The sequence below is a fragment of the Nicotiana tabacum genome, chromosome 4 (genome assembly GCF_000715075.1).
Source record: "Nicotiana tabacum cultivar K326 chromosome 4, ASM71507v2, whole genome shotgun sequence".
In the NCBI taxonomy this organism is placed as follows: Eukaryota; Viridiplantae; Streptophyta; class Magnoliopsida; order Solanales; family Solanaceae; genus Nicotiana; species Nicotiana tabacum.
This window is the reverse complement of record NC_134083.1, coordinates 29,683,583-29,755,671: the sequence shown is the minus strand read 5'-3', so window position 1 is coordinate 29,755,671 and position 72,089 is coordinate 29,683,583. Positions and strand designations below refer to the sequence as shown.

General features: G+C 40.6%; 1 protein-coding gene across 1 annotated transcript; it reads right to left on the bottom strand.

Moving 5' to 3' along the window:
* Window positions 1-29,404: 29,404 nt before the first annotated feature.
* LOC107780839 (transcription factor bHLH162-like) lies at window positions 29,405-32,070 on the bottom strand. The gene is made up of 3 exons (XM_016601438.2): window positions 31,781-32,070; window positions 29,847-30,191; window positions 29,405-29,742 (listed from the first exon to the last, which is right to left on the bottom strand). The coding sequence occupies exons 1-3, from the start codon at window positions 31,919-31,921 to the stop codon at window positions 29,674-29,676; spliced, it is 555 nt and encodes a 184-aa protein (XP_016456924.1). The 5' UTR covers window positions 31,922-32,070; the 3' UTR covers window positions 29,405-29,673.
* Between the last annotated feature and the right edge of the window lie 40,019 nt (window positions 32,071-72,089).

The following is a 72,089-nucleotide window of genomic DNA, read 5'->3' as shown; positions in this document are numbered from 1 at the left end:
GTTTGATTTAGTATTTAAAAATTTTGAACCAACCCGACATATATACACGGTACTCCCCTTATACAGCTAAGACTATATTAATTCTAAAATTTGAAAAAATAATTCTTCCGTGCTGAATCTTTTTCCTTTTCCCCCTTCAAGTCAAAACATTCTTCACTGTGCATGACTCCTTGTTAGATTGTGGGTGAGGAAGAAGATTGAGAAATGAGGAAGAGGAGAAATAGAAATTGTATTCTTCTAAGAACAATGTTATCGTTCAATACAAGGTTATATAGTGCTCACTAACTAAATGACAGCTCATACACAACTGTCCACTAACCACTTTAACTAACCCTCTTAACAAACTCTAAACACCCTATACTTTTATGATGTACACTTTGGTACCCCTATATCCCAAGATGTTACGCCCCATGTTTTCATATGTAAAAGTACATCATAAGTCAACTGATATAGGATGAGATCCTCTTTGAAAGTATATGAAGTTATTTAATATTGTTACACCCCGTACTTCAGACGTCACTGTCATTATAGGATTATCTAATGCAAGCTCAAAAAGGACGAAATCCTTCTACAAGGATAAGAAAGGTTTACCGAAGTCTTAAGTAAGTTAAGATGAATAAGATACTTGTTAATCATGATTTAAATGAGTTTAAAGTCATTATATGACTATATATAATGTTTGGATATAAAATATAAAATTTGAAAAAAATCGGATTTAAGTTGCGGAAAAATCGAGCTAAGATTTGCCCTCTAACGAGCCGTTTTGAGAAATTAAATTCGTAAGCTTTATGATGTCATTTTTGGACATATATTGTAGAAAAATGAAGATATTTGAACCTAGTTTCCAACGGTCCAAACCATTTATTCATACGATATCGGGGTAGAGAAATATGGATTTTTAAAATAGGGTCACCAAGTCACGTTGCTGCACTTCGGAGAAACTAGCAGGTTTATAAGCCAGGTTGCGAGGCAATTTTCTCCCAATATACTGAGAGTTACAGGGATATATTTATATTTAATTAAATCTCCATGTATCTAGTTTCTATCTCTACAAATCGTTCGTCAATATGACATCGGTGTAGAGAGATATTTATGTTTTCGCAAGACTGCGTAGGAAGCCTCTATGGGACCCACTTGGTCGGGGCCCGACCTTCACTTATTATTATCTCATTTTTGGGATGATATTTGCTCATTTTTCTTCCTTCTTCCAGCCTCACACTCTCCGAACCCTCCCAAACAGTTCCCCAAAGGCTTCAAACAAATTCCAAAGAAATACACCATAATCATCAAAGTTAGCCTAAGTGAAGAATAGAGTCTCTATGGTATTGTGATGTGATTAAGGGTACTTGTAAGCTAAGGGATGCTTTGGTTCGAGGTTTTCCAAATTATTTAAGGTATTTATAATACCCTATTTTTTTGGATTAATCTTATCTATGTGTTGTTTAAGTTATTTGTATGAGGATTACAAGATAACACTTGAAAGGGGAAGAGATGTTGTTATCTTTTGTTGGGTTGTATTAAGGCTATATATATGTTGTTATGGCTTGAAAAATGGTGAAAATAACTTTATTATGATATTGTTTCTTTTTTTATGCATGTATATTTGTTGATCAAGTGAATTGATGAAATAAACATATAAAACTTGAGATTGCAAGTGAAGATTAGCTTAAGTCACTTCTATGGTATTGTATTGACATTGAGGGATGCTATAAGCTAAATGTAACTTGGATTTACACTTGAAGATACTGTAGGAGGTATGTATATAGTGTTCTTGTATGTGCTTAAGGTTATCTTGACATTGATTAAGTTAAATGGATGGACTAGACATGAACTAGTGAATAAAGTTGCTAATTGAGGATAATTGGAGTTGTGGATTGTTTTCTTTATTATAAATATATGGTATAAGGATGGAATCGTTGATAAATGACTTCATTATCATGTTAATGATGATATTAAGTTAAATTAAGAAGTCTATAAGGGGTGATATGGGGTATACGGATTCCAATTGGAGCTTGTCGCTCGTCGTGAAGTAGCTGTGACTTCTTCTTCTTCTTCTTCTTGTTGTTGTTGTTATATGATCTCTTGTTATTGATAATTATGTATTTCTAGATTGATCTGGTCATTGTTGTTAGTATATGATATTGGAGGAGGCTCTTGTTACATGGTAGATGTTGCCCAAATTTACGTAACCAAGTTACTAGTTTAAGTTGTGGACTTAGCCTTTACTCAATACTGATTTTGAATCTCCTTATACTATGGTAGATTGAGTTGAGTTGTTTGAAGAATTGATTTAAAGGTATTAAGGACTCATTGGAGTTAAGGTATGTTAAGTCTATCCATTCTTTTCTTTTGGCATGATTCATACGATGCAAACAAAACGAGTAAACACGCAACTTTCATAAATGCCTCTATTCATAGAATCACTAGGAGTGCTTATGTTATTGATTCCCCATGTGTCTTATTATTATATCTTCTGTTCATGGGTCTCAAAAAAATACGTAAGTTGATAAAGTTAATCCGAGAGATCTTATTGGCTTGCTTCATTATGCATTGCATTCATTTATACATGTACATTGACCCATGCCAAGATGGCATTATATACGCGTATATTATATGTGTATGGGATATGGGGAAAGGTTATGGCGTTATATACGCACCAACACCTGATGAGCTAGTATACGTTGATGATTTCGCCCACAGTGGCTGAGGATATGATGGGATGCCCTCAGAGTCTTGATGATGTTATGTACGCATACACCTATGCATGATATGACATTTATACGCACATGCATGACATTATAAATTTTTCATGATTCACAGAGCTATTCAGAATTACAGTTTGAGTTTTTTACTCCATGTTTCTTTCATGTCTTTTATATATGTCATGACCCAAAACCTAACCCGTTGTGATGGCGCCTATCGTGATACTAGAAAAGCCGACCTTTTCAAAACACTTTCAAAATTTAATAGAAATTAATTAAGACATTTAAAAATCGGAGTTTTTCATAAAAACGGGGGTAAAACCCAAATAAAACATAAGTGCAGAAAAATAGCCCGACATCGGGGTGTCACTTAGTCATGAGCATCTGACAACCAATCTAGAAACAGAGTCTTCTACAGTTTGTGCCAAATTCCAATACAAGAGGGAAAAGATAATACGAAATGAGAAAAGAAGGACTACGGATGCGGGTAGCTACCTCGTAAGTCTCCGATAATCAGCTCGCGCACGAACTCAGCGACCTACAGAACTGTACACACTTGGATCTGCACATGAAGTGCAGGGTATAGCATGAGTACAACCAACTCAGCAAGTAACGGAATTAAATAAGGAACTGAGAAGCAGTGACGAGCTATAAAAATACAGTTCATTTCAAAAGTTTTCAGTAAAGAGTGAACATACTTTCAAATCCGGTGGTGTAAGTCAAATCAGTTCGAGCTCAAGTAAAACAGATATGAATCTTCCAGAAATTTTACAACAACAACAGATAACAACTAAGTGCAACAAGCACTATATGTGTGGATCCGGAGGGGCTCCTTCAGCCCAAGCGCTATATTGTTGCGACGCGCAACCCGATCCAATATTGTTGCGGCGTGCAACCCGATCCTTATATATATAGTCCGAAGGCTTGTTGCGGCGGGCAACCCGATCCATATACCTCACAGCTCGCAGCTCGACACTTAGGCCCTATCTCAGTCACTAACCTCTCTAGCCCCTCGGACTCACAAAATATCATAATAACCAGCCCAAGCAGAGAATACAACAAGTATCAACAAGAAATGAGAGGAAATAGAGATATGTGTCACAAGTAAGACCGTGACTGAGTAAAAGACAACAATTAGCAGTCAATTCAACAAGTATACGACCGCTGCGGGTCCCAACAGTGATCTCATATGGCTTAAGCACAGTTTCTACATGAAAGGCAGTCAATTGCTCAAAGATAAGGAAAACAAGTAATAATAATGGCTATTCGACTTTACAGTTTAACGTGAAGAACCAAGTCACTATCCTTCACGGTGCACGCTCGCACGCCCGTCACCTAGAATGTGCTTCACCTCCAAATATTCACACCATACCAATTCTCGGGGTTTCATACCTCAAATCCAGATTTAAGATTGTTACTTACCTCAACCGCACAGAAATTCTACTCTGAAATGCCTTTACCTATCGAATCATCCTCCAAATGCCCTGAATCTAGCCACAAACAGTACAAGATAATCAATATTGGTTAAAAGGACTAATTCCACAAGAAAACTACTAAAATATAGCCCAAAATCCGAAATTTGCTCAACCTCCCCTCCTCCAGGACCACGTCTTAAAAACCAAAGAAATTCAAAAAAACCTGAAAGCCCATTTACTCACGAGTGTAACCATACCAAATTTATCAAAATCTGACCTCAATTACCCCTCCAAAACCCCAAAATTCACTCTCCAATTCCCAACCCTTAATCTCCCAAATCTTACCTTAAACACTCAACAACTAGGTGAAAAAATCAGCGGGGAAACACCATTATTGAAGATAAATAGGCACAAGGAACTTACCTCAGTGATTACTCCGAAATCTCTCTCAAACTCCCCAAAATCCGAGCTCAAAAATGATGCAAATGGTGAAAAATCTCGAAGTGTTCTATTTATAAGTTCTGCCCAGATTTCTCGCACCTGCGACTCCATTTTCGCATCTGCGAAAAAATATCGAAACTCTGCCTCCGCTCATGCGATCAAGTGACCGCATCTTCGCCTTTCGCGGGTGCGGGAACTACATCGCACCTGAGGTCCAAACTCGCACTTGCGCCCCTAAATCCTCTTCTGCGACCATCGCACCTACGTCCTCTGCCCAAGTCCTCCTTAGCCGCATCTGCAGCTCCTCCTTCGCTTCTGCGGGCTCGCACCTGTGGTTCCCACTCTGCCGGTGCGGTTACACTAGTAGCAGCAGCTTCAGCTGCAAATTCATCAACTCCCATCAAGCCGTTAATCACCCGAAATCACCCCGAGGTCTCCGGGACCTCAACCGATCATACCAACAAGTCATGTAACCCCATGCGAACTTAGTCGAACCTTCGAGTTACTCAAGACAACATCAAAACACCAATTACACACGGATTCAAGCCTAAAGAGCTTCTAAACTTTCAAATTCCACAAATGACGCCGAAACCTACCAAACCACATCAGATTGACCTCAAATTTTACACACAAGTCAAAAATGACACCACGAACCTATTCGAACTTTCGGTAATTCAATCCGACCCCAATATCAAAATTTCCATTGCCGGTCAAAATTGCCAAAATTTTAACTTTCGCCAATTCAAGCCTAATTCTACTACGGACCTCCAAATCACATTCCAGACGTGCTCCTAAGTCCAAAATCACCTAACGGAGCTAACAGAACCATGAAAATTCAAATCCGAGATCGTTTTCCCGCAAGTTGCCATCTGGTCAACTTTTTAACTTAAGCTTCCAATTAAGAGACTAAGTGTCTCAATTCACTCCAAAATCACTCCAGACCCGAACCAACAATCCCGATAAGACATAATACAGCTGTAAAGCACAAAAGAAGTAGAATTAGGGGAAACGGGGTTATAACTCTCGAAACGACCGGCTGGGTCGTTACATCCTCCCCCTCTTAAACAAACATTCGTCCTCGAACTGGTCTAGAAATATACCCGGAGTCTCAAATGGGTGTGGATATCTGCTCCACCTCTCCCGCTCGGTCTCCCAAGTGTCCTCCTCCATAGGTTGACCTCTCCACTGCATCTTCACTGAAGCTATATTCTTTGACCTCAACTTCTAAACCTGCCGCTCCAAAATGGCCATCGGCTCTACATCATAAGTCATATCACCATCCAACTGAACCGTGTTGCAATCCAAAACCTGGGATGGATCACCGATATACTTCCGGAGCATAGAAATATGAAATAATGGATGCACACTCGACAAGCTAGGTGGCAAGGAAAGCTTGTAAGCCACCTCCCTGATCCTCTTAAATACCTCAAAAGGCCCAATGAACCTAGGGCTCAACTTTCCTATCTTCCCAAACCTCATAACACCCTTCATGGGTGATACCTTCAGCAGAACCTTCTCCCCGACCATGAAAGAAACATCACGGACCTTCCTGTTAGCATAGCTCTTCTGCCTAGACTGCGTTGTGCGAAGCCACTCCCAAATAAATTTCACCTTGTCTAATGCATCCTGGACCAAGTCTGTACCCAAGAGCCTAGCCTAACCCGACTCAAACCAACCCACCGTAGATCTACATCGCCTCTCATATAAAGCCTTTACAGATCTATCTGAATGCTCGACTGGTAACTGTTGTTATATGAAAACTCCGCGAGCGGCAGAAACTGGTCCCATAAACCCCCAAAATCAATGACACAAGCGCGTAACATGTCCTCCAATATCTGGATAGTGCGCTCAAACTGTCTCTCCGTCTGAGGGTAAAAGGTTGTGCTCAACTCAACCTGAGTACCCAACTCTCACTGCACGACCCTCCAAAATTGCGATATAAACTATGTGCCTCTATCTGAAATGATGGAAACTTGGACACCATGAAGGTGAACAATCTCTCGGATGTAAATCTCAGCCAACCGCTCTGAAGAATAAGTAGTACCAACTGGAATGAAGTACACGAACTTGGTCAGATGATCTACAATCGCCCAAATAACATCAAACTTCCTCGAAGTCCGTGGGAGCCTAACTACGAAATCCATGGTGATCCGCTCCCACTTCCACTCTTGGACCTCTAACCTCTGAAGCAAGCCACACGGTATCTGATGCTCATACTTAACCTGCTGACAGTTGAGACACCGAGCCACAAACCCAACTATATCCTTCTTCATCCTCCTGCACCAATAGTGCTGTCTCAAATCCTGGTACATCTTCACGACACACGGATGCATGGAATACCACGAGCTGTGGGCCTTCTCAAGAATTAACTCTTAAAGCCCATCCATATTGGGCACACATAGTCAGTCTTGCATCCTTAACATGCCATCATCACCAATAGTCACATCTCTAGCATCACCTCGCCAAAACCTGTCTTGGAAGACGAGCAGATGGGGGTCATCTTATTGACGCTCCCTGATACGATCATAAAGAGAAGACATAGAGACCACACAAGACAATACCCAACTCAGCTCCAAAATATCCAATCTAACAAGCTGGCTAGCTAAGGCCTGAACATCCAATGCCAAGGGTCTCTCTGCTGGAAGATATGCTAAACTCCCCAAACTCTACGCCCGCCGACTCAAGGCATCGGCCACTACATTGGCCTTCCCGGGATGGTACAGAATGGTGATATCATAGTCCTTGAGAAGATCCAACCACCTCCGTTGATGCAAGTTAAGATCCTTCTGCTTGAACAGATACTGCAAACTCTGGTGATCAGTGTAGATCTCACAATGAACCCCGTACAGATAGTGCTGCCAAATCTTCAAGGCGTGAACAATATCTGCTAACTCAAGATCATGGATATGATAGTTCTTCTCATGGGTCTTCAACTGGCGCGAAGCATAAGCAATCACTCTACCCTCCTGCATCAGAACACACCCAATACCTATCCGTGAGGCATCATAATACACTGTGTAAGAACCAGAATCTTATGGTAGAACTAGAACTGAAGCCATGGTCAAAGCAGTCTTGAGTTTCTGAAAGCTCTCCTCGCACTCATCTGACCACCTGAATGGAGCACCCTTCTGGGTCAATTATCAAGGGCAATGCAATAGATGAAAAACCCTCCACAAAACAATGGTAATAGCCCGCCAAACTAAGAAAGCTCCTAATCTCCGTGGCTGAGGATGATTTGGGCCAACTTAGCACCGCCTCTATCTTTTTCGGATCCACCTGAATACCCTCGCTGGACACCACGTGACCCAAGAACGCCACTGAACCGAGCCAAAACTCACACTTGGAGAACTTTGTATAAAGCTTCTCCTCCCTCAATCTCTGTAACACAATCCTCAGATGCTGGGTATGCTCCTCCTGGCTACGAAAGTACACCAGGATATCATCAATGAATACAATAATGAATGAGTCCAAATAAATCTTAAACACACTGTTCATCAAATGCATGAACGTTGCTGGGGCATTAGTCAGCCCAAAAGACATCACAAGGAACTCATAATGGCTATATCGGGTCCTGAAAGTTGTTTTAAGAATATCCGAATCACGAATCTTCAACTAGTGATACCCTAACCTCAAATCAATCTTGAAGAATACCCTCGCCCCTGAAGTTGGTCAAATAGATCACCAATACGTGGCAAAGGATACTTGTTCTTGATTGTGAGATTGTTCAACTGCCTGTAATCAATACACATCCTCATAGAACCATATTTCTTCTTTACAAATAGAACCGGTGCACCCCAAAGTGACACGCTGGGCTGAATAAACCCCTTATCAAGGAGTTCCTGAAGTTGTACCTTCAACTCCTTCAACTCTGTCGGTGCCATACATATGGTGGAATAGAAATGGGCTAAGTGCCCGGCACCAAATCAATACCTAAGTCAATATCCCTGTCAGGCAGCATGCCCGACAGGTCTGCAGGAAACACATCCGGAAAATCACGCACCACCATAACAGAATCAATGGAAGGAGTCTCTGCACTAACATCCCTCACAAAAGCCAAATAGGATAGACAACCCTTCTCAACCATCCACTGAGCCTTCAAGTATGAAATCACTCTACTGGGAACATAGTCTATAGAACCGCTCCACTCAACTCTCGGCAACCCCGGCATTGCTAACGTCATAGTCTTAGCGTGACAATCTAGAACAACATGACATAGAGACAACCAATCTATACCCAATATCACATCAAAAGCGACCATACTGAGTAGTAAAAGATCCACTCTGGTCTCCAGAGCCCCAATAGTCACTACAGATGACTGATATACGTGGTCCACAATAATAGTATCACCCATAAGAGTAGATACATAAATAAATGAAACTAAAGACTCACGGGGCATATCTAGAAAATGAGCGAAATACGAGGAAACATATGAATAAGTGGAACCAGGGTCAAATAATACAGAGGCATCTCTGTGGAAAACTGAGACAATACCTGTAATCACAGCATCTGAAGCGATGGGATCTGGTCTGGAAGGGAGGGCATAGAAACAGGCCTGGCCAACCCCTGATCTGCCTCCCCCTCTCGGGCGACCCCTAGCTGACTAGGCTCCACCCTAGGCTGGCTGAGCGGGTGGTGGAGTGGCTGGTGCTGATGACATAGACTGGCTCCTCTGCGGAGTTGGACCTACCACTATACATGGGCACTTTCTCCTCATGTGACCAAACTCCCCACACTCATAACAACTCCCCGGTGCTGGTGCAGGGGACTGAAGGGAGCCCCGAGCACCGGGATAACTGGCAAAAGGACCTGGCATAGACGAACCCTAACCCGATGGAGCACGGGATGAACTCTACGCTGGGAGGGCACCGATAGATGAACGGACCTTGTTAATAACTGTGAGAACCATGGCCAGATGATGCACCACGGTAAACTGGACAAGCCATCTGAGCATGTATGAAAGGACGTCCTCTACCGTGCTGGAACTGACCCCTAGAAGGAGCACCGCTAAATCCTTCCTATCTATGAGGCCTCTTGGCCTCCCTCTCAACCCTCTCCTGACTGCGAACCATCTCAATCTGACAAGCAATGTCGACAACCTCATCAAAAAGTAGCACCAGATACTCTCTCTCTGGTCATAAGCAATCGCAGCTGATAAGTGAGGCAATCTATAAACCTCCTGATCCTCTCCCTGTCTATGGGAACCAACCAGATAGCATGACGGGCCAACTCCGAGAATCACATCTCATACTGTGTCACGGACATATCACCGTGACGAAGCTACTCAAACTGTCTACGCAGCTCCTCTCTGTGGGACTGAGGCATGAACTTCTACAGAAAGATAATGGAGAACTGCTACCAGGGAAGGGGCGCTGCACCGACCAGCCTACGCCTCTCACAAATCTCCCACCAACTAAATGCAGCCTTAGAGAACTGAAAGGTAGTGAACGAGACCTCACTGGTCTCCAGAATACCTGTTGTACGTAGTAACCTCTTACACCTATCCAAGAAACCCTGTGCATCCTCTCCCTCTGCACCACTGGAAGATGGAGGCTAGAGTCTCCCAAACCTCTCCAATCTACGCTGCTCATCCTTAGGCATAACAGGAACCACAGAGTCCTGAGCAACTGTAACTGGCCGGGCTGGTGGTGCCCTTGATGTCTAGAATCCCTGTACTACCTGCTCTGGTGTGCGGGCAGCGGGAGTCTGAGCACCTTCCCCGACCTGAGAAGTGGCTGCTGCGGCCAGAACAGAGACTGCCTGAGCAAGACTGGTACACGCGGTCAGAATCTGAGCAAAGGCCTCCTGAAGGCCTTTGATCACAATAGGCACAGGTGGTGCCTGAGCTGGTGCATCAACAACTGGAATCTGGTCCTGATCTGGGGCAACTGGTAGATCTACAGGTACTTTCCCAGCTATTTTGCGGTTTGCACCTCTGCCCCTACCGCGGCCTCTATCGCGACCTCGACCTCTCGCGGCCCTGGCAGATGGTACTGGTGGTTGTCCATCTTGCCTGGTAGTATGAGTCCTCAACATCTGTGAGAGAATGAAACAACAAATGTTTATTTACTAGAATCAACAGATTCGCACGACAAGAATTCAAGAATGTGGAGTTTCCTAAGGGTTCTGCAGCCTCTCGAAGATAAGTACAGACGTCTCCATACCTATACGCAAGACTCTACTAAACCTGCTCATGACTCGTGAGGCCTATGTAACCTAGGCTCTCATACCAACTTGTCACGACCCAAAATCTAACCCGTCGTGATGGCGCCTATCATGATACTAGGTAAGCCGACCTTTCCAAAAGACTTTCAAAATTTAATAGAAATTAATTAAGACATTTAAAATAATCAGAGTTTTTCATAAAAACGAGGGTAAAACCCAAATAAAACATAAGTGCAGAAAAATAGCCCGACACCGGGGTGTCACTAAGTCATGAGCATCTGACAACCAATCTATAAACAAAGTCTACTACAGTCTGTGCCAAATGCCAATACAAGAGGGAAAAGATAATACGAAAGGAGAAAATAAGGACTGCGAACGCCGACAACTACCTCGTAAGTCTCCGATAATCAGCTCGAGCACGAACTCAATGACCGCCAAAACCATACACACCTGGATCTGCACATGATGCGCAGGGTGTAGCATGAGTACAACCAACTCAGCAAGTAACAGAATTAAATAAGGAACTGAGAAGCAGTGACAAGCTATAAAAATACAGTTCATTTCAAAAGCTTTCAGTAAAGAGTGAACATGCTTTCAAATCCGGTGGTGTAAGTCAAATCCGTTCGAGCTCAAGTAAAACAGATATGAATCTTTCAGAAATTTCACAACAACAACAGATAACAACTAAGTGCAACAATACATAAAAGCAAGTACACCCTCTCAAGGAAACAATTACTCAACTCATCTCAACAGCTCATACTCCCGGCTCTCAGACCTCAATACACATTCACAATAGGTATCTGCGCTCACTGGGGGTGTACAGACTCCGGAGGAGATCTTTCAGCCCAAGCGCTATATTGTTGCGGCGCGCAGCCCAATCCAATATATATATATATATATATATATATATATATATATATATATATATATATATATATATATATATATATATATATATATATATATATATATATATATATATATATATATATATATATATATATATATATATATATATATATATATATATATATATATATATATATATATATATATATATATATATATATATATATATATATATATATATATATAACCCGAACCATATACCTCACAGCTCACAGCTCAGCACTCAGGCCCTATCTAAGTCACTAACCTCTCTAGCCCCTCGGGCTCATAGAATATCATAATAACCAGCCCAAGCAGAGAATACAACAAGTATCAACAAGAAATGAGAGGAAACAGAGATATAACACACAAGTAAGACTGTGACTGAGTACAAGACAACAATTAGCAGTCAATTCAATAAGTATACGACCGTTGCCGGTCCCAACAGTACAAATGGACTAAGCATGGTTTCTACATGAAAGGCAGTCAATTGCTCAAAGACAAGGAAAACAAGTAATAACACTGGCTATTCGACTTTACAGTCTCACGAGACAGACCAAGTCACAATCCCTCACGGTGCACGCTCGTATGCCCGTCACCTAGCATGTGCGTCACATCCAAATATTCACATCATACCAATTCTCGAGGTTTCATACCCTCAAAACTAGATTTAAGACTGTTACTTACCTCAATAGCGCAGAAATCCTACTCCGAAATACCTTTGCCTCTCGATTCGGTCTCCAAATGCCCTGAATCTAGCCACAAACAGTACGAGATAATCAATATTGGTTAAAAGGATCAATTCCACAAGAAAACTACTAAAATATAGCCCAAAATCCGAAATCAGCTCAACCCAGACCGTAGGCCCACGTCTCGAAACCCAACGAAAGTCACAAAACCCGAAAGCCCATTCACTCACGATTCTAACCATACCAAATTTATCAAAATCCGACCTCAATTGCCCCCTTAAAACCCCAAAAATCACTCTCTAATTCCCAAGCCCTAATCTCCCAAATTTCACCTCAAACACTCACCAACTAGGTACAAAATCAGTGGGGAAACACCATTATTGAAGATAAATAGACACAAGGAACTTACCTCAGTGATTACTCCGAAATATCTCTCAAAATCCCCAAATTCCGAGCTCAAAAATGATGAATATGGTGAAAACTCTCGAACTGTTCTATTTATAGGTTCTGCCCAGACTTCTCGCACCTGCGGCTCCATTTCCGCATTTGCAGGCAAAGCTCCGCTTCTGCGGAAAAATCCTTAAACACTGCCTCCACTCCTACAATCAAGTGACCGCATCTGTGCTCTTCGCGGGTGCGGGAACTATATCGCACCTGCGGTCCAAACTCGCACATGCACCCCTAAAGCTGCTTTTGCGACCATCGCAGGTGCGGGAATGCCATCGCACCTGCGTCCTCTGCCCAAGTCCTCCTTAGCCGCATTTGTGGCTCTTCCTTCACTTCTGCGGGCTCAAACATGCAGTTGCCACTCCGCAGGTGCAGTTACACCAGTAGCAGCAGCTTCGACTGCAAATTCCTCAACTCCCATCAAGCCGTTAACCAACTGAAATCACCGCGAGGCCTCCGTGACCTCAACCGATCATACCAACAAGTCATGTAACCCCATGCAAACTTAGTAGAACCTTTGAGTCACTCAAGACAAAATCAAAACATCAATTACACCTGGATTAAAGCCTAAAGAACGTCTAAACTTTCAAATTCCACAAATGACACCGAAACCTACCAAACCACGTCCGATTGACCTCAAATTTACACACAATTCAAAAATGACACCACGAGCCTATTCCAACATCCGAAAATCCAATCCGACCCTGATATCAAAATTTTCACTACCGGTCAAAATCGCCAAAATTTCAACTTTCGCCAATTCAGGCCTAATTCTACTACGGACCACCAAATCACATTTCGGACGAGCTCCTAAGTCTAAAATCACCTAACGGAGTTAACAGAACCATAAAAATTCAAATCCGAGCACGTTTTCACACAAGTTGACATCCGATCGACTTTTCTAACTTAAACTTCTAATTAAGAGACTAAGTATCTCAATTCACTCCAAAACAACTCCGGACCCAAACCAACCAACTCGGTAAGATATAATACAGCTGTAAATCACAAAAGAAGTAGAAATGGGAGAAACGGGGCTATAACTCTTGAAACAACCGGCCGAGTCATTACAATATCCTACTTTCATGCCTTACATACTTGGTACTTTATTTGTGCTGACGTCCTATTGGCCTGGGGACGCTGTGTTTCATGCTCGCATGTCCCGATAGATAGGTTGAGAGTTCTCCTAGTAGGTTATAAACTCAACGGAAGGTGTTTGTGCACTCCATTTGCTCCGTAGTTGACTATTTGTTCAGTAAGATTTGGATATATATTGATTGGTATGGGAGGGCCTTGTCCCGACCTTTATGACATTTATGTACTCTTAGAGGCTTGTAGGCAGATGGCATGTATATGGTTGTATGGCCTTATCGGCCTATGTTTTGAGTATACAAATGATCATGTCGTCCTAATAGGATCGTATGTCACATGTATAAGTTTCTATATCATGTCGGATCATCTTATATTTTGTATTCCCTTATGTTTTATTCTAGTTATATCATGACAACCCTTCTGTCTCGTTTACCCATGATGGTATAATAAGAAAGATATGTTACGTTGGTACTCGGTTGAGTAAGGCACCGATTGCCCGTCGCGACCCTGCGATTTGGGTCGTGATAAGAAACTCCCCCTCAAGATGGAGGGTAGAAAGCATTGAACACTCCTAGCATGGAAAGAAGAAAGGAGTATTGAGAAACACCGGGTCCTTTTGTCAAAAGATAAGCCAACCGGGTATGATGTTGAATCCGGGCTCAAATTAAAGATCAACAATAGTTCTGACCTTGACTGGAGCCTCGATTTGAAGCCAAATATATGTGAAGAACTATAATTAAAAAGAGAACCTTTCAATAGTTAGAAAGCATAGAAATAAATATGTATTAAATCCGAGCACGTTTTCACACAAGTCGACATCTGGTCGACTTTTCCAACTTAAGCTTCTAATTAAGAGACTAAGTGTCTCAATTCACACCAAAATAACTCTGGACCGGAACCAACAGACTCGGTAAGACATAATACAACTGTAAAGCACAAAAGAAGTAGAAATGGGAGAAACGGGGCTATAACTCTTGAAAAAACCAGCCGGGTCGGTACAATATCCTACTTTCATGCCTTACATACTTGGTACTTTATTTGTACTGACGTCCCTTTGGCCTGGGGATGCTGCGTTGCATGCTCGCATGTCTCTATAGATAGGTTGAGAGTTCTCCTAGTAGGTTATAAACTCAAAGGAAGGTGTTTGTGCACTCTATTTGCTCCGGAGATGCCTATTTGGTCAGTATAATTTGGACATATATTGATTGGTATGCGGGGCCTTGACCCGACCTTTATGACATTTATGTACTCTTAGAGGCTTGTAGACAGATGGCATGTATATGGATACTTGTATGGACTTATCGGCCTATGTTTTGAGTATACAAATGATCATATCGGCCTTATAGGATCGTATGTCACACATATAAGTTTCTATATCATGTCGGATCGTCTTATATTTTATGTTCCCTTATGTTTAATATTAGTTATCTCATGACGGCCCTTCTGTCTCGTTTACCCTTGATGGTATGATAAGAAAGATATGTTACGTTGGTACTCGGTTGAGTAAGGCACCGATTGCCCGTCGCGACCCTGCGATTTGGGTCGTGATAAGAAACTCCCCCTCAAGATGGAGGATAGAAAGCGTTGAAAACTCCTAGCATGGAAAGAAGAAAAGAGTATGGAGAAACACCGGGTCATTTTGTCAAAAGATAAGCCAACCGGGTATGATGTTGATTCCGGGCTCAAATTAAAGCTCAACAATAGTTTTGACCTCGACTAGACCCTCGATTCGAAGCCAAATGTAAATGAAGAACTATAATTAAAATGAGAACCTTTCAATAGTTAGAAAGTAGAGAAATAAATATGTATCAAATCCGAGCAAGTTTTCACACATGTCGACATCCGGTCGACTTTTTCAACTTAAGCTTCTAATTAAGAGGCTAAGTGTCTGAATTCACTCCAAAACAACTCTGAACCCGAACCAACAGACTCGGTAAAACATAATACAACTGTAAAGCACAAAAGAAGTAGAAATGGGAGAAACGGGGCTATAACTCTCGAAAAAACCAGCCGGGTCGTTACAATATCCTACTTTCATGCCTTACATACTTGGTACTTTATTTGTACTGATGTCCCTTTGGCCCGGGGACGCTGCGTTTCATGCTCGCATGTCCCGATAGATAGGTTGAGAGTTCTCCTAGTAGGTTATAAACTCAATGGAATGTGTTTGTGCACTCTATTTTCTCCGGAGTTGCCTATTTGGTCAGTATGATTTGGACATATATTGATTGGTATGCGAGGGCCTTGTACCAACCTTTATGACATTTATATACTCTTAGAGGCTTGTAGACAAATGGCGTGTATATGGATACTTGTATGGCCTTATCGGCCTATGTTTTGAGTATACAAATGATCATGTCGGCCTTATAGGATCGTATGTCACATGTATAAGTTTCTATATCATGTCGGATCAACTTATATTTTGTATTCCCATATGTTTTATTCTAGTTATCTCATGACGGCCCTTCTGTATCATTTACCCATGATAGTATGATAAGTAAGATATGTTAAGTTGGTACTCGGTTGAGTAAGGGACCGATTGCCCGTCGCGGCCCTGCGATTTGGGTCGTGATAAGAAACTCCCCCTCAAGATGGAGGGTAGAAAGCATTGAACACTCCTAGCATGTAAAGAAGAAAATAGTATTGAGAAACACCGGGTCCTTTTGTCAAAAGTTAAGCCAACCGGGTATGATGTTGAATCCGGGCTCAAATTAAAGCTTAACAATAGTTTTGACCTCGATTGGACCCTCGATTTGAAGCCAAATGTATATGAAGAACTATAATTAAAATGAGAACCTTTCAATAGTTAGAAAGCAGAGAAATAAATATGTATCAAATTCGAGCACGTTTTCACACAAGTCGACATCCGGTTAACTTTTCCAACTTAAGCTTCTAATTAAGAGACTAAGTGTCTCAATTCACTCCAAAATAACTCCGGACCTGAACCAACAGACTCGGTAAGACATAATACAATTGTAAAGCACAAAAGAAGTAGAAATGGGAGAAACGAGGCTATAACTATTGAAAAACCTAGTCGGGTCGTTACAAAATCCTACTTTCATGCCTTACATATTTGGTACTTTATTTGTACTGACGTCCCTTTTGCCTGGGGATGGTGCGTTTCATGCTTGCATGTCCCGATAGATAGGTTGAGAGTTCTCCTAGTAGGTTATAAACTCAACGTAAGGTGTTTGAACACTCCATTTGCTTCGGAGTTGCCTATTTGATCAGTATGATTTGGACATATATTGATTGGTATGCGGGGCCTTGACCCGACCTTTATGACATTTATGTACTCTTAGAGGCTTGTAGACAGATGGCATGTATATGGATACTTGTATGGCCTTATCGGCCTATGTTTTGAGTATACAAATGATCATATCGGCCTTATAGGATCGTATGTCACACATATAAGTTTCTATATCATGTCGGATCGTCTTATATTTTGTGTTCCCTTATGTTTAATATTAGTTATCTCATGACGGCCCTTCTGTCTCGTTTACCCATGATGGTATCATAAGAAAGATATGTTACGTTGGTACTCGGTTGAGTAAGGCACCGATTGCCCATCGCGACCCTGCGATTTGGGTCGTGATAAGAAACTCCCCCTCAAGATGGAGGGTAGAAAGAATTGAACACTCCTAGCATGTAAAGAAGAAAATAGTATTGAGAAACACCGGGTCCTTTTGTCAAAAGATAAGCCAACCGGGTATGATGTTGAATCCGGGCTCAAATTAAAGCTTAACAATAGTTTTGACCTCGACTGCACCCTCGATTTGAAGCCAAATGTATATGAAGAACTATAATTAAAATGAGAACCTTTCAATAGTTAGAAAGCAGAGAAATAAATATGTATCAAATCCGAGCACGTTTTCACACAAGTCGACATCCGGTCGACTTTTCCAACTTAAGTTTCTAATTAAGAGACTAAGTGTCTCAATTCACTCCAAAACAACTCCGAACCCAGACCAACAGACTCGGTAAGACATAATACAATTGTAAAGCACAAAAGAAGTAGAAATGGGAGAAACGGGGCTATAACTCTTGAATAAACTAGCCGGGTCGTTACAATATCCTACTTTCATGCCTTACATACTTGGCACTTTATTTGTACTAACATCCCTTTAGCCTGGGGACGCTACGTTTCATGCTCGCATGTCCCGACAGATAGGTTGAGAGTTCTCCTAGTAGGTTATAAACTCAACGGAAGGTGTTTGTGCACTCCATTTGCTCCGTAGTTGCCTATTTGGTCAGTATGATTTGGAAATATATTGATTGGTATGCGGGGCCTTGTCCCGACCATTATGACATTTATGTACTCTTAGAGGCTTGTACACAGATGGCAGGTATATGGATACTTGTATGGCCTTATCGACCCATGTTTTGAGTATACAAATGATCACATCGGCCTTATAAAATCGTATGTCACATGTATAAGTTTCTATATCATGTCGGATCGCCTTATATTTTGTGTTCCCTTATGTTTTGTTCTAGTTATCTCATGACGGCACTTCTGTCTCATTTACCCATGATAGTATGATAAGAAAGATATGTTACGTTGGTACTCGGTTGAGTAAGGCACTGATTGCCCATCGCGGCCCTGCGATTTGGGTCGTGATAAGAAACTCCCCCTTAAGATGGAGGGTAGAAAGCATTTAACACTCCTAGCATGGAAAGAAGAAAAGAGTATTGAGAAACACCGGGTCCTTTTGTCAAAAGATAAGCCTACCGGGTATGATGTTGAATCCGGGCTCAAATTAAAGCTCAACAATAGTTTTGACCTCGACTGGACCCTCGATTTGAAGCCAAATGTATATGAAGAACTATAATTAAAATGGGAACCTTTCAATAGTTAGAAAGCAGAGAAATAAATATGTATCAAATCTGAGCACGTTTTCACACAAGTCGACATCCGGTCGACTTTTTCAACTGAAGCTTCTAATTAAGAGACTAAGTGTCTCAATTCACTCCAAAACAACTCCGAACCCAAACCAACAGACTCGGTAAGACATAATACAATTGTAAAGCACAAAAGAAGTAGAAATGGGAGAAATGGGGCTATAACTCTTGAAAAAACCAGCCGGGTCGTTACAATATCCTACTTTCATGCCTTACATACTTGGTACTTTATTTGTACTAACGTCCCTTTGGCCTGGGGACGCTGCGTTTCATGCTCGCATGTCCTGATAGATAGGTTGAGAATTCTCCTAGTAGGTTATAAACTCAACCGAAGGTGTTTGTGCACTCCATTTGCTCCGGAGTTGCCTATTTTGTCACTATGATTTGGACATATATTGATTGGTAAGCGCGGCCTTGTCCCGACCTTTATGACATTTATGTACTGTTAGAGGCTTGTAGATAGATGGCATGTATATGGATACTTGTATGGCCTTATCGGCCTTTGTTTTGAGTATACAAATGATCATATCGGCCTTATAGGATCGTATGTCACATGTATAAGTTTCTATATCATGTCGGATCGTCTTATATTTTGTGTTCCCTTATGTTTAATATTAGTTATGTCATGACGGCCCTTCTGTCTCATTTACGCATGATGGTATTATAAGAAAGATATGTTACGTTGGTACTCGGTTGAGTAAGGCACCTATTGCCCATCGCGGCCCTGCGATTTGGGTCGTGATAAGAAACTCCCCCTCAAGATAGAGGGTAGAAATCATTGAACACTCCTAGCATGGAAAGAAGAAAAGAGTATTGAGAAACACCGGGTCCTTTTGTGAAAAGATAAGCCTACCGGGTATGATGTTGAATCCAGGCTCAAATTAAAGCTCAACAATAGTTTTGACCTCGACTGGACCCTCGATTTGAAGCCAAATGTATATGAAGAACTATAATTAAAATGAGAACCTTTCAATAGTTATAAAGCAGAGATATAAATATGTATCAAATCCGAGCACGTTTTCACACAAGTCGACATCCTACTTTAATGCCTTACCTACACAAGTCGACATTCAACTTAAGCTTCTAATTAAGAGACTAAGTGTCTCAATTCACTCTAAAACAACTCCGGACCCAAACCAACAGACTCGGTAAGACATAATACAGTTGTAAAGCATAAAAGAAGTAGAAATGGGAGAAGTGGGGCTATAACTCTTGAAACAACCAGCCGGGTCATTACAATATCCTACTTTCATGCCTTACATACTTGGTACTTTATTTGTACTGACATCCCTTTGGCCTGGGGACGCTGTGTTTCATGCTCGCATGTCCCGATAGATAGGTTGAGAGTTATCCTAGTTGGTTATAAACTCAATGGAAGGTGTTGTGCACTCTATTTGCTCCGGAGTTGCCTATTTGGTCAGTATGATTTGGACATATATTGATTGGTATGCGAGGACCTTGTCCCGACCTTTATGACATTTATATACTCTTAGAGGCTTGTAGACAGATGGCGTGTATATGGGTACTTGTATGGCCTTATCGGCCTATGTTTTGAGTATACAAATAATCATGTCGGCCTTATAGGATCGTATGTCACATGTATAAGTTTCTATATCATTGCAGATCAACTTATATTTTGTATTCCCATATGTTTTATTCTAGTTATCTCATGACGGCCCTTCTGTCTCGTTTACCCATGATGGTATGATGAGTAAGATATGTTACGTTGGTACTCGATTGAGTAAGGCACCGATTGCCCGTCGCGGCCCTGCGATTTGGGTCGTGACAAGAAACTACCCCTCAATATGGAGGGTAGAAAGCATTGAACACTCCTAGCATGTTAAGAAGAAAATAGTATTGAGAAACACTGGGTCCTTTTGTCAAAAGATAAGCCAACCGGGTAGGATGTTGAATCCGGGCTCAAATTAAAGCTCAACAATAGTTTTGACCTCGACTGGACCCTCGATTTTAAGCCAAATGTATATGAAGAACTATAATTAAAATGAGAACCTTTCAATAGTTAGAAAGCATAGAAATAAATATGTATCAAATCCGAGCACGTTTTCACACAAGTCGACATCCGGTCGACTTTTCCAACTTAAGCTTCTAATTAAGAGACTAAGTGTCTCAATTCACTCCAAAAAAACTCCGGATCCGAACCAACAGACTCGGTAAGACATAATACAACTGTAAAGCACAAAAGAAGTAGAAATGGGAGAAACGGGGCTATGACTCTCGAAAAAACAAGCCGGGTCGTTACAATATCCTACTTTCATGCCTTACATACTTGGTACTTTATTTGTACTGACGTCCCTTTGGCTTGGGGACTCTTCGTATCATGCACGCATGTCCCGATAGATAGGTTGAGAGTTCTCCTAGTAGGTTATAAACTCAACGGAAGGTGTTTGTGCACTCCATTTGCTACGGAGTTGCCTATTTGGTCAGTATAATTTGGACATATATTGATTGGTATGCGAGGGCCTTGCCCCGACCTTTGTGACATTTATGTACTCTTAGAGGCTTGTAGACAGATGGCATGTATATGGATACTTGTATGGCCTTATCGGCCTATATTTTGAGAATACAAATGATCATGTCGGCCTTATAGGATCGTATGTCACATGTATAAGTTTCTATATCATTGCGGATCAACTTATATTTTGTATTCCCTTATGTTTTATTCTAGTTATCTCATGACGGCCCTTCTGTCTCGTTTACCCATGATGGTATGATAAGAAAGATATGTTACGTTGGTACTCGGTTGAGTAAGGCACCGATTACCCGTCGCGGCCTAGCGGTTTGGGTCGTGATAAGAAACTCCCCCTCAAGATGGAGGGTGAAAAGCATTAAACACTCCTAGCATGGAAAAAAGAAAAGAGTGTTGAGAAACACCGGGTCCTTTTGTCAAAAGATAAGCCAACCGGGTATGATGTTGAATCCGGGATCGAATTTAAGCTCAACAGTAGTTTTGACCTCGACTGGACCCCAGATTTGAAGACAAATGTATATGAAGAACTATAATTAAAATGAGAACCTTTCAATATTTATAAAGCAGAGAAATAAATATGTATCAAATCCGAGCACGTTTTCACCCAAGTCGACATCCGGTAGACTTTTCCAACTTAAGCTTCTAATTAAGAGACTAAGTGTCTCAATTCACTCCAAAACAACTCCGGACCCGAACCAACCAACTCAGTAAGACATAATACAGTTGTAAATCACAAAAGAAGTAGAAATGGGAGAAACGGGGCTATAACTCTCGAAAAGACCGGTCGGGTCATTACAATATCCTACTTTCATGCCTTACATACTTGGTACTTTATTTCTTCTGACATCCCTTTGGCCTGGGGACGCTGCGTTTCATGCCCGCAGGTCCCCGATAGATAGGTTGAGAGTTCTCCTAGTAGGTTATAAACTCAACGTAAGGTGGTTGTGAACTCCATTTGCTCCGGAGTTGCCTATTTGGTCAGTATGATTTGGACATATATTGATTGGTATGCGGGGCCTTGTCCTGACCTTTATGACATTTATGTACTCTTAGAGGCTTGTAGACAGATGGCATATATATGGATACTTGTTTTGCCTTATCGGCCTATGTTTTGAGTATACAAATGATCATGTCGGCCTTATAGGATCGTATGTCACATGTATAGGTTTCTATATCATATCGGATCGTCTTATATTTTGTATTCCCTTATGTTTTATTCTAGTTATCTCATGATGGCCCTTCTGTCTCGTTTACCCATGATGGTATGATAAGAAAGATATGTTACGTTGGTACTCGATTGCGTAAGGCACCGATTGTCCGTCACGGCCATGCAGTTTGGGTCGTGATAAGAAACTCCCCCTCAAGATGGAGGGTGGAAAGCATTGAACACTCCTATCATGGAAAGAAGAAAAGAGTGTTGAGAAACACCGGGTCCTTTTGTCAAAAGATAAGCCAACTGAAGCTTAGTTGAAATGTGATGAGGGGCGAGCAGTCCATTTTTAATCTTCTCTCAAACAAAATGGTAATCTATCTGGATGTGCTTGTCCTCTCATGGAAAATGGGATTTGCTGCTATTTGAAATGCAGCTTTGCTATTACAATACAGATCAACGGGTTGATGTATTTCAATATTCAACTCCTGCAACAATCTAGCTTGCCAAGTAACCGCAGCTGCTACTGCTGCAAGGCTTCTATATTCAGCTTCAACTAAGCTTCGACTCACTGTATGTTGCTTCTTGGACTTCTAGGACAATAAGGAATCCCCTAGTTTTACAACATATCCAGTGATCGACCTTCGTGTGTTTGAGCATGCTTCCCAATCAGAATCACAGAAGACAGAAAAATGAGTAATAGGGCCCCTTTTGAGAAAGACACCAAGACCAGGTGAACCTTTAATATACCTGACCACTCTAAGTGCAGCAGTTAAGTGTGAATGCTTAGGATTTTGCATGAACTGACTCAAAACTTGCAGTGCAAAACAAATGTTAGGTCTTGTGATGGTCAGATAGAGTAACTGACCTACCAACCTTTAATAACTTCCCACATCATGTATTTCTTCATCATCATTTTGCCCTACATATTTGTCATACTCCGTGGTAGTGAGTTTCTGATTAAGTTCAATAGGAGTGGATGCAGGTTTGGTAGCAGCTAGTCCTGTGTTGGATTTTAACTCCAATGCATATTTTCTCTGGTTTAATGACATCCCTTTATCTGAGCTCATTACTTCAATGCCTAAGAAATATATGAGTTCACCCAAATCTTTGACTTTAAAAATGTTGTGAATGTACTCTTGGCCTCTTCCACAAGGGAGATATTGCTACCAGTGATCAAGAGATCATCAACATACACAAAGATAACTACAATGTCATGTGTTGTCTGCATAGTGAATAGGGAATAATCATATACACTCTGCTGATACCCTGCGGCATCTGTGAGCTTAATATTCCACTGTCTTAAGTCCTGTATCAGGCCATAGAATGATTTCAATAGTCTGCAAGCTTTATTCTCCCCCTGTTGTTGGAAACCCTGTGGCAAGACCATGTATATTTCTTCATAAAGATCCCCGTGTAATAATGCATTATTGACACCCATTTGGTAGAGGATCCATCCCTTTGAGGCTGCTATGCTAAGGACAGTTCTTATAGTTACCATTTTGGCAGCTGGTGAGAATGTCTCATGATAGTCCAACCCTTCTTATTGGGTGTATCATTTTGCTACTAGTCATGCCTTAAATCTGACAACCTCTCTATTTGATTTATATTTGATCTTAAACACCCATTTGGAACCAATTAGTTTCTTCCCTTCTGGCAAGTCTATCACTTCCCAGGTGTGGTTCACTTCAAGTGCTTTAATCTCTTGGTCCATCACTTCTATATATCTTGGATCATGTGGAGCTTTCTTAAAGGATTGTGGTTTAGTTCGAACTGAAAAAACACCGAGATACGACTGATATGTAGGAGATAGATGATCATAAGAGATGGAATTAGAGATGGAATAGGAAGTGTTAGTATGTGTCTTAGCAGTATTGATGTAATCTTTAAGATAAACAGAGGGCCTTTCTTGTCGACTAGATTTCCTAGTCTCTACTTCTGTAGATGCTGATTGTGAATGCATTTCCACTGTTCCTATTTCTTCTATTGTATCCAAGAAAGGTTCCTGGACATCTGTTATCTCAGTTACTGGTTCAAGGACAACATGAATATGATTCTCATTTATTGGAGCAGCAGTTGCAGTCTCATGTTCTTCATCAGAACCTGCATGATCTATGTCTGTTTCCACACTAGCATTCTCTACTTCTGTAACCAACAACTGGTTAGGTTGTGGTTGGTATCACAGGTGCATGTGGTTGATGCCCATTTGCTTATACAACTCAATGTTGAGAAGTGAATAGATCCTCTGTACAATCTGAGTCTATAGTTCTTTCAAAAGAAAAAACTTGCTCTTTAAATACTATATCTCTGCTAACAAATATACTTCTATTCTCTAGATCATACATCCTATAACACTTTTGTGTTTCTGAATATCCAATAAGAATCAATCCTTTTAGCTCTAACTGTGAGCTTGTCACCTTTAGGCAGGTTACTTGCAATACATAAACAACCAAACACCCTTAAGTGATCTATTTTGGCTGGCTTGCCATATAATAACTCATAAGGTGATCTTCCTTGAAAATTACTAGTGGGCAGTTTGTTGTCAAGTATACTGCAGTTCTTACACAATCACCCCAAAACCTCCTAGGAATCGAGCTTTGGAATTTTAAGGCTTTTGCAACCTCCAGTATATGCCTATATTTTGGTTCAACCACCCTATTTTTTTGTGGGGTGTATGGGAAACTACTTTGGTGTATGATTCCTAGAGAAGCAAACAAAGAATTGCATTGAGAGTTGAAGAACTCAGTACCGTTATTTGATCTAACAACTTTCACAGTAGCTTCAAACTGAGTGTTTATCATTGCAAGAAATTTCTTTATTACAACAACTACTTCACATTTAGACTGTATTAAGCACACCCAAGTAAACCTGTTGTAGTCATCTACTATTTTAACAAAATAGAGCTGACCTATCATATGTAGGTACCTTATGAGGTCCCCAAACATCCATGTGTATGAGCTGAAAACAACAAATTGACCTGGTGTTACTAATTGGAAATTGCAGTCGACATTGCCTTGCCAAGGGGCACACCTCACAATTGTCATGCTCTCATAGCTTGTGTCTTCTTATTTAGTTCTGAAATATGTTGCATAGATTTTGTTGGTGTATGACCTAACCTCAAATGCCACAGTGTTGTTTCTCCATTTTCCTTCAAAAACCTAATTGTTGTTATGGTAAATTTTCTTTTATCAAGTATAGTTCATTATTTTCTCTACCAATCCCCATCACCTTGCCATTGTAGAGCCCCTGAAATATACAAAAATCGGGGTAAAAACTAACTGAGCAACATAATTAGCTAGTGAGTTTTGACACTAACAATAAGTTGAATTTAAAATCTAGCACATACAGAACTCCTTCAATAGTTGTATTCCCTAAAACTATTGCTTCTCCTATATGTGTAATTTCTGCTTTACTGCCTGTAGGTAACTCTACTCCATCTGTTCTATGATATGCTTTTCTAATATTACCTAAAATATTCTTGCAATGTGTCACATGGTGAGTAGTACCTGAGCCCACTATCCAAAGATGATCATTAGCAGTTGCATTTGCCATTAAAGTGATAATACCTGCAGTATTGGTGGAACAGTCATGTGTGGTAGTCTTCTGCAACAAATTCACCAGTTAATTATATTGATCCTCAGTGAAGAAATTTCCTTGTATTGGCAGCATAGGTGCATGTTTCTCCTCACTTATTACATTGTTCACATAATTCCTGCCTCCCGTGTTTTGCCTTTTCTTCTTACTCCTTAAATCTTGTGGATATCCAACTATTTTGTAAAAAAATTCTTTGAGGCGTCCCTTATAACCACAATAGACGCAGATTAATCCTAACCTCTTAGGTCTAAACTCATGGCCTTTTCCTGCCAGCATTATGAGAGGATCCTTCAATGTGCTTGTGACTCCTAGAGTTCTTTGACTTTCTTCTTGTGTAACTATTGCATAAGCTTCATTCAATGTGATCACAGGTCTTTTGGACAAGACATTACTTCGAACATTACCATAACTTTCGTTCAATCCCATGTGCTAGGAACTGCAATAGGCGAATGTTCTTCAAGAGCTTTACTGAAGGCTGGACTCCTCACAGTCACACGAGGCTAGAAGTGCTATGACATTTAGTTCATCCTATAGGTCCTTCATTTTCGAATAATAGCTAGTAATCTAGTTAGCTCCTTTCCTCAAAGTCGCAATAGCAGTCCAAAGATGATAGATCCTTGTCAGATTTGACCTATCAAATCTCTCCTGAAAATCAGCCCATACTTTTTTTTTGCATTCGATACATATACAATGCTAGACTTTAATTCATTTGAAACAGTACTACCAATCCACGATAGAAAAATTGTGTTACATTTTTTCCATTGCTCTGCTAATTCACATATATACATACCTTTTACACAAGATCCATCCATAGATCTAAGCTTGCCCTTTCCCCGGAGTGCCAATTTCATCGCTCTGCTCCACAATGCGTAGTTTTCTGGACTTGTGAGCTTGAGCTTAATTAAGACTAGTCCTAGAGCGTCTGAAACTTGTAAAAATAACAGATGATTATGATCGAGTGAACTGACTTCGTTATCTGCCATGATTGTTTGAAATTGAGCTCGAAATTGAAGAATTTCTTAGCTCTGTATTTTGCCGGAAAAATTTGAATCTCGCCAGAAATAGATCGAAATTATAGTCCTAGCGATTCCCGCTCTGATACCATCTTCGGTTATGGGTGAGGAAGAAGATTGAGAAATGAAGAAGAGGTGAAATCAAAATTCTATTCTTCTAAGAGCAATGTCTTCGTTCAATACAAGGCTATATAGTGCTCACTAACTAAATGACAACTCATACACAGCTGTCCACTAACCAGTTTAACTACCCTCTTAACTAACTCTAAACACCCTATAATTTTATGATGTACACTTTGGTACCTCTATATCCCAAGACTCCTGACTATCCATTTTCACCGGATAATCTGTTACAACATTTTCTTCATGATAGTAACATGGGAAGAGCTAGAGACTAAGCTAGCGTTTGGCCATAGATTCCCAAATTTGTTCTGAAAATTTTGATTTGGGTGAAGTTTGGTTTGAAGATGAAAATGTGTTTGGACATCAGTTTTCAAAACATATTTTCCAAATTTATTTTGGAAAAATATGAAACATGACTTATACCAACAAGTTCTAAAACCATCACAAATACCCAACAATACCATTATCAATAACATTCATTATATTATCGCAAACCATAGTCCTGAACATAAATAAATTTGATACAAAATTATAATTTTTATAATGAACTACGTGATACACTATCAGGTGATCGAGAAGACGAAGCAACATTGTTACAAAATAATAAATGGTGGGCTATTTTATAATACAAAATTTTGGGACAATTTTTAAAAAATGTAATAGTGATATTTTGGCCCAGCTGGTTTTGGGATATGGAATTTTGCTAAAATGTAGGCAAAATCTATGGCCAAACATGTGTTTACCAAATAAAACCTAAATTTATTTTGATAAAATTTATGGCCAAACAGGGCTTAAGTTACGGGTTCGGCCGATGAAATTTATCTTAGATACATACATGCATTGCCAATGGAAATTCTAGCGGCTAGAGAAACATAGTCAATCGCATCCACAGAATAGATTGGCTTTAGCGTCTTCGGACTTTCTCAGCTGGTATTTGACAACATAAAGAAAAGAAACTAAAGGGAAAGAATAGTACGTAGTACTAACAAATTAATAGAGCTCCCAACTCATTTTGTATCGTATTTCCAGAACATAATAGAAAAAAGAAGAGGACGAGATATGCAGATCTTGAATGTAAAACAAGTAGTAAGAAGCAGCGTGTGGTTTTGGGATTTGACGAAGAAGAATAAAGGGAGGAAAAAAAGGAGAAAGATGCCGTTGACTGAAGCTTTCATACTGTTGGTTTCGACCAATTTCTCAGTCCAATTGAAATTGGAGATACACAATCTCAAGTTTCACGTGTGCGATTGTGAAAGACATGGCTAGCTATCGCGGATTCAGGATTTGAGACTTATGAGTTCCTACCGTAATTTTAAATTAATATGCAATAATATCTGGGTTTATAATTAGATATTTATAAATATTTAGTGAATTTCTTAATATAAATACAGGGTCTACGCAAAGTTACTGAGTTTTCGATAACCCGTAGTCAATGCTCTAGATCCGCCCCTACTCGCTATAAGTGAATATATACATCTATTTATCAGGATAAATATTTCTATTCCATTTAAAAGACACATGTCATATGATGCAGATATATAGTTAGAGGAATAAAGGCGAATGTGGTACATATGTTATGGGTATTCGAATAGAACTTAAACTTTGATCATGTATATATGTTAAAAATTTATTTAATAATACGACTTATATATTTCAGACTTAGTCAAGCGAATGTATTGTGATAGTATTTCGAATTCGAACGCATATCATTCAATCTTGAATCGGTATATCTGTATGCAATACAGGTAATTAGTTACCTTTTCTTACTATACATAACCATTCAATCTTAGGTTTTGTCGAAGGTTGACGGGATCGAAAGCGTTGAAGTCCAGTCTACTCCTTTTTGCTTTTACCCTTTTTTCTTTTGGGACGTTATTTAATTTGTGATTCTTTCTCTTTCGCTATCTAAGAGAAAGTGCGGCTTAATTAGGTAGCTTTGTTATTTTCGACCAAATTATTGACTAAAATAGTTACTGAGAGATTTTGGACACTAGGTCTAGCATTACATCTAAACACAAAGTATACGTACTTCCAAAATGCACCATTCCCCTTGTAAATTAAAGGCATAGTACCTCTTAATTACCCCTCTCCCAATAAGATCAATGAAAACAAGAAAGATCAAAAATTAAACATCTCAGCATCCGTTGTTGATTCATCAAGATGAAAAGATAAACTAATTACGCTATTTGTAGCCTTGGGAGCAATGATTTCTATGTGTACATAAGCATGCCAACTTGAAACCAACAAAAGAGGGGGGAAAAAACTACTAACACAATATAACATTCTAAGTTACTTGGTAAAACAAACAAAAATATTTGATCATTGATGTGCAAAAAGTTACAAATTGAAGGCATCCCAAACTTTATACAAGATTATTAAGGTGATGCTAGTAGTGATATCTTTTCTAACCTATCCAAAAATATAAAACAGTTGAACCCAACTCTCTAACTTCACCTCTATTTAAAATCACCTCTAGAGTTGGGCAAAAAAGTATGAATAGTATATTATTATTTCATAAACTAAAACATCCGTATATGGCATATCTCCTTATTAATCCTTGCTGGTTAGAAAATTTAGCAGACCAGATTTTGCAATCTCAATTGGACCGTCGAAGCATCAATCCCTAATCTCGTTATTTTCACCTACAACCATAAGATAACAAGAAAGGCAATATTTAGGTTCTAAATTTAACTAGCTACATTTTCCACCATCTTTCATACTAATAATAAACTCATAAATGAATTACCTGAGCGTGGATTGTATAGAAAACCTTATCGCAAATTGTTGAAAAATGAGCAGTAACAACTTGAGCTCCTTCTTCCTCTAAGACGTTTATAACTTCTTGCAAGGCGAAGTTCTTTTTCAAACCACTAATTAAAATTACCTCTAGAGTTGAACCCAACTCTCTAACTTCAACCGCTGGTGTTTCTAAAGTACAAGTTGTCATTACTTTCTTTGAAGTACTACTTCTTTCACCTGTGCCTTGTGCTACGAGCTCGTCCTTCCTTCTCTTTAATACCTCTACTCTTTCTTTTAATTGCTCAATGTAAGTAATAGTTTGATCAACTTGGTCTTGTTGTGAAAGCATCTCCTGAAATTGTTTCGCTAGGAATTGTCAAGAAAAGAATTAACAACCCATCTTTAAGGAAACAAAAAGGAAAATTTGATTTACCGAAAAAGATTATATTCTATGCATTGAATAAACACTACGAATAATATTGAAACCATATTTAAGGTACAAGGCTATAGTTGTCTTAATACATTGAGCTAATGCAAGAACTTTTAAACAAGCTAATAGGCATTAAGAGAAATTCCAACAACCATTTCAAGGATTATATCAGATATTGTCCGAAGAACGGTGAGTACTCCGATACAGTTTGGGTAACCCTGTGCACAAAGCATCCCGTATTTATGAAGGGTCCCGGGAAGGGCCACACCCCGTGGTATAATGCAGACCCCCTAATGCAAGCATTAGTGACTGCCTCCACTGCTCGAACCCGTGACCTATAGGTGATCACGTGGAGACAACTTTACCGTTGGTTAAAGGCTCCCTTCAATTCCAGTACATTTAAGGCAGGATAAATTGTTGGCTCATAAGAAAAAGGCAATGGTGTGCCGACCTTCTGCCAAGAAATTAGTTAGGTACGTATTATCCAATGTACAAAACTTTAGAAAATCTAGAAATTCTTAAATCAACTTATCTATTGAAAGCATTTACAAAATTTCCTCACACATTTGACAGCAGAATTTCAATCGGTTGAATTTGAGCAAGAATAGGGTTTAAAATTCATCAAATATATGAACTTTGCTAACGAGTTTTCGCAAATTAGGAGTATTAGATAACAATCATCACATGTAAATACAAGTACTAAGGTAATTAGGAGTTTTGTTAATTGATTTTCCTCGTAAGGCAAAAGCAAAGGTCAAGTGAATAGCAGCGATAACTGCACAAGTGAATTTGAAAAATGTACATTACTTGCAACCTTTTAAAATCCTTTAAGTTAAATAAAAGGTCCTTAAAATTTGATAGATTGTTGAGAGTTATGCAGTGAGAACTGAGAGAGTATATGAAGTTGCTAAAGGCTATAGCGGTTGCACAATGCCCATCCTTCTCTTTCTTTCTCCATCTTAGAGCATCTTATACAACTAAAAAAAACCCTAGATTTTTATTTTTTTTAATAAAAAGAAGAATCATGGCTTGCTTAAAATTAACTGTCTGGCTTCTACTCTTGGAGAGAAATTAAAGTAGCATTTCTAACATATTAAAACAGATCAATATTGATCCTATAGTGGAAGGAAGAAGATCAATAGTACTTAGTTTTAGTAGTTTGCTTGTCCAACATATCGTCTTGACTACAAAGACTTGGCCTTACAAAATCCCGATGAAAATATTAGAAAATTTCCAAAACCAAAATCCGAGATTAAAGAACCGTGAGATCCCAAAAATCCCCATCAAAAGGACTTGGTTTTGAGATTCAGCAGCTCTCTACCGTGGCAGGATTATAGCATCTAGCGTTCACTCTTGATTTGCAGTTAATTTCAATTTTATTTCATTTTCGCAAGATGGACAGACTAATCATGAATTATTTTTCAAGTGAAGCAAAACAAACTATTACTTAGTTCCTACGGTGCAAGCAATCATAGAAACATAATCATATAGAGTGGGTTTAACGTACGTACCGTAGAGGGTTTAAAGTGGTGGGGAGGAATGAGAGAAATAAGCTTAGAACAAAGATACTTCATATAGATTCTTCTGTTCCTTTCCACTGTTTTCCTATCAGGCTTTTCTGAACTAATATTGTACTTACTGCTACTTTTCATTTAAATTGTGGGTCGCTCTCTTCTTAAGCAAATCTGGTTTTGCAGTAAGCAAACCAGAGAGTTTTGATTAAAAATAAAGAACAACGAGCAATTACACAACGTAGGGAGCGATGTAAGTGATTGTAGAGATCTGTGTGGTTTTGGGCTTTGAAGGGTATTTATAAAGGAAAAAGAGGGGAGGAATTATCAAAAATTGAACGTCACTGTTTATGAAACTAGAAGAGTAAATGTCAACGTCATAATACATGGGGAGTGAGATGGATACTTTGACTTTTACCTGTCCCACCGCGCTAACACCGTCCGCCCCTACTCCAAAGGAAGATAATGTGCAACCACAGAGTAACTCTTCGGGAATACTTATAATTTAAAAAAAAAAAAACTTTTTGTTTCCTTCTAATTTTTATGTTTTTTAATTGCTTATGTTTAAAATATAGGTTATGAAAAGGTTGGTTTTTGTGTTAAAAGTTTTCTCACGTGGGCGTGTACATAGTGGCAAAATGATGATATAGCAATTTGACTTTCTAGTATGTTTTGTATTTTATGGGCAACTAATACATAGCTTGCCGATTTTACTATTATAAATATTTACCTTAAAACGGATAACAATTAAATTTGTACGCGGTTTTAAGGATATGCGTATTGATTCAATACAAGCAATCAAGAACGTTAGTTAAACAAATTAAAGATAAAATAAATAACCAAACCAGTTATGATGTTGAATCCGGGCTCGAATTTAAGCTCAACAATAGTTTTGACCTCGACTGGACCTTTGATTCGAAGCCAAATGTATATGAAGAACTATAATTAAAATGAGAACCTTTCAATAGTTAGAAAGTAGAGAAATAAATATGTATCGCCTTGATATGCGTGTTATAATGTCTCTATTGAATAAGAAACTTCTCTTTTATATAGTAGGGGAGTTTTACCCCTAGTACAATTCTAAAAAAGATAAAAATCCTCCTTGTACATCAATCACTGATACGCTACCGGCATCGGACGAGATCCGAGCCGTGATATTCGATTGGGTGCGGATATCACAGCCCTCTATTAGTCGTGTGCAACCGTTTGTAATGCTTTCCGAGGTCTTGGAGCTTGTTCCAGGTTCGGGAGGTGGGGGTGGGGGGTGTTGTTGTCTTGTTAGGCCCGGTGACGACTACCCCGTTCCATCGTCGAATCAAAGAGTTCTCAGATTCGGTTTCTATCTCATACATTCATTTTTTTTGACTCACCGAGAACTCGGGGTATGTCCTGCCCCCGAGTTGACCCGTATACAGATAGTCCCCTTGTTTCTCTAAGAGTAGGTTTGCCGAAACGATGGAAAACAATGGATGAACTCCGGTTCCTTCCTTTGTACGTTACAATCGAGACGACGAATAAGCTAAATGTCCCATTAGTCTCGTCGTTCTGACTTCGGACATGTGTCAACCATCGGTTGGTCGCCTCCGAATGTGACACGTCGCGTAATGATTATATTTTCTCCTATAAAAGCTTCAACCTTTTGTACTTCTTCCACTTTCCAATCGCAGCTTTTATCTTCGAATTCTCTAGCGGCTATCAACTCTTTTAAATCTTTATCTCTTTACCTTTGATCTTCAAATCTTCATAATTGTTCTTAGGTTTCTACCTAGATCTTCATCCTACCTTCAAACCTTCAAACATTCATACCTTTTCCTTCAAACTTTCATATCTTTCCTTTAAACCTTCATATCTTCGTTTCAAATCTTCTTATTCTCCAGATCACGATGGCCAAGACTTCCAAATCAGTTCCACAAGTACCGAGGCGGCCGTTCCCGAGGTGGTTGTTCTCGAGACGGCTGCTCCAGAGGTGGTTTCTCCCTAAGTGGCTGCTACCGAAGCGGCCCCAGAGCCCCCCATGAAAATAAAAAAACTTTATTCCTGGGGGTATGTTCAATTGCAGACGACGTCAAAGTCGAGAAGGCCTCATCCAAACAAGACCGATGTGAAGGGGCATCGAGATATATATGCTTTATTACCGAAGATACCCTTCACATAATCCGAGAGGACTGTAAATGAGGAGGTAAGGACGTTCGTAGTCCCGGGGCCTGAGGATGATATTACCACTTATGTGGAGGGGTATTTAAGTATTTACATTTATCCCTTGACACTGGGCCCGGTCGAACCAATAGTTTTGGCCTTTAGAGATACAAGGTGTGCCTTGGGAAAATCCACCCGTTTCTTTGGAGGATCGTGATCCTCCTATGTTACTTTTTGAACAACACAAAGTCACATTGGTTCACCCTCGACCACCTAATCCGTCTATATAGTCCCCATATTTTTTGAGGGGGACTAATCAATCTCACTCGCCGGGCCAGCGTGGCCCCCTTTTCGAGCATCGACGAGGATCGAGATCGAGATCGAGGCTGGCAGGGGCACTTCATTGGGGTGAAGACTGAAGATTTGATCCCTCCCGAGTTCCTATCATTTCCCGAGAAGTGGAATGCATCTCGTAAGTGTAGTCTTTCCTTAAGTGTCAATTTTCCTTTATTTCCTTTCTCATCATCAGTATTTGTGGTCATGCAACTATTGCCCGTATTCCCAATGTTGTCCCCCGGCTCAAAGAGTAGATCAAATGCATCTGCAAGCAGATGTCATACTTCAAGCGCTCGTGGTGCAAGCTTTGGAAGGGCCGATGAGAAGCCCGTTCTCATGGTAAGGCTCTTCTCAGAATAACGCCGATCTTTTCTTTTTTCTTCGCAGATTTGCCTAAGACCACTCAAGTTAGGCCCTTGTAAGGGGATGAGGGTGTGCCCTTACCCATTGATTCCTCTGTTACGGGACAGTCCAGGGCTGCCATGTGGGATTAGAAGAAGAGGAAAATAAAGTATTCGGTCTCCTCGGGTCCCAAGGTGAAGCCAAAAAAGAGGGCGGCTTCCTGGGCTCGTAAGCCCAAGAAAAACACCAACTCCTAGGTGCCGGATTCTGACTCGCTTCGCCAGCTCTAGGATGAGTCCAAAGAAGATGACATCTTCATCGCTCATGGATTGACCCCTGCCGGGGAGCAAGCGGCAATCATGGAAAAAATCCATGAGGCTGATCTTCTTCCGACTCAAGAGGCCGAGATGGAGACAGGGGCTAAGACCCCCTAAAAGTTGCTTCTGTTGTGAAGGAGGCGACCGGTATGATAGACATCATCAAGATGCCATCCTACACCGAGTCCATGCTTGAAGAGGCCTAAAAAGGAAAGGAAAAGTCAAGTGAAAGAGTTCACGGTGAGGACGATCCTCTCTATTCCTTCTTTGATGACGTGAACATGTCCACTTTGGAAGATATTTTCGGGCTGGGTGTCTTGGAGATCCCAAAGAAGGACACACCTTCGGAATTTGGAGGGCTGGATTCGAGCCCAAAACTGGTGAAACAGTTTGCCACTCGGAGTGTGGACCCCGGTCGCAAGAGAATGGCTATTCTTACTGTCCCAGAGGATGATCGGGTTCTATACGCTCCCTTGGGCATAGCTAGCTGCCTCCGATGCTTGGTGACTGAGGAGTACCATGCAAAGATGAATGATGTGGGCGGATCGAGTCTCTTCAATGAGGCGCAGCAGGCGCTGAAACGGGTAATGCATCAATACTCTATTGTGAATTCCACTTAGGGTTTGATATCTCTTACTATTTTCGTTGTTTTGCAGGCCTCGGTGCTTTACCACGAGAGCTTCCTCCGGTATCGCTTTGAAATTAACCAGCTCGAGTTTGAGCTCAAGGAGCAGATTCAGAAGTAGGATATGTACAAGCTTCTCAGTAAGAAATAGGACAGGGCCATCAAGGATCTTCAGGCCGAGTTAGACAGGGCTTAGAGGGAAGCTTCGTCCCTGAAGCGGGAACATGCCGACCTGGTTGAAAAGGTAAAGGTATTTGAATCTAAAAATGAGGATCTAGTCGTGGTGACTAACAAAAAAACCTCGTAGGTCCAATAGAAGATCGACCTTATTGACCAACTGAGTCGAGATGATTAGGTCCAGACCATGGTCGACGGGTGGAAAAGAAAAATGGACTTGCTGGCTTCAGAGAAGGAAACCGCTAAGGCAAAGCTAACATCAGTTGAGAACCAACTCCGGGTGAAAGACAAAGTTGACAAGCGGTTTTAACTAAATGACGATCTCCGAGTAAAACTGAGCTCGGTCGTCGCAGAACGGGATGCCCTCGGTAAGGAATATGAATATGTGAAGTCCAAATTGGACACAACCTCTACCGATGCTGAAGAGATGGTGGCCAATACAAGGCTTATATGGAGGTAGCAGAGACCCTCCTGAAAGGAAAGGCCGAATATATGAAGCAACTATCCCGAAGAGAGACCCTCGAAGAGATCCACGCCCGAGGTTTTGACATGTCGGCAGAGATCAAGGAAGAGAAAAAGCTCGAGGCTGAGGCAAAGAAGCTTTACGAGCCCGAAGGTGTCGAAGACTCCGAGGGCTCCGAGGGATCCGAAGGCTCCGACGATTCTGGCGACGAGTCGGGCCCTAGTGTAGATCAGGCGTAGATTCCTTAGCATTTGTTTTTGGTTTTTGTCTCATGTATATATTATGTTTTTTTTTTTATTTTTTAGGCCGTTTTAATGGGGCCTTTGTAGGTATATTTCGGAATATATATATAAAATTTTCCCTTTCTAGCAATTTCGTGTCTTTACTTTTTCAACATCTTTTCATAATTTCTATTATTGTAATGTTTCTAATGCCTTAGCATAGAATCAAATGTATTTATAGGGTGAACACTTTTTAGTGGTCCGAACGGAGCCTGGCTTCGATATAATTTTGTGTGCTCGAGGCTTTGAAAACTCGGTGTGCCCGGAAGTTTTTTCAGGATGCTTAAATGATTTTAGACAATGCGTTTGACGAGGGTAACCTTTTAGTAGGTTTCGAGTTTTTATAAAGGCCTTACTTTCTGATTACGAGCTTCGGACGTCTCCGAGCCATTTTTAGGGTGGTCATAGCCTTTTGTATTTAGGCATCGCCTAATAGGTTTGGTACCTCCGGGATTTAGTAGCCCGAGTTGTCCGAATTTTATTTTTTAGACGACAGTCCCCAAGTAGGGGTAGCCCTTGGGCTCGATAGTCCCCGAATCGGGGTAGCCCATGGGCTCTTAGGATTCGAAATATAAGAGGCAAGAAAATGTGTAATAGCATGGCGGAACTTTCTTTCATTTTTGTATGTAAAGTACATGATCAAAAACGCGTAAAAGCTTGTATCCTAGCTAAAGTGGACTATGTGGACACGGCTCACACGACTGTTTGGCCCTTACAATGAATCCTAACCACCGAGCCTTAACTTCTAGCATACGAGGTTTTCTTTTTTCCTTGCTAAATTTTTCCTTTCTAAAAACCTTAATCCGAGGGTAATGGCCCCCAGCATTCAAGGTCGATCTTGAGGGGGCTTGGATATTATTGATGTGAAATGTATGCCCATTGACTCCGGTTTGAGACCGACATTCGAATCTAAGTTAGCACGTTTTACTGTTACCTTGTTAAAAACCTTGCCGAAAAATCTATTTCGGACAAAAATGGTTCAAGGGAAAAAGAGTACTACACGTGCTTTCAGACCTAACATCCATATCCATCCTTGGTTATTTACCTGCAAATGTTAGTCTTATTCGTAACATGATTAAAGAGTAACTAAGTTCGTACTTAGCAGTAGTACCGCTTTAAGTGTGCCACATTTCTGTTGTTCGGTAGCTGCACATCATTTCCTGCTTCGTGTATGTACGAGCCTTTGCCGGTAATTCCGATGACTCGATATGGTCCTTCCCAATTTGGTCCTAGATTCCCGTCGTTCGAGTTCCAGGTGTATAATGTTACCTTTCTCAAGACTAATTCCTCGATCTTAAAGTGTTAGAGATTAGCTCTTCGGTTGTAGTATCTTTCTTTCACTGTTTCTGGGCGGCCAACCGGACTAGGGCGGCCTCCCATCTTTCATCCAATAGCTCTAGGCTCGTGATCATGGAATCGCCGTTTGACCCTTCTATCGCATATTGGAACCTGAGGCTCGGTTCTCCCACTTCAATTGATATTAAGGTTTTGGCCTCGTAGACCAATGAAAATGAGGTGTCCACGGTACTAGACTTCGTGGTCGTACGGTATGCCCACAGGACTCTAGGCAGGATTTCCTTCCATTTCCCTTTGGCATCGGTCAACCTCCTTTTCATGTTTTGAAGTATGGTCTTGTTTGTCGATTCCGCCTATCCGTTCCCACTAGGGTGGTACGGTGTTGATAATATCTTCTTATTCTTGTGATCTTGCGAAGAATTTATTTACCTTGCTGCCGATGAACTGTCTCCCATTATCGCACATGATCTCGGCTGGTATCCCGAATCGGCATATTATGTGGTCCGAGATGAAGTCAATTACTTTCTTTTCCCAAACATTCTCAAACGCTTGAGATTTGACCCATTTGGAAAAATAATCATTGATGAATAGTATGAATTGAGCCTTACCGGGGACCACGGTAAGGGACCGACGATGTCCATCCCCAATTTTATAAATGTCCACGAGGACAAGACCGAGTGGAGTAATTATCCCGGTTGATGGATCATCGGTATGTGTCTCTGGCAACCATCGCATTTTCGCACGAAGTCCTTCGCATCCTTCTCCATTTTGGTCCAGTAATAGCCGACCCTTATTAATTTCTGAACCACATATTCCACCCCTGATTGGTTCCCGCAAGTGCCTTCGTGAACTTTTCTCAAGGCGTATTCAGTATCTCTCCGCCCCAAGCACCTGGCAAGTGGACCGTTGAATGTTCTCTTTAAAAATGTCCTTTCGACCATGCTAAATTAAGGCTGGCATGTGAGCCGGTCCGGGCCCTAAACGGGCCAAGTGGGCCGGTCCAAACGGTCCTGATCCAGGGCCGATCCCAAATTAAACGGGCCAAACGGTCCCGGGCCAAATGGTCTTTTTGTAGGAACCGGCCCGGGACTGGGCCCGCGAACTCATGGTCCCAGGCTAAACGGTCCTGGACCGCGGGCTAAGTGGGCCCAACTGATATTTTGTTTTTTTAAAATTAAATAGAAATTAGAGACAAAAAGATGTTAAAATTTAATTCAAATTTATAGTCTAAAGACAAAAATATTGTAAAGAGATATTCAAAGCAATGCCTTGTAATTTTATTATTGCATTAAAACAATATGGCAATATCTTTCTTATTCTTCCTTCCCCCCTATGGAATGAGAACAACAAGGTGCTAATACCACCATTGAGAAAAAAAAAAAAAGAAACTAATCAAGATGTGCCAAAAATACAAGTTACATAATACATACTAATTTTTGTTCATACAAGTTATATGGTATCTCTTACAAATTTCATAAATCCATCAAGGTCCGGAGGAATTTCTGTTGGTGGTGGCAAAAAAGTAGCTTGGTCATCGCTGCTTCTGGGCGAAGCAGAATCCTCCACAAGTTCAGCTAGTATTTCTTCGTAAGATTCATCTTTGTAATGACCCGACTTGTTGTTTTAAGAATTAACGCCTTGTTTAGTGACTTAAGGTCTCGAGCAGTTTCATAATATGTATTATGACCTGCGGGTGTGGTCGAGTTTGATTTTCGGATGATTCGAGATTAAATTGAAAGAACAATTCTCATTTTTTAAGCTTAAATAAAAAGAGTTGACCAGAGTTGGACTTTTGAATAAACGACCTCGGAATAGAGTTTTGATTATTCCAATAGCTTCGTATGATGATTTTGGACTTAGGAGTGTGTCCGAAAAATTATTTGGAAGCCCGTAGTTAAATTAGGCTTGAAATGACGAAAATATGAAGTTAAAGTTGAAAGTTTGACCGGGGAGTTGACTTTTTGATATCGGGGTCGGAATTCAGTTCTGAAAATTTTGATAGGTTCGTTATGTCATTTATGACTTGTATGCAAAATATGAGGTCAATCGGACTTGATTTGATAGGTTTCAGCGTCGAATGTTGAAGTTGAAATTTCTTAGTTTCATTAAACTTGAATTGGGGTGTGATTGATGGTTTTGATGTTGTTTGATGTGACTTGAGGCCTCGAGCAGGTTTTTGTTATGCATTGGGACTGGTTGGTATGATTGGACAAGATCCCGGGGGGCCTCGGGTTTGATTCGGGGTGGTTCCATACCAAGTTTGGGTGTTTTGATACTGCTGGTTGTTGGTTCTGGTGTTGTTCTTCGCGTTCGCTAGGATCCCCTCGCGATCGCGTAGAAAGATTTTTCTGTTGGGACTTTGTTTTTCGCGTTCGCGAAGAAGGAATTTTTGCTGCCCTTCGTCTGAATTTGGAGGTTCATATCTCGCAATCTATAAGGAATTTGAGATGATCCAAAAATGAAAGTTGTATCCCTATGTGTCTAGTTTTCAGAAAGGTAAACCATTTGTTATTTGGAGTTGTATCTAAAAGGTTATGGTGGATAAACTAAAGGCTATCTGGGAAGAGTTTGAAAATTTCTGTTGCATAGGGATAACTTTGGAAGCTTATATCTCGCAATATATAAGGAATTGGGAGATGAGCAATAAATAAAAGTTATAGCCCTTGGAGTCTAATTTTCATAAAGTTAAACCATTCATTATTTGAAATTCTGTACAAAAAGTTATAACCATTATACTAGAGGTTGTCTGAGAAGAGTTTGAAAATAGTTGTTGGAGATTTTATTCATCGCGAACGCGAGGGGAGGGTCGCGAACGCAAAGAACAAACCCCTAGGCAGCAGAATAAAGTCCAAATTCGTCACATTTTTCTATTTTTGGACGAAGGAATCTCGGGTTAAATTACATGAATCTATTATTGTTTTTATCACTAAATTAGTGAATTGGGTTGAAAATGGTAGAAATCCTCTAGACTTTAATTTAATATTTGAAGGGCGATCCATTATCGGAATTTGATAATTTTGGTATGGTTGAACTCGTATCGGAATAGGTGTTCAGATTTCGTAAAAAGTTTGTCGGGTTCCGAGGAGCGGGCCCCGCGCTGACTTTTTAGAATAAAATTTTAAGTTGGTATTTTGTTATCCGGAATTTACTTCCGATGAATTTTGATGAAGTTGTACAATTAATTTGGATAGATTTGAGTTGCTCGGAGGTCAATTCAAGCAAGAAGGCGATTTTGGAATATCAGCATAACTTCAAAAAAGTAAGTATCTTGACTAACCTTGAGTGGGGGAATTACCCCTTAGGCATTGAGTCTTATTTGAAAATTGTGTGATTGGAAGCCGTGTACGTGAGGTGATGAGTACGTACTCGGGCTTATATGTCCAAATTGTATTGGTTTAATGTTTTAGGCAGCTTTATGTATTAGATTGGATAATTGTTGGCATTTGGTAAATCCTTGAATTATCATGCCTCATTCCTTATTTGTCGAGTTTGTATTTTATATAATAATTTGGTGTTGTGATCACTTGGATTTTATGTGAATTCCGTGTGTTTGTTGATTTGATATTTTTCTTGGAATTAAATTCATGATGAAATCCTTATTTGCAAATATTTATAAAATAAGTTTAAATTGAGAAGTCAATATAATTATCAAGAATTTGGATTAATGAAGGCGTTGTCCTATACTAAGTATTTTTCACCTCTGTTGATCTTTTTGAGGTTTTATATACGTTGTGCGGAACCTTGGGCTATTTGTTGAGAAATTTATTGATTCTACTACATATTTAGACTTTGGTTGTGGTGAGTGGCAAATTGCGATATGAATTGTTGTATTGTGTTGTGGATTAAACACTCTCCTTGATGTTATTTATGCTTCCTACCTTGCTTGTTAATGATATACATGTGCTTGGTAAGGAAGAGTGTAAAGTAAGAAGGGTGATGCCGTGCTCTCTCTCTCTCTCTCTCTCTCTCTCTCTCTCTCTCTCTCTCTCTCTCTCTCTCTCTCTATATATATATATATATATATATATATATATATATATATATATATATATATATATATATATATATATATATATATATATATATATTATTGGGTGAGAATGAGACAAGTGCATGAAGGTATTGTCGTCCCATTTGATGCAATATGTTGAATATATTTCTCACGCCACGAAAGTTAAATGAGGTGTCACATGGTGATTTTTATTTGAAAGAATTATATTTGAAAGATATTTACTCGAAAGAAGTATAATTGAAAGATATTTACTTGAAAGAATTATATTTGAAAGATATTTATTTGAAAGAATTATATTTGAAAATATTTACTTGAAAGAATTATATTCGGAAGGTATTTATTTGAAAGAATTATATTCGAAAGATATTTATTTGAAAGAATTATAATGGAAAGATATTTATTTGAAGGAAATTCGAAATATATTTATTGAAAATGATTATATTCTAGAGACATTTATTGAAAAACTTATAGATAAAAGATGTATATCTTGAAGGACTTGATTAATTGGTTGTACTTGTATTTATTATTCGTTTGAGCAATATTTATGATGTTCATGTTGCCTTGCAGTTTAAATCACTAGTTGATTGGTGTTGCTATCACTGCTATTTGTTTTCTATTATTTTTGTATGCTATATTGCACAGGTTATTTGACTAGTGAGTGTATTGACTGTACTTCGTTACTACTCCACTGAGGTTAGTCTTGATACTTACTGGGTACCGACCGTGGTGTACTCATACTACACTTCTGCACATTTTTGTGCAGAGTCAGGTATTGAAGATATCGAGTTCGGACAGAGATTTGAGTATGATCGCAAGGATTCAAGGTAGGACTGTTTGGTCATCGTAGTCCCTTGGAGTCTTTCCATTTTATTGTACTGATAATTTCTTATTCGAACAATATTGTACATTCAATCCTCGAGATCATTCCATGTATTCAGTTAGAGTTCGTGACTCAGTATTACCAGTCTTGGGAGGTTGTATTAAATTATATGTTTTAAAAAAGAAAACTGGCTTGAATTATGATTATAATCGACTTACTTAGTCATAGAGACCAAGTGTCATCACGACGCCTGTGGTGGAATTTTTGGGTCGTGACAGTTGGTATCTGGTTCTGATTCAGCAAGTCCAATATTTGTTTCTTTCCAAACGGAGCCAATCTCTAAAAAGTACTGATTTTTCCAAGCTCTCCCTCATATACGCTCTATAATCACCGAGTTGAAGTCTTGCTTGACTGAAAGCACTCTTCGATGTCACTGTTGAAACTTGAATAGTTAAAATATCTCGGAAAATCCTTGAAAGAACCGAAAAGTATTTTTCTTTGTCCTTCCACCATTCCAAAAGATTAAAGGAGCCGTCGGGATTTACTTCCTCAATTCCCTGCGACAAATAAACTTCAAGCTCATTTAATTTTGAAAAATCACTACTACTAGAACCTTGAGAACCCCTAAACCCCGCGCAAGCACTAAGTGATCTTACTTCCGCAGTTCTTTTAGATGATTGAGAATCAGAAGAAGAAGGAGCCGGAACATTTGGTCTAGCATGATTTAATGCAACTTGATAAGTATTAAAAATAGTTTGAGCATTTATTCTAATTGAGGCTATTGCTTCTGGAAGTTGAGACAACTCCTCATCTTCAAGTGCTAAACCATTATAAACAGTTTCATACCGAAATTGAGGACCTCTTAATTGTATACAAGGATTTAACAAAGCAGCAACACCATAAATAGGGGGAATAGGGAAAAAAATATTTTTTAAATTTTTTTCTCATAGAATCAATAGCAAGTTTATAAATTTTCCCACCCTATGAAAAATGAGCAAACAAATTTGTAAGTTCTGCAATATAAACTAAACAGTTAGAAATAGTAGGATAATATTGCCCAGAAAAGTCATTTGTAGCAATATACTTTCAGACGAAGATATCTCACTCTATCTTGAGGGTATTTCAATATGTGTCTAGCCAAAGTTTTCAATATGTGCAACAACCAAACTTGCATACATGTAATTCCATCTAGTTGAATAAGGTGTAGGAACCTTTCTTTCTCTTAGGCCAAATTCATCGCATCTTTTAAAATATTCTCTAAGTTTACTTCTACGGTTTGAATCAAAAAGCCAGTTAAGATCCATTTTAACCTTTTCAATTTCAATATTTAAAATTCTCATACCATTACCCACAATTAAATGGTAAATATGACAAATACATCTAACATGAAAAATATTACTAAATGAAGGATTTAGCGTAGTGGTAAGGAAGGTTATAGCATTTGTGTTACTAGTAGTATTATCCATTGAAACTGACACTATTTTATCATTAATGCAAAAATATCTATAAATATCCGTAATTGTGCTGGCAATAAACTGTCATGTGTGACGTGAATTAATTATTCTATAAGAAATAATGCGCTTTTGCATTATCCAATCCCCATCAATCCAATGACTGGTAACAGTAAGGTAATCACAATGGTTACCACTTCTACCAATATCAGTTGTAATAGTAACACGACAATTTAATGAGTAAATAAATAGCGCAAATATTGATCATATTCATGTTTATATTTATAAATATTTCTCTTTACGGTTGTGCGAGGATAACCTTTATAAGTAGGATTAAAATAGTTTCTAATATAATGCACAAAGTTAGGGTCAGAAGGAAAACTATAGGGTAAACACATAACAATTACCATTTTTGCCAATTCTTCCCAATCGTTTTTTGGATCATAATATAAAATACCACCGGTAACAGTGTTAATTCCCGATTGAAATTGATTTGAACTGGTACTAGGGTCAACCTCACTAGGAGTAGGTACACTTTTCCCCTCGGTCAAAGATATCTCACTCTATCTTGAGGCTGTTTCAATATGTGTCTAGCCAAAGTTGTCGCCCCCCCCCCCTAAATATTTAAAAGCTAACTACGTGCCACAAGTTTTACACTTAGTCTTATTTTCTGGAATTAGTTGAGTAAAGAATGGCCAAACAGGAGATGTTTCCGTCTGTTTGGTAGGTTGTCTAGAAAAAATAGGAGTAGTAACAAGAGTATCATTTGGGACATCATTTGGATTAGCAGGGTTATCACTAGTTGGGTTAACATCAGGAGAAGTACTAGTGGGTGTATCATCATCCTGTTGAGTTTCATCAAAATCTATTTCCTCATCATCATGTTCATCAATAGTTGGATTAGAATAAAGAGCATTTATTAATTCATGGTGTAATTGTTCACCAACTCTAATATTATAGCAAAATTGACTCTTAGTAAATTGTAATAAACTATTATCACTATCAAGAATAGCAGGTTTAGGACAGATATGGGGTTTGGTTCGGGGAACCCAGGGTAGTGGATGAGGAACAGATTGAGCACTAGATTCCCCACTCTTGGATTTTCCCTTATGTTTACCAAATTTTTTTAAGGAAGACATCTTAATTAATCAAGTAATAGAAAATAAATAAAACAAACAAAACTATAATATTAAAACTTATGAGTTGGAACAGGTTTACCGAATTGACGAACAACTTGTTGAAAATTGATTATCGTTGAAGACTTGAAGACTTCAATTCACCAACTTTATAATTTTTTCACAAATTGTAACAATAAAGTAAGCAATAGTAGCAATTATAGAAGAATATTAGAGAGAGATTGTGATAGATTGATGATTTTATAAGAAAAATGAAAGAATGAGGGGGTATTTATAGTTGAAAATAGGGGAAAAGTATAATTATAAAAAGTTTGGGGTTAAAACAAAGTTGGGGGAGGGGGGGGGGGAAGGATTAAATGGCTATTTTGTAAATATCCAACGACTATTTTGTGACAACCGCCAACGGCTATTTTGTGACATCCCCCAATGACTAGATTTTAAACTACATTTTTTTAAAAAATTTGATAGTTGGGACAGTTTGGCCCGCCAAGGACCGATACGGTCCCGGTCCCAAACGATCTTGGTCCCAATTGTAGAACCGGCCCAGAAGCCCAGACTAGGCCCACGAATACCGATCCTACCGGTCCTGGCCCGTTTGGCCCGCGGTCCCGGACCGATCCACTTACCATATAACTCTCGATTCTTTGGGATTCGATGAAATTTTTCAGTGTTCAAGTAATCTATGTACTTGTTCCTCCAATCCCAAGTTAAACTAGTGGAATTTACTTCGGCGTGGCCCTCTTCTATCACCTATTTCATGAGTTGTACTACTGTCCCTAAGCTGAACTCATCGACATCGACCGATGACCCCAGGTTAGCCAGAGCATCGGCCTCATTGTTCTAATCTCGGGGCATGTACTGCAGGGCCCATTCCTTGAATTGATACAGCGTTACCTGTAATTTATCAAAGTACCTTCGCATCCGTTCCTCTTTTACTTTGAACATTCCATTGACTTGATTTACCACAAGGAGGGAGTCGTACTTGGCTTCGATCACCTCGGCCGCAAGGCTTTTAGCTAATTCGAGACCTGCAATTATGTCCTTATACTCGGCCTCATTGTTAGTCAATTTCACAGTTCTAATAGATTTCCTAATTACACTCCCCGTAGGTGGTTCCAACACGATGCCGAGTTCAGACCCTTTTCCTAATTTGTCAAGGGTTTGTGCATGATGTTCCTCAGTGGGTAAGATGCTATGACACATATGGGGTGACTTTGAAAGTATGATTTTAATTTTTGGGAGGCGCTTAACAGAGTGAGTGCCAATTTTTCCAAGTGAGGGTACTTTGTTTCGGCCTCGCCTAGAGTTCTACTGACATAGTAAATAGGAAATTGCGTACCTTCCTCTTCCCGGTTCAAGACTCCACTTACCGCTACCCCGGATACCGCCAAGTAAAGGTACAACTGCTTATCCGCCTTCAGAGTGTGGAGCAAGGGCGTACTCGAAAGGTACTATTTGAGTTCTTCTAAAGCTTGATGGCATTCTGGGGTCCAGGAAAAGTTCTTCTTCTTCTTCAATAGTGAGAAAAACCGATGGCTTTTATCCAAGGACCTCGATATGAATCGGCCTAGGGCGGCTATACGCCCTGTCAGCCTCCTGAACGGCCTTGACATTGTCCACCATGGTGATGTCTTCTATGACTTTGATATGAATCGGCCTAGGCCTCTGAACGGCCTTGACGTTCCATGAACACGAGGAATTTTTCGGATCCGACCCCAAATGTGCACTTTCCCGGGTTCAATTTCATATTGTATCTCTTAAATATGTCGAAGGTTTCCTTCAAATGTTTCAAATGGTCCTCTGCTCGCAGGGACTTGACTAATATGTCGTTAATATAAACTTCCATTGATTTTCCTATCTGTTCTTCGAACATCCACTTTACTAGGTGGTGATAGGTAGCACCAACGCTCTTTAATCCAAATGGCAGTACGTTATAACAATAGGTGCCAAATTTAGTGATAAAGGAGGTTTTTTCTTGATTGCTCGGGTCCATCCAAATTTGGTTGTACCCGGACTAGGCATCGAGAAAACTGAGTATCTCGTGCCCGACCGTCGCGTCGATCATCTGATCAATGTTAGGCAAAGTAAAATAATCCTTAGGGCATGCCTCGTTCAGATCTTTATAATCCACAAACATTCTTAGCTTATTTCCTTTCTTAGGTACTATCACTATGTTGGCTTACCAGTCCGGATACTTAACTTCCCTAATGGATCCTATTTTAAGGAGTTTAGATACCTCGTCCTTGATGAATGTGTGCTTGCCCTCGGACTGTTGTCTCTTTTTCTACTTAACCGGGTGGAACTTCAGGTCCAAACTCAGCCTATGATTTGTTACCTCCGGCGGGATCCCTTCCATGTCAAGATGTGACCAAGCTAAATAATTTATGTTAGCTATAAGAAATTCAATGAGTTTTTTTCTGAGCTCGGGAGTTAACCTCGTTCCTAGGTATACCTTCCGATCGGGTAAGTGTTCGATCAATATGACTTGATCCAGCTCCTCGACCATCGATTTGGTAGCATCGGAATTATCGGGAGCAATGAACGACCTAGGAACTCCATAATCATCCTCCTCGCCTACTCCTCGCTCTTCTGGTTCGGTCGGGGCTGGTATCGGTGATTGCTATTTAATTTCTTCCTTCCTGGCCGACTTTGTGTTCTTTGACATTGAGATCATTGGCATTTGGATCACCTCATCGACTTCGAACATTTCTTTTGCCGCCGGCTGCTCTCCGTAGACCATCTTGATTCCTCACAGCGTAGGGAACTTCAATGCTTGATGTAATGTTAAGGGTATTGTCCTCATGTTGTGAACCCATCGCCTTCCGAATAAGGTGTTATACCTCATGTCCCCTTCAATCACGTATGATTTTGTATCTTGAATCATCCCGACGGTATTCATTGGCAGGGTTATTTCTCTTTTAGGAATTTCACATGCCATGTTAATCCGTTCAACACCAGGATCGCCTACACTATTTGATCTTGTAACCCAACTGCTCTACGACCCTCGATCTGATGATGTTGGCCGAGCTGCCTAGATCAATCAATGCACGTATAACTCAAAATTTGTTGATACGAATTTCAACAGTGCATCATTATGAGGCTATACGATTCCCTCAACATCCTCGTCGTTAAACGAAATGGTTCCCCCGGGATGTAATATCGGGTATGCTTTTCCCTCGTGATGGATACTTTAGTGCGATTTATCATTAGCCCCTAAGGAACATCGACCCCTCCAATGATCATGTTGATGGCGTATTGAGGTTCTTCTTGGTCAGTCTGTTTTTTGGAGTCCTTGTTCCTGAAGTAGTTTTTGGCTCGATCACTCAGAAACTCTCGGAGGTGCTCGTTATTGAACATCGGGCAACTTTTTCTCTCAATTGTCGGCAGCCCTCGGTCCTGTGGCCATGAGTGCCATGATACTTATACAACAAGTTAGGATCTCTCTAGGTAGGATCATACTGCAATGTTCGAGGCCACTTGGTTTCTTTGATGCGTCCAATAGCCGATATGATGCTCGCTGCATCAACGTTGAAGTTATACTCTGATAATCTCGGTGCTTCCTTCCCCTGAGCGGCTTGTCAAAACCTCAGACCTCGGCTATTGGCTCCACGGTCGCTTCTTTACTCGTTCCTCATGGGTTTACGTCCTGGCTCGATCCCCCTCTGATGTGCACTGTATGGTTGATACCGATCTCGGACCGACCTTGATTCATGATCGATGACTCTCTTAGGCATGTCGTCTATTCTGATGGGATAAACATACCCAGAAGGGGCACCGAGTTGGTCGTCCCCGACTCTAATTTTTGATTGGTACCTGTTGTGGACGCCGACCCAAGTTGCCACCAAGTACTCTACCAAATTTTGTTTTAGCTGCTTTGAAGCCAATGAGCTTCGGGGCTTAAGTCCTTGAGTGAATGCCTGAAGGGCCCAATCGTCCACAATCAGAGGCAAGTCCATCTGTTCCATTTGAAACCTTGACACGAACTCACTGAGCATCTCGTTATCTCTTTGCTTAACCTTGAAAATGTCCAATTTTCTAGTCTCGACCTTGATGGCCATGGCATAAGCCATTACAAAAGCATCCGTGAGCATAGAGAATGAATCAATGGAATTTGGGTGCAAGTTATTACAGAGTTTCCCCGAACTTCTTTAATAACACTGACTCGATTTCGTCGTATTCCAAGTCGATACCATTGATGGTGCATGTGTAGGAGATCACATGCTCATTTGGATCCGTGGTTTCGTTATATTTTGGAATATCAGGCATACGGAACCTCTTTGGGATTGGCTTCGGTACCGCACTTGAGGAAAACGCTTTTGGACAAATTTCTTGGTGTCCGGGCCTTTCAATATTGGAGGCGCTCCTGAGATTTGATCGACCCGGGAATTATATGTCTCTACCTTCTTGTCGTTTGCCTCAATTTTCATTTTACCTAATTTCACCCATTTTGTTAATGCTTCAAGCATTTTCATTACTTCGGGGCTGACACCGGACTCAGCTTTGCCTGGCCTTTCGTTGATCTGCTCATTTCTTCGGGTATTTTCCCGGGACAGTTCGGGCTCAAATATGTTGGGGGCGCGACCTTGATTTTTCAGCTACGCTATCTCCGTCTGTTGAGCCTGCAACATTTTGAAGATCAATCGTAGACTGATCCCGTCGCCCTCACCTTCGGGCTCTTCTCGAGCCGTTGGCCGAGCTCCTCCGCGAAAGCTGTTCTCGAGGTTGGTAGGCAGGTTGGCGTCGATGGCCACCTATGAGTTAACATCGATTCGGTCTTCAACTAGGACGCCGTTAGGATCAACAGAGGGCACCTCATTGCTAGGCACCACATTATTATTTTCGCCATGATAGCCAAACTCAGACTCAACGTTCAAGTGAGAAGATTAAGAATTTGACATTTTTAAGTTGACCTGGAATTGAGACCTTAAAGAACAAGTGTAAAATAGAGCGTGTTATGAAGATTTATGTCAAACCATCACTATTATCCTTAGCCCCACGGTAGGCGCCAAACTGTTTACCCTTAAAACGAATAATAATTAAATTTATATGCAGTTTTAAGGATATGTGGATTGATTCAATACAAGCAATCAAGATCGTTAGTTAAACAAATTAAAGATAAAATAAATGACCAAACCAGTTATGATATTGAATTCGGGCTCGAATTTAAGCTCAACAGTAGTTTTGCTCTCGACCGGTCCCTCGATTCGAAGCCAAATATATATGAAGAACTATGATTAAAATGAGAACCTTTCACTAGCTAGAAAGTAGAGAAGTAAATTTGTATTGCCTTGATATGCATGTTACAATGTCTCTATTTAATAAGAAACTTTTTTATTATATAGTAGGAGAATTTTACCCCTAGTACAATTCTAAAAAAGGTATAAATCTTCCTTGTACATCAATCATTGATACGCTATCGGTATCGGGCGAGATCCGTGCCGTGATATCTGGTTTGGTACGGATATCACGACCCTCTGTTAGTCGTTTGACCGTTTGTAATGCTTTACTAGGTCTTGGAGCTCGTTCTGGGTTCGCGAGGTGTTGTCTTGTCAGGCACGGTGGTGATCACTCCATTCCAACCTCGAACCAAAGAGTTCTCAGATTCGGTTTCTATCTCATACATTCATATTTCATTTGACTCACCGAGAACCCGGGGTGTGTGTTGACCCCGAGTTCACCCATATACAATAAAAATTAGTTGTATGGCTTTAGTAATACAAATAGTTAGTTCAGTGAATTTGCTGTTACAAAAAAAATTAATTTTATAACTTTAGAACTACAAAGAGTAATTTAGTGATCACCGGTGAAACTAACCCCTTACCTCTCGCCGCGCAATCTAAAGTACTCTCAAAGCAAGAGCTTTCATTTCGTTCGGTTTTGTTTTTTCAAACTTTCTGCTACATTTCCCTGGCGCAATATTCTAAAGTCTCAAAGCTAGAGCAGGCTGAGCTTACATTTATGTTCGGCTCACCTCATTTTTATAGTCTTTTTTGAATTATATATACACGCACATGATCCCTCGTATTCCAACTCCAACTCCTTCCTCGTATGTGTAAAATAATTTCTACCCAGTATATATATATATATTCTCACCACTCCACCGCTTTTAAATTTTCAAATGCTTATATAATTAAACAATTTTGGCTTTTTTTTTTTAATATTTAATCAATGCAGTGGATATAATGTACGATTTGTTAGGATGATTTGGTGAGTAACAACAATAATATACTCTGTATTATCTCACATAGCGGAGTCTTGAAAAGGTAATTTGTACGTAGATTTAATCCTTATCTTGTGAAGATAGAGAAGTTATTTTCAATATTCCCTCGACTCAGATTTTTTGGTGAGTGCTTACTTTAAAGGCTTCTATCCATGAATTGTTAATACGAATTCTCTTATCCCACAAAAAATAATAGATTCCCGAATCAAACGACTGTAAGGTTAAATAAGTCTTAGAATCTGTTTTTTAATTACTGAAATAGCTATAACAAAAAGCCAAATATATTGCTTGTGTTGTGATGGGTTCCTTTTATCGTTTATAATGAACTAGTAAGGATAGCCCATGCTGCGCGTGGGCCAAATAACATAATGTTTCAGTTGAGATAATTAACGTGAGTAATTGTTTTTTTTATTTATATAAATTGATAGTATATAGATTTACTTATTTTTACAAGGAAGGTGATTATTTATGTTTGTTTTTCACCTTTTTAAAATGAAAACATCTTTTTCCTTAAGTTAAGGCATAGAGTTTAATACTTTTATTGTTTATTTTTTATTTTTATAGATATATCAGTGCCCTTGGATCCCAATTAAATCCTTCTTTTTCTCTTAATTCTTCTGTAAATTAATTATTTTTAGGTTTTTGCTTAATTTTTATAAAAGTTATTAACGTAATAAATGTCCTTCTATTTGATTAGGAAATATGTCTTTAATATCACTGTAAAGCAACTAATACCTCAGGCATTGTTAAATTAAATTTGCACCAAATTAATCACGTCGCTTGATAATACTAAACTACTGCATTTTACCTGCTCATCAATCGTTTTAGATCTTTTTTATATCACTATTGCGTGCGTAATTCATTCTACTTTTTATCACGGCTCAAAAATCAATAGTCGTGATGGCACCTAACTTGACTCGCTAGGTAAGCCAACTAACATACAATACAATTTAAATAAAATTATAGGAAAGTAGTGAAGAATTATCTAGACATTTACAAATTAACCCAAGAACTGGTAGTACAAATCATGAGCTTCTAAGACTTAGAATTTATAAAGCTGATACAAATAATTACACGATCTGTTTGAAAGCTACATAAACAGATTAACAAAATCTAAAGCCACCAAGGACAAGTGGCATCCATATCCGGAATGCATGAATATCTTCAGGGTCAGCTCCCGACATCACCAGCAGCTCCGCTCCAAAAGTCTGCACGCAAGATGCAGAAGTATAGAATGCGTATAACCGACTCCATGTACCCAGTAAGTATTTTGTCTAACCTCGTCGAAGTAGTGACAAGGCTTTTTAGTAAAAAGATTCTCACTAATAAAAATCTGTACCAAAATCTAGCAATAGAACTATACTACAGTATAACGGGATAAAGTACACTAAACGAATGTACAAAACAATAACAAAGTACTAGAAGAGATCACAATTCAATAGTTTCTAATATCTCAACCAATCTTTTCCTTAGAGCGAAACTAATAAACCATAATAGTTACCCCATAACTTTCATAACGTGAGAAATATACACTGATATTAAGTCAATTTCAAGGCAACACCCTTCGTGCATTTATCTCATCCTCACCAACAATGTATACAACAGTACCAACCGGATGACAGAAATGCCGATAACAGTGATGGCAAAGTAGGAAATATGCAAATAGCAAAAATGAACGAGAATGTACATAAGGGCATCAGTAACAGACTAGGCGGAAAGCATAGAGGTGATGAGAACAATCAGGAAAAGGAATATAACTTCAACTAACTAGCATGGTTGAGGAATAAATACAAATATAATGAATAAGAGAGGAACAGATGAACTTTATGCGTTAATAAGTAGAAGCATGAATGACTAACACGGTAGAAGGCATGTACTAAGTGAAACCAAAATAGATACGACAAAGATATAATTATGACAGCAGGAAGTAGGCATGGTATTTGCAAGTTTAGCAAGTAGAAGGCATGAGTGACACAATAACAAATAAGATAAAGAATAAGAACAGGGCATTAACGACAAGTCACATAGGAATCATAAATACAACATTAACAGCTCAATGTAACGGCATGAACGCATACACAAAGGAAAGATATCACAACATAATGCATGTCCCTCGTCCTCACTTGCACGAAAACAACCATCTTGCCATGAACTCATGCACCCTTCGTTCTTTACACTCACATAACATGGCACGGCATCACCCTTCGTCCTTTTACTCATAAATGATATGGCACAGAATCACCCTTCGTGCTTTTACTCTCAATAATATGGTACGGCATCACCCTTTGTGCTTTACACTCTCCCTCACATGATAATGTATAAACAAATGCACGGCATCACCCTTCGTGCTTTACACTCTTCCTTACCAAGTATATGTATATCAATGACAAACAAGGCAGGAAGCATAAATAACATCAAGGAGAGTGTTTAAATGAATATTCCAAATGAATCCCAATCACAATATTCCAAGCCAACAATAATTCAATGAACCCGCAAGAACCTTATTATTCAAGTATTCCAACGAATCTCACAAATGATCTACAACACAAGTATAGAATCTAGTATCTCAAGGATATCGGCCGTAGCAATGTATTAATGATTATGCATATTGATGACCGAATTAAACACACCAATGTATTCTCAGAATTCCATCAAATTTGATCAAGTTATAATAAGCTAAGTCTTAGTTTCTAACATTTAATACTATGTTCTTAGTATCTAGGAGTCAAGTAAGGCATGGGGCAAGAAGGTCATGTGATTCTACAAGACACAATTTATAACATAATTTACCCCCGAGCATAGTTAACCCTGGCACATGCATATATGCTCGTCACCTCATATATGTATCATCCCCGCATGTAGCAAACAATGTCAAATAGTAGGAAAAATTCTCTCAACAAAGTTAGACAAGACACTTACCTCAATTCGGCTAACTCAATACTCAATTTAGCTTTTTCCCTTACAAATTCACCTCCGCTCGGCTCAATCTAGCCAAAGACGACTTAAATACATTAAACAATGCAAGGGAAAATAATTTCAATTAATAAAGTTGTGATATTTATAAAATTTCTAAAAAGTCAACAAAAGTCAACCCCCAGGCCTGCCCGGTCAAAACTCGGGTCCAAGGGTAGGTCTTGACTACCCATAGCCTCACGAGTCCAAATACGTATTTTGTTTCCAAATCCGAGTCCTATTCGACTCTCAAATCCCAAATTTTTATTTTTCAAAGTATTCACAAAATCCCCAAACTTTTCCCAAGATTCTCATGAATTTGATGTTAAATCTTATGTAAAATCATGAAATGTAGTTGAGAATTAATTAAAGTTACTTACCCAATAATTTGGTATGAAAATCCATTCACAAAATCGTCTCCCGTCGACGCTAGGGTTCAAAATATGACAAAATAAAGCTAAATCTCAGAATTCTCAGTATTTAGCATGCTGCAGATGTCGCATTTGCGACAGGGGGTTCGCAAATGCGATCTCCGCAAATGCGACCCATGACAGACGAGGCCTTCATCACAAATGCGATACAAAATTTGCAAATGCGAAACTCTTCAGGCTTCGCAAAAGCGACAACTTCATCGCAAATACGATCCAATCCCCAACAGCCGAGGTTCGCAAATACGAGGCTGCTTCGCAATTGCGATAGTCGCATTTGTGACAAAAATATCGCAAATGCGATGACACTAGTAACGGCACTCAAAATTATGAAAAATCATTCCGGATCCAATCCGAAACTCTCCTGAGCCCTCGGGGCTCTAAATCAAATATGCACACAAGTCTAAAAATACTATACGAACTTGCTCGCGCGACCAAATCGCCAAGATAACACCTAAAACTACGAATTGAGCACCAAATAGAAATAAATTTTCAAGAAAATGTTAAAACTTCTATTTCAACAACCGGACGTCCGAATCACGTCAAACCAACTCCGTTTCTCACCAAATTTGCTGGGCAAGTCATAAATATATAAATGAACAAATACCGAGTTCCAGAACAAAAATATGGAACCGATATCAACAATTTCAAACATAGATCAAACTTTTAGATTCATTAAGCCTTTAAACTTTCAAATTTTAACAAAATGCGATAACTCGAGTTAGGGACTTTCGAATTCGATTTCGGTCATGCGCCCAAGTCCCAAATCACGATACAGACCCATCGTGACCGTCAAAACACGGATCCGAATCTGATTGTTCAAAAAGTTGACCAAAATCAACTCAAATATGTTTTAAGACAAAGATTTCATATTTTTCAGTTTTTAACATAAATGTTTTCTGGAAAAATACCCGGACTGTGCACGCAAATCGAAGAGGGCCAAAATGAGGTATTTGAGGCTTCGAAACACAAAATTAAGTTCTAAAACATAAGATGACCTATCGGTTCATCACATAATACATCATGCAGGGATATTCGTGCCCTCAAACTACTGAGAAAAGTGCAAGTGCTCAAAACGACTGGTCGGGTCGTTACACCCTCCACCACTTAAACATACGTTCGTCCTCGAACGTGCCAGGAGTCATTACAAAGCTATAAAATCACGGTGTAACCTTACTATGCAGATACCCGGGGGTGATCCCACGTCACCCTGCTCCATATAAGTCTGCCAACGCAACATAACTAGAGATTCTTACTTAAACCTTGGCCTTTAACCTTAGAACCAATCTCTAACATCCTGAATTAATCACAAGACCCGAATCTCATATCTACACACTGTATAAGCCTGAACAATCTGTATTAGGTCACAACCATAACCCCAAGATGAAATTGCATGATATGCCCCCATTACTCAGACACTCACAGCAGGAACTGCTGACCACCATTACTGCCCAAAAATAAATATGGTACCAGTAGTAACCTCATATCGATTAGAGCCTCGTTTAAAACCTTCATACCTTGTTGATGATGAAATAAACACACATAACCTCTTAACCACTCATCTGATCAATAAGCCAAGAAACTCACTCGTCCGACCAAGGCCATTTTGCCCAAATCCTCAGCAAAATATAGTATTTTTCTACCAAACCTTCCTCATCCTAATACAATAGTGACATTATCAAGTCTAGAAACCTCATCTCAGCCAGTACAAGCAGCCTCGACGACAAGTATTAACAATAATCATATGGAGCCCCACACAACACGATCGCGTACACCAACAAGTAATAATTTGGACATGGCAGATAACGGTAAGAAAGTTAAATAAGAAGATTACTAAACAAGTTAAACATGCAGGGAAATTTTAGCATTTTTCCATGAACTATTTTCAACAAGGTGGAAGAAAAACTACACGAAGTAAGCATTAGGAGTTACATTTCATCACAGTACCATTGCGGTGTGCATCACATCAATCCATATAGGGTACCCATCGAGCCATAATACTCGGGGTCACTGATCACATGTGCGTCAATATCAAGCACAATAGAGTGCGCAAAATATAACTATGGGAAAATTATTAGGAACAAACAATACTGAGGACAAGCACAACGATGGTGCAATAAGAAAATCAACATCACGAAGGACATCTCGCCCATAGTGCCATGAGGCCTAAATTGAATTACAATATGCGTGCGAAGAACCATGTAACCCTCACAACCCGTCATAGCATAAGAGAGGAACACATAACACAGACCAAGGCGTGGATAACATCTATTCCGCCCGACGATATACCTGTGGTAACAGCTGCGCAGGAGAAATCAAATCCGATCCGATACAGAATGCACATCTTCATTGGGCCTATCAATGGGCCCCCAAATCAACTCTGGTCATCCCCGAATAGACAAATAGACCTCAAAAAGTCCACAACCATGAAACAATCTGCTTCTAAGAACTCCCAGTCTCCAAATCTATAGAACACATGAATCATCCTACCTGATCCCAACTCCACCGCCCAAATGTCTAACACATCTCTCATATATAGTCATCCCACGAGGAATACTTCTATAATTCTTCCGTGCCACATAACAAAATCTAAATCTCAGCAGTCAACTAACCAGGCGAGCACTGCAATATAAATGCTGCATCCGTAAGTCAAAACACAATGAGCCTTCTGAAATGTACACACTTCTCAGGAAATACCAAGTAGTAATAGTATCCATCTAGACATATCAAACCGTCAGTGCTGTCTAAGAATTCATGACCTTCCTTTTAAAACTGAACTGTGACCTTGCACATGCAAAACACAATCCTGATCAGTCAGAAACCTTCTATTTGATCTCATCCAGGAGAATCCAAATACGCAACATGTTCCTCACTCTAGTAGGAAATATCCACCTCGAACCGTGATAAAAATCATCGAGGACTCCTTGGAACCCATTTGCACATAACCAAGCTATCCGAACTGAATCCCTCCAACTCAACCAAGCCACGTAGTTGCTCGAAACCCATGAGCATTGCCACGAAACACCTGTGGAGACCCACCACATTATAAGCACCCAAAGAACCGATTATATCATTACCGCGTTGATCCAATTTACTATCAAACTGCCCTGTTTCTTCTGAGTTTCTTCCAAATTACCCTCAATTTGATACCCCTCCTTGCGAGAACACCATGATCCTTACCCCAAAGCTCGCCATAAGAGATTCTAGCATAAAAACCACACCGCTCTAAGGCCCATAAGCTTCTGCATTCCCTCTAAGCACCCCAAAGTACCACAACCGAGACACCCACTTTGAAGAGACCTTCTATTAATCTAAAGCCGTTTCCTCCACCACTTAGTCTTCCTGATACTAAAATGCATAATCCATAATGATATAGAAATATCGCGAGCCTCGACACTATCCAACGTAAATATTATATTCTAGCCACAACTACTATTCCACCACTTAATCTTCCTGAGTCTGAACTCATCAATAAGGCATGAGAATCAAATCCACCCCACAATTAAACATGGAAAAACTTCCAACACCCTCATAACTCGGGACTACATGCCACATCGAGACAGAAACCAAGCACCTATCAGTCCTTTTTATGCCTCAAACAAACTCTTCTCTTCACATTCAGATAATCTTAACACAACTCGTAGTCACATCCTACTCATCATTTAGTCATCCAACCACTCGCCGACCATAAATTCTACTTATAGGTACACTACCGAACATATAAGCCCAAAGGGACATGCACACACAACCGAAATTCTCGTGCTCAAGCTGCAGTCAAAACCCGGCCTCAAGTCCTCCAGACTGACCCATCATCAACACACAGAAATCATATCTCTCACCTCATCTATGGAGTTACAAGATGTCGATGCACAGCTGATACCGAGCATTCCCATGCGCATACAAATGCATGGAGGGAATTAAAAGAGTTACGCTTTAAGCTGAATCAATGTCGCACTATAAGGAAAGAAATATGTGAAGTTCATCCTAAATGACCTACAACCTCTCGAATATAGGTATGGACGACATCATACCGATCCGCAAGACTCTACTAAATACTTGCTCATGACTCGCAAAACCTATGAACCTAGAGCTCTGATACCAACTTTTCATGACCCAAAAATCAATAGTCGTGATGGAACCTAACCCGACTCGCTAGGTAAGCCAAGTAATAGACAATACAATCCAAATGAAATTAGATATAACGACCCCACCGGTCATTTCGAGAATTATAGCCCCGTTTTTCCCATTTCTACTTTCTTTTGTGTTTTTCAGCTATATTATGATATATTGGGTTAGTTGGTTTGGGTCTGGAGTGGTTTCAGAATGAATTGAGACATTTAGTCTCTTATTTAGAACCTTGAGTTGGAAAAGTCATCCGGATGTTAAATTATATGTAAACGGTCTCGAGTTTGAATTCTGATGGTTCCATTAGCTTCATTAGGTGATTTTGGACTTAGGAGAGAGTCCAAAATGTTATTTTGAGGTCCGTAGTGGAATTAGGCTTAAATTGGCGAAAGTTGGAAATTTGGCGATTTCGGTCGGCAGTGAAAAATTTGATATCGAGGTCAGAATAGATTTTTGGAAGTTGGAGTGGCTCATGGTGTCATTTGTGACCTGTGTGTAATCTTTGAGGTAATTCGGACATGGTTTGATTGATTTCAGCATCGGTTTTTGAATTTAAAAGTTTAGAAGTTCTTAGGCTAGAATACGAGAGTAATTTGATGTTTTGATGTTATTTTGAGTTATTCGAAGGCTCGACTAAGTTCAGATATTGATATATGATTTGTTGGTATGTTTGGTTGAGGTCCCGAGGGGCTAAGGGTGATTTCAGATGGCTAATGGGAGGTTTGGAATTTGGAAATGCAGCTAAACTGCTGTTGCTGGTGTTTTTCCGTACCTACGGAGGTGGAGCCGCATGTGCGAGGTCGCAGGTGCATTTGGGGAGCTGCAGATGTGAACATATAGGACCTGGGCTGGAACCACAAGTGCGTAAGAGTGGTCACATCTGCGAGCCCGCAGATGCGAGGCTGAGTCGCAGATGAGGAAGTGAGGAGTTGGTCGATTTTCGCAGAATCGGAAAGGGACGCACAGGTGCGCAATCGCAGGAGCGAGATTCAGCTGCAGATTTTAAGTGAGTTCCGCACTTGCGATGGAAATATCGCAAGTGCAGTATCACAGAAGTGTAAAATGGACCACATGTGCGGTTTCGATGTGCAGAAGATATAAAAAGGGGACTTCGTGATTTTTGCTCATTTCCACCATTTTCAATTCAGACATTGGAGCTTTTGGGGTGATTTTTCAAAGGGATTCAAGGATGTTCACTGAGGTAAGTTGCTTGAGCTCTATTATCATTAGCTATGGTATTTATTGTTGATTTCCCACCTAATTAGTAGGTGTTTTGAAGTGAAATAAGGGGTTAGGGCTTGGGATTTTGGAGAGAGTAATTTGGGGATTTAAGGGACCAAATAAGGTCTGATTTTGATGAATTTAGTATGGGTAGACTCGTGAATGAATGGGCTTTCGGGTTTTGTGACTTTTGTTGGATTTCGAGACTTGGTCCCAGGGACCGAGTTTGAGTGAATTTTGGAATTTGGCCTATAATTTGGTATTTTCCTTATGGGATTCATTCCTTTATCTTGTATTGATCGTATTTTATTTCTTGTGGCTAGATTCGGGTCATTTGGAGGCTGATTCGAGAGGAAATAGCCTTTTGGAGTAGGAGTTCTACGCAGTTGAGGTAAGTAACAGTTTTAAATCTAGTCTTGAAGGTATGAAACTCAGAGTTCGGTATAATGTGACTATTTGGAGGTGACACCCATGCTAGGTGACAGGCTTGTGGGTGTACGCCGTGAGGGATTGAGACTTGGTCCGTCCCGGGAGACTGTGAAGTCTAATAGCCTTTATTTGTGTTTATATGCATTCCTGTCTATTAGAACTTGACTTTCTTTCATGCTAGAAATCATGCTTAGGATATATTCCTGCTAATGGTAGTTATATTCACTCATAGTGATTCTTGTACATGTTTACCTCAGTCTCTGCTATTTTCCCTGATGATATACTGTAACACTTTGATTCGGGCTGGTTTCCCTTTATTTATTTAGAGCTATGAGACTAGAGAGGTTCATGCCTGAGTGAGGCCGAGGGCCTGTTTGTGAGGTATTGTACCTTTGCACGTGAGTTGTCCGCGCGGATTCCGATGTGATGTGTGGCACGCGAGTTGTCCGTGTGGGACTTGATATGATATTATAGCACGTGAGCTGTCAGTGTAACACGCGAGTTGTCCATGTGGATTATAGCGCTTGGGCTGTAGGAGACCCTCATGAGTCTGAACACCCCAGTGAGCGCAGGTAATTATTGAGCGTGTGCATTGAGGGCTGAGAATTGAGTGTCGAGTTATTGAGGGTTCGAGTGATAGTGTCTGTGAGGTTTCATCTATTTCACTTTGTTGATGCATTTAGCTGATAATTGTCTAGCAGGAATTGGTAATTATGTAACTGATCTTATACTCATGTTTACTCTTAACTATGAAAATTATCAACTAATCGTTCTGTATAGCTCGTCACTACTTCTAAATTCCTTATTTATTGTTGTTACTTAGTGAGTTGGTTGTACTCATACTACACCCTGTACTACATGTGCAGATCCAGGTGTGTCTACGCACAGAGACTGTTGAGTCCAGGCCTATTTGAGTTTCGGAGACTGCAAGGTAGCTGCCAGCGTCCGCAGAACCTTGTTACTCCTTCCATATTTATTTTCGTTTGTACTGATATTTAGACATTGGCTGTAATAGTTTTATATACTTAGACGCTCATGACTTGGTGACACCCCGATGTTTGGGGCTCGTTTTCCGCACGTTGTTTCCAATTTGAGTTTAACTTTGATTTTATGAAAATAATTCCTGATATGGAAAGCTTACTTTACTTTTATATTTAGTTAGGAAGTATTTTTGGGAAGGTCGGCTTGCCTAGTACCACGATAGGCGTCATCACGACCATGGTTAGATTTTGGGTCGTGACAAGTTGGTATCAGAGCCTAGGTTACATAGGTCTCACGAGTCATGAGCGGGTTTAGTAGAGTCTTGCGGATCGGTACGGAGACGTCTGTACTTATCTTCGAGAGGCTGCAGAACCCTTAGGAAAATTTCACATTCTTGGATTCTTGTCGTGCGAATCTGTCTATTCTGGTAACTAAACACCTGTTGTTTCATTCTCTCACAGATGGTGAGGACTCTTACTACCAGTCAGGAGGGCCAGCCACCAGTACCACCAGCCAGGGCCACAAGAGGCCGAGGCAGCGGTAGAGGCCGTGGTAGGGGCAGAGGTGCAACCCACACCGCAGCTGGGGCAGTACCTGCAAATCTACCAGTTGCCCCAGATTAGGACCAGATCCCGGTTGTTGATGCACCAGCTCAGGCACCACATGTGCCTATTATGATTCCAGGCCTTCAGGAGGCCTTAGCTCAGATTCTGACCACATGTACCATACTTGTTCAGGCGGTCTCTGTTGCGACCGCAGCAGCCACTTCTCAGGCCGGGGAAGGTGCTCAGACTCCCTCTTCCCGCACACCAGAGCAGGTGGTATAGGGATTCCAGACACCGGGGGCACCACTAGCCTAGCCGGTTGCAGCTGCTATGAATTATGTGATTCCTGCTATGCCTGAGGATGATCAACGTAGATTGGAGAGGTTTGGGAGACACCAGCCTCCACCTTTCAGTGGCATAGAGAGAGAGGATGCCTAGGACTTCTTGGACAGGTGTCAGAGGATACTCCGTACAACTGGTATTTTGGAGACTTGTGGGGTCTCATTCACTACCTTTCATTTTTCTGGGGCTACACTCAGATGGTGGGAGACTTACGAGAGGTGTAGGCCTCTTGGCGCATCACACCTTACTTGGCAGTAGTTCTCCGTGGTCTTTTTGGAGAAGTTCCTGCCTCAGTCTCGCAGAGAGGAGCTGCGCAGACAGTTTGAGAAGCATCGCCAGGGTGATATGTCTGTGATGTAGTATGATATGTGATTCTCGGAGTTGGCCTGTCATGCTATCTGGTTGGTTCCCACAGACAGGGAGAGGATCATGAGGTTTATAGATGGTCTCACTTTTCAACTACGGTTGCTTATGACCAGAGAATGAGTGTCTGGTGCTACCTTTGATGAGGTTATCGACATTACTCGGCAGATTGAGATGGTTAATGGTTAGGAAAGGGTTGAAAGGGAGGCCAAGAGGCCTCATGGTCAGGGTGGATTCAGCGGTGCTCCTTATGGGGTCAGTTCCAGCACGGTAGAGGTCGTCATTTCAGACAGGCTCAGTCAGCTCGGCCATTTCACCGTCGTGCGTCATCTAGCCATGGTTATCACAGTCATCAGCAGGGCCAGTCATCATTCAGTGCACTACCAGCGTAGAGTTCTCATCATGCCCCATTCGCTCAGACATCCCCAGGCAGTTCTTTTAGGCATCAGGAGCAGCAATTTCGTCAGAGGAAAGGTTGTCTCAAGTGCGAAGATTTTGGTCATATTATGAGAGATTGCCCTAGGCTATTGGGTGGGACTCTATAGTGGAGTACTCAGCCGATGACACCAGCACCAGTTCCTCCACCACCTGCCCAGCCAGCTAGGGTTCGCCCGAGAGGGGAAGGCAGATCAGGGGGTGGCCAGGCCCGTCTATATGCCCTCCCGGCCAGACCAAATGTTATTGCTTCAGATGCTGTGATTACAAGTATTGTGTCAGTTTGTCATAGAGATGCCTATGTATTATTTGACTATGGTTCCACGTAATCATATATTTCCTCGTATTTTGCATATTTTCTGGATATGCCTAGTGAGTCCTTCGTTTCATTTGTTCATGTATCTACTCCTATGGGTGATACTATTATTGTGGACCGCATATATCGATCATGTGTGGTGACCATTGGGGGTTTGGAGACCAGAGTGGATCTTTTTCTGCTTAGTATGGTCGATTTTTATGTGATATTGGGTATGGATTGGTTGTCTCCATGTCATGTTGTTCTAGATTTTCACGCTAAGACTGTGATATTGGCTATGCCGGGGCTGTCGAGGGTTGAGTCGAGTGGTTCTATAGACTATATTCCCGGTAGAGTGATATCATACTTGAAGGCTCATCGGATGGTTGAGAAGGGTTGTCTATCCTATTTGGCTTTTGTGAGAGATTTTAGTGCAGAAACTCCTGCCATTGATTATGTTCCGGTGGTTTGGGATTTTTCGGATGTGTTTCCTCCAGACCTACCGGGCATGCCGCCTGATAGGGATATTGACTTCGGTATTGCTTTATTGCCGGGCACTCAGCCATTTCTATTCCACTGTATCGTATGGCACCAGTGGAGTTGAAGGAACAACTTCATAAACTCCTTGATAAGGGGTTTATTCGTCCTAGTGTGTCACCTTGGAGTGCACCGATTCTATTTGTAAAGAAGAAGAATGGTTCCATGAGGATGTGCATTGATTACAGGCAGTTGAACAAGGTCACAGTTAAGAACAAGCATCTTTTGCCTTGTATTGATGATTTATTTGACCAACTTCAGGGAGAGAGGGTGTTCTCCAAGATTGATTTGAGGTCCAGTTATCACCAGCTGAAGATTCGGGATTTGGATATTCTTAAGACAGCTTTCAGGACCCTATATGGCCATTTTGAGTTCTTGGTGATGTCTTTTGGGCTGACCAATGCCCCAGTAGAGTTCATGCATTTGATAAACAGTGTATTCCAGCCCTATTTGGACTTATTCATTATTGTATTCATTGATGACATCCCGGTGTACTCTCGCAGCCAGGAGGAGCATGCTCAGCACTTAAGGATTGTATTACAGAGATTGAGCGAGGAGAAGCTTTATGCAAAGTTCTCCAAGTGTGAGTTCTGGCTCGGTTACGTAGCATTCTTGGGGCACGTGGTGTCTAGTGAGGGTTTTTATGTGGATCCGAAGAAGATAGAAGCGGTGCAGAGTTGGCCTAGACCGTCCTCAGCCACGGAGATTAGGAGCTTTTTTTGTTTGGCGGGCTATTACCGTCGCTTTGTGGAAGGATTTTCATCTATTGCATCGCCCTTGACCAAATTGACTCAAAAAGGTGCTCCAATCTGGTGGTCGGATGAGTGTGAGGAGAGCTTTAAGAAGCTCAAGATTGCTTTGACCACGGCTCCAGTATTAGTTCTGCCATTAGCTTCATGCTCTTACATCGTGTACTGTGATGCCTCGAGGGTAGGTATTGGATGTGTTCTAATGTATGAGGGTAGGGTGATTGCCTATGCCTCACACTAGTTGAAGACCCATGAAAAGAACTATCATGTCCATGATCTTGAGTTAACAGCCATTGTTCACGCCTTGAAGATTTGGCGTCATTATTTGTATGGGTCTCATTGTGAGATCTATACTGATCACCGAAGTTTGCAGCATATGTTTAAGCAGAAGGATCTTAACTTGCATCACCTGAGATGGTTAGAGCTTCTTAAGGACTACGATATTACTATTTTGTACCATTCGGGGAAGGCCAATGTGGTGGCCGATGCTTTCAGTTACCGGGCGGAGGGTTTAGCATATCTCCCAGTAGCAGAGAGACCCTTGGCATTGGATTTTCAGGCCTTAGTGAGCTAGCTTGTCAGATTGGATATTTTGGAGCCGAGTCGGGTATTGGCTTGTGTGGTCTCCAAGTCGTTTCTATATGACCGTATCAGGGAGCGTCAGTATGATGACCCCCACCTGCTCGTTCTTCAGAATAGGGTTCAGCGAGATGATGCTAGGGATGTGACCATTGGTGATGACGGCGTGTTGAGGATGTAGGGCCGGATATGTATGCCTAATGTAGATGGGCTCAGGGAGTTGATTCTCGAGGAGGCCCATAGCTCGCGGTATTCTATCCACCCGGGTTCCGTGAAGATGTACTAGGATTTGAGGTAGCACTATTGGTGGAGGCGGATGAAGAAGGATATAGTCGGGTTTGTGGCTTGGTGTCTCAATTGTCAGCAAGTTAAGTATGAGCATCAGAGACTGGGTGGCTTGCTTCAGAGGTAAGAGATCCCATAGTGTAAGTGGGAGCGGATCACCACGGACTTTGTAGTTGGGCTCCCACGGACTTCGAGGAAGTTCGATGCTATTTGGGTGATTGTGGATCGGCTGACCAAGTCTGCGCACTTCATTCCAGTCGGTACTACTTACACTTCAGAGCGGTTGGCTGAGATTTATATCCGAGAGATTGTTCGCCTACATGGTGTTCCAGTTTCCATCATTTCAGATAGAGGTACTCAGTTTACATCACAGTTTTGGAGGCCCATGCAGTGAGAGTTGGGTACTCAGGTTGAGTTGAGCACAACTTTTCACCCTTAGACGGATGGGCAGTCCGAGCGCACTATTCAGATATTGAAGGACATGTTGCGCGCTTGTGTCATTAACTTTGGGGGTTCATGGGACCAGTTCTTGCCGCTCGTGGAGTTTGCATATAACAACAGTTACCAGTAGAGTATTCAGATGGCTCTATACGAGGCTTTATATAGGAGGAGGTGTAGATCTCTGGTAGGATGGTTTGAGCCGGGTGAGGCTAGGCTCTTGGGTACAAACTTGGTTCAGGATGCATTAGATAAGGTGAAATTGATTCAGGAGGGACTTCGCATACCGCAGCCTAGGCAGAAGAGCTACTCGGACAGGAAGGTCTGTGATGTGTTATGATTTTTGGGAATAGAGGCAAGTTGAGCCCCCGGTTCATTGGGCCTTTTGAGGTGCTTCAGAGGATAGGGGAAGTGGCTTATAAGCTTGCCTTGCCACCCAGCTTGTCGAGTGTGCATCCAGTGTTTCATATTTCCATGCTCCGGTAGTATGTTGGCGATCCGTCCCATGATTTGGACTTCATCACGGTTCAGTTGGAGGGTGAAATGACTTATGATGTGGAGCCGGTAGCCATTTTGGATCGGCAGGTTCGGAAGTTGAGGTCAAAGGATATAGCTTCGATGAAGGTGCAATGGAGAGGTCATCTTGTGGAGGAGGCCACCTGGGAGACCGATCGGGAGATACAGAGTAGATATCCACACCTATTTGAGACTCCAAATACGTTTCTAGACCCGTTCGAGGACAAACGTTTGTTTAAGAGGGGAGGATGTAACGACCCGGCCGGTCGTTTCGAGAGTTACAACCCCGTTTTCCCTATATCTGCTTCCTTTTGTGCTTTTTATCTATATTATGATATATTGGGTTAGTTGATTCGGGTCCGGAGTGGTTTCGGAATGAATTGAGACACTTAGGCTCTTATTTAGAACCTTAAGTTGGAAAAGTCAACCAGATGTTGAATTATGTGTAAACGGTCTCAGGTTTGAATTCAGATGGTTCCATTAGCTTCGTTAGGTGATTTTGGACTTAGGAGAGCGTCCGGAATTTGATTTGCAAGTCCGTAGAGGAATTAGGCTTAAATTGGCGAAAGTTGGAAATTTGGCAATTTCGGTCGGCAATGGAAAATTTGATATCGGGGTCGGAATGGATTTATGGAAGTTGGAGTAGGTTCGTGGTGTCATTTTTGACGTGTTTGTAAAATTTGATGTCATTCGGACGTGGTTTGGTTGGTTTCGACATCGGTTGTCGAATTTGGAAATTTAGAAGTTCTTAGGCTTGAATCTGAGGGTAATTTGGTGTTTTGATGTTGTTTTGAGTGATTCGAAGGCTCGACTAAGTTCGTATGTTGATATATGACTTGTTGGTATGTTTGTTTAAGGTCTCGAGGGGCTTGGGGTGATTCCGGATGGCTAACAGGAGGTTTGGAATTTGGAAATGCAGCTGAACTGCTGCTGATGGTGTTTTTTAGCACTTGCGGAGGTGGAGTCGCAGGTGCGAGGTCGCAGGTGCGCTTGGGGAGCCACCGATGCGGACATAGAGGACCTGGGCTGGAACTACAGGTGCATAATAATGGTGGCATCTGCGAGCCCGCAGATGCGAGGCTGAGTCGCAAATGCGGAAGTGAGGAGTTGGTCGATTTTTGCAGAAGCGGAGAGGGATGCGCAAGTGTGCAACCGCAGATGCGAGATTCGGCAGCAGATGCAAAACCTGGGATTTTAATTGATTTTCGCAGCTTCGATGGAAATTCCGTATGTGCGGTATCGCAGAAGCGTAAAATGGACCGCAGGTGCGGTTTCGCTGGGCAGAAGGTATAAAAAGGGGACTTCGTAATATTTTCTCATTTCCACCATTTTCAATTCGGCCTTTGGAGCTTTTGGGGTGATTTTTGAAGGTGATTCAAGGATATTCACTGAGGTAAGTTACTTGAACTCCATTATCATTAGCTATGGTATTTTCCCGTTGATTTTCCACCTAATTAGTAGGATGTTTGAAGTGAAATAAGGGGTTAGGGCTTGGGATTTTGGAGAGAGTAATTTGGGAATTTGAGGGACCAAATGAGGTCGGATTTTGATGAATTTAGTATGGGTAGACTCGTGAATGAATGGGCTTTCGGGTTTTGTGACTTTTATCAGATTTTGAGATGTGGGCCCGGAGGCCGGGTTTGAGTGAATTTCGAGATTTGGCCTATCATTTGGTATTTTCCTTGTGGGATTCATTCCTTTAGCTCATATTGATCGTATTTTATTGCTTGTGGCTAGATTGTGGTCATTTGGAGGCCGGTTCGAGAGGAAAGACCATTCCGGAGTAGGAGTTCTACGTTGTTGACATAAGTAACAGTTTTAAATCTAGTCTTGAGGGTATGAAACCCGGAGTTCGGTATAATGTGACTGTTTGGAGGTGGCACCCATGCTAGGTGACGGGCGTGTGGGTGTACGCCGTGAGAGATTGAGACTTGGTCCGTCCCGGGAGACTATGAAGTCTAATAGCCTTTATTTGTGTTTATATGCATTCCTGTCTACTAGAACTTGATTGTCTTTCATGTTAGAAATCATGCTTAGGCTATATTACTGCTCATGGTAGTTATATTCAGTCATAGTGATTCTCGTACATGTTTACCTCAGTCTCTGCTATATTCCCTGATGATATACTGTAACACTTTGATTCGGGCTATTTTCCCTTTCTTTATTGAGAGCTATAAGACTAGAGAGGTTCATGATTGAGTGAGGCCGATGGCCTGTTTGTGAGGTATTGTACCTTAGCACGTGAGTTGTCCGTGCAGATTCTAATATGATATGGTGGCACGTGAGTTGTCCGTGCGGGCCCGTACAGCACGTGAGTTGTCAGTGCAGATTATAGCGCTTGGGCTGTAGGAGCCCCTCATGAGTCTGAACACCCCTAGTGAGCGCAGGTACCTATTGAGCGTGTGCATTGGGGGCTGAGAGTTGAGTGTTGAATTATGATCAGGCGAACTCATATTTTTCAATTCAAATATTTGAAATGAGGAAAACATCTCCCCCATTTATTGCAGAAGTGATTGTTGTTAGAATAGGCCAATTAGATGATGGCTAGTGTTTGGGCCTAGCTTTACGTTACGTTGTATTTATATTTGTTGTTAGCCTAATTGTATAGTTACGCCATTACCAGTTGCCAAGTAAGTCCATTGTATTTTTCCGGGTCACTATAAATAGAGAAGCCCACCTTTGTAATTAGAAGAGCTGATTCATTTTTCTAATACATAACAGAGACATAGTCTCGAAGGTTCTCTCATTCTCTCTAAACATGATGTAAACCCTAGCTCCTTTCCATAAACGTTATACTTGGAAGACAATATAAAAATTAATAATCCTAAGAAACGAAAAAAGAAACCCAGTTACGGATGAACTAATTACTATGGAGTTTGTAATGATTTAATAGAAAGAAAAAGAATCATTCTTGAAAACATGATGATAACATTGAAAAATCACAAAGAATTGACAAAATGTGACTAGGGTTACATACGAGCTAAGAGAGAGCTTCCGCAGAGAAGGCTCATTTTCTTTCTATTAGAATCTGTAACGACCCGGCCGGTCATTTTGAGAGTTATAGCCTCGTTTTTTTCATTTCTACTTTCTTTTGTTCTTTTCAGATATATTATTATATATCGGGTTAGTTGGTTCGGACCCGGAGTAGTTTCGGAGTGGATTGAGACACTTAGTCTCTTATTTAGAACATCAAGTTAGAAAAGTCAACCTGATGTTGACTTATATGTAAACGATCTCGGAATTAAATTCTGATGGTTCCATTAGCTTCGTTAGGTGATTTTGGACTTAGGAGCGCGTCCGGAATGTGATTTGGAGGTCTGTAGTGGAATTAGGCTTGAATTAGCGAAAGTTGTAAATTTGGCGAATTCGGTCAGCAGTGAAAAATTTGATATCGGGGTCGAAATCAATTTTCGAAAGTTGGATTAGGTTAACGCTTGGGGAATGGACGTCATTGGACCAATCGAGCCTGCCGCTTCAAACGGGCACGAGTTCATTTTAGTGATCATAGACTACTTCACAAAATGGGTCGAAGCTATATCCTACAAAGTTGTAACCAAGAAAGTCATCACAGATTTTGTCAGAGATCGTATTGTTTGCTGATTCGGGGTTCCAGAGTCCATCATCACCGACAATGCCGCCAATCTCAACAGTGATCTAATGAAAGCTATGTGCGATGCCTTCAAAATCAAGCACAAGAATTCCACAGCATACATGCCTCAAATGAATGGAGTCGCGGAGGCCGCAAACAAGTATATCAAGAAAATACTGAGGAAGATGGTAGACAACCACAAGCAATGGCACGAGAGGTTACCATTTTCCTTATTGGGGTACCGGACCATAGTTTGCACGTCAACCTGGGCAACTCCTTACCTATTGGTCTACGGTACTAAAGTCGTCATTCCCGTCGAGGTAGAAATTCCCTCCCTGAGAATTATACATGAAGCGGAACTCAGTGATGCAGAGTGGGTAAGAAGTCGCTATGAACAATTAGCTCTCATTAATGGGAAAAGAATGAATGTAGTGTATCATGGTCAACTTTATCAAAACAGAATGTCCAGAGCTTTCAACAAAAGGGTCAAACCTAGACAGTTCGCACCACGGTAGCTAGGGCTGAAACGAATCTTTCCACATCAGGATGAAGCCGAAGGAAAATTCTCACCCAACTGGCAATGACCCTATATGGTTCACATTGTTCTAACAGGAGGAGCACTCATACTCGCAGAAATGGATGGAGAGATTTGGCCAAATCCTATCAACTCAGATGCAGTCAAAAGATACTATGTTTAAAGTTATTTACATTTATGCAATTAATCTAACTGAACTACGCTTGACCTGATTCCCTTTTAAGATGGGATACGTAGGCAACCCTGTGGGTTCGGTCACAATTCAATAAAATTCTCATTTTCCATATAATCAGAAACTAGGGTAGAAATTTGAGAAGGACCCTCAAAATTCGGGGTCAAGCTTAGCCAACGACACCATGTGCAGAACGGTCAGAGAACCGCCTAAGTAAACTGGGGACCCTCAAAATTCTAAGGAAGTCGCAGTGTCTCTAAAGTGTCACAGTCATTGGTTCATCTAATTTATCTGATATTTCATACTAATGTATTTTAAATTACTACATTCATCATATGCACACACATGTTCGAAAACTTTATTTTTATGAAACAACCAGATGCTACCTGTGGTAACTCGAGTAGGATTTCAATGCAGAGCAAAGTAAAGCAAGCAGGCGGAGGCACAAACCAACCTCCCCATAAAACTCACGATTGTCTTTTGGATGTAGGAACAAAAAATATATTCTCAAACTCGGGCACACCTCAGAATCACTGTCTTCATAACGACAAAGTTGCCAAACGCAAACATATCTCCAGCTAAGAAATACTCTGCTATCACTCATTTCCTTTTCCTGCTTAAGGCTAAGCATTTCCTTTCCTTGCATAAGGCTAAGCTATGCCTTTCCTATTGCACGGGAGGCTAAGCCCTGCCTCCTTAATTGCATGCGACTAAGCATTGTCTCCTATTTTGCATGAGTCTAAGCCCTACCTCCTCAATTGCATAAGGCTAAGCACTGCCTTCCCTTGCATGAGACTAAGCAATGTCTCCATCTTTGGATGAGGCTAAGCTCTGTCTTTCCTATTGCATGAGACTAAGCACTGTCTCCATCTTTGCATAAAGCTAAGCCCCGCCTCCTCAATTGCATAAGGCTAAGCAATTCCTTCCCTTGCATGAGACTAAGCACTGTCTCCATCTTTGCATGAGGTTAAGCCCTGCCTCTTCAACTGCATGAGACTAAGAATTGTCTCCCATCTTTCATAAGGCTAAGCACTACCTTCCATTGCATGAGACTAAGCACTGTCTTCATCTTTGCATGAGGCTAAGCCCTGCTTCATCAATTGCATAAGGCTAAGCATTGCCTTCCCCCTGCACGAGACTAATCATTGTCTCCCACTTGCATGAGGCTAAGCCTTGCCACC

Bases quoted from the DNA above. Each gene is read 5' to 3' on its own strand.
- LOC107780839 (XM_016601438.2), bottom strand. From the start codon at position 31,921: ATGAAAAGTAGCAGTAAGTACAATATTAGTTCAGAAAAGCCTGATAGG. The intron at 30,192-31,780 runs GTACGTACGTTA...AAACAATTTCAG, and splicing joins ACCACTTTAAACCCTCTACG to GAGATGCTTTCACAACAAGA. The intron at 29,743-29,846 runs GTAATTCATTTA...TTATGGTTGTAG, and splicing joins TCTATACAATCCACGCTCAG to GTGAAAATAACGAGATTAGG.